The sequence below is a fragment of the Prionailurus bengalensis genome, chromosome A3 (genome assembly GCF_016509475.1).
Source record: "Prionailurus bengalensis isolate Pbe53 chromosome A3, Fcat_Pben_1.1_paternal_pri, whole genome shotgun sequence".
In the NCBI taxonomy this organism is placed as follows: domain Eukaryota; kingdom Metazoa; phylum Chordata; class Mammalia; order Carnivora; family Felidae; genus Prionailurus; species Prionailurus bengalensis.
The window spans coordinates 116,615,262-116,687,350 of NC_057354.1; the positions used below are offsets into that span (position 1 = coordinate 116,615,262).

Genomic DNA, 72,089 nt, shown 5'->3' on the forward strand with positions numbered 1-72,089 from the left:
AAAGAGTGGCTATAGTGATTAAATGAGCTGATGTGTATAAAGCACAGTGAGTAACACATTGTAAAGCAACTATACATGGTGGTTATTATTGGTATCATCATCATTATTATAGAGAGCCACAATACCAACCCATGCTAGATTTCACAAGACATACTGAGCATCATGGAAGTTCAGAGGAGGGAACACTCAGCAAGGCTTTGTCAGGAATGATCCTTAAGCCACTTAAAGAATGGGAGGATTTCCAATTGGTAGATGTAAGGAAAAGGTCATGCCAGAGAGACACAGAGGGAGGGATATAAGGAAAGAGGGAAGCAGGAGAGAGTATGGCATGGGGTGAGAATGACAAGATGTTTATTTTGTCATAATAAGAAGCTCATGCCGTGATCTACTTAATGCATTCATTCTGATTTTGAAATTTCCATAAAGATAACTTGCCATGTCTTTCTGTGTAGGAAATTGCCTCAATTATCCTAATTCTCTGTTGGTCTGAATTGGAATACACTTATGTAGAATCTTGAAGGTGCTGAAACTTGTCTTCTGGAATTCTCAGCTACTTTTCCCTCTGCCAGTTTTCCATCTTACTAGGGTCTTTGACCCTGTGCACTCATCCAAGACCTCCATGTACTTAAAAAAACTTCATTTATTTTTCTTAATACATATGTAATATATGTTTATTAAGGATAAATTAAAACAGAATAAAACTACCTCCTGTGGTATTGGCCCAGTCATCCCCCAAAAACACATTCTTAGAAAAGGAGCTGATACACTAATTTATAAAGGTATAAATGGTTTACAGTGTTACCCCATTTAAGGACCTTTTGCTTTATGAACAGGCATAGGGCTTCAAGGTAAGTGAATTAGAATTTTAGGCATCTTCAGGCACACAGGAAGTCATTTGGGGTGGTAAAGGTGATACCAGCATGTACCTACAAAATAAAAGCATATTATTGACCACTTATACATAGAAGTTGATTTTATTTTTACTTTTTAAAGTCTTTTATTGAGAAATACATATATATGTATACCATGAGATGCATGTATCTTTAGTGTGCAGCTGGAAGTTTTGACAACTGAATGTACTTGCATACCTCCATCCCTATCAGGATGTACATTTTCATCATCACAGAAAGACCCGTTATGCCCCTTGTCAGTAATCCACCCCTTAAAGAAAGCACCACTGTTATTTCTTTCAACATAGATTCATTTTGCTAGAATTTCATGTAAACTGAATGATACAGCATGCGTTCTTTTGTGTTTGTCTTCTTTTATTTACCATAATATCTGTGATATTCATACATGTTGTGTATCAGGTTTTTTTTTTTTTTGATGAATAGTATTGTGTAATTAAATTACAAACTGTTCATACATTCTCCTATTGATGAATAGTTAGGTTATTTTCAGTTTGGAGCTTTATAGATAATCCCATAAAGCACCGAGGCTCTGTTCTTTTTTTCTTGTCATTCTTTTCTGTCTGATTCTCTATTCCTTTTTAGTTTGGAGACTTCCTATTTCCTGGTTTTCAAGTTCACTGATATTTTCTTCTGTAGTGTTTTCTGTTGTTAAGCCCATGCTGTGAAGTTTTCATTTCAGATACTGTATTTCTTTATTCTAGAATTGCCATTTGATTCTTTTTTATTTACCATTACTCTACCATGATTCCTTCTTTGTTTCTTCATTAAGTTCATATTTTCTTTTAAGTCTTTGAACATATTTATCATACCTCTTCTCAAGTCACTAACTGCTAATTCATTCTTCTCTAGCATTTCTAGTTTCTACTAAATGAACTTTCTTGTGGTAATGGATTACTTTTTTTTTTTTTTTTTTTTTTTTTTTGCCTATCTAGTGATTTTTTTATTGTATGCAGGACATTATTGATGCTACAGTGTTAACTGCTTAGATTTTGTTGTCTTCCTTAATAGTTGAATTTTATCTGGCAGGCAATTTATTTGCTTGTGAGTCAGTTTAATCCTACTGAGGCTTATTTTTAAACTTCCTTAGGGATAACCTAGGGCAGCCTTTAACCTAGGGCTAGTTTAGGCCTACTCTTAAGGCATGGAATTTCTGGTGTCTCTACTGAATTAATTAGGATTTTCCACTGTGGTTGCTGAGAACTCTAATGTCTCCCAGTATCTCCAGTAGATTGGGATACAATCTCTACTAGAAAAAGGAACAATTATCCTCTGATAATTTATCTTTCTTTAGTATATGTTATTTTCCTAGCCCTGTGAAGTCATGCCCTCCACGTATACAGTATAGTGTTCAACCAAAGACTCAGGGGACATCTGTGCAGATTTGTGGATCTTCTTCTTTACACCACTCTCTTATGTCTGGTACCATATCCCATGAATTTCAGCCACCTCAGTATCTCTGAGCCCCAATATTTGCCTCCTGGGTTCAGCAAGACCATGTTTATGATCCATCTTATTGTGCTACAGTCCATCAAGTGCCTCCAGTTGGAAAACTGAGTCAATTGCATGGTTCATATCATGTTTCCTTTTTCTCAAGAATCGGTCTTTTTTCCCCTTGCTGTGTAATGTCAAAAACAGGGATTTCATATGTATTTTTCTGATTGTATAAATATTTTCATTAGGACATAAACCCTGTACCAGTTATTCCATCTTGACTAAAGTGAAAGGCCACATAAAGTAGTTCTGTGAGCTCATTTTGCATATGGAGAAAACAAGACATTGGCCATAGATTATTTAGGACCATGATATTACTAACCCTGTGGTAAAGCTGGAAGAATAGCAAGTTTTAAGTTCTTAATTTCTCTAACCAACAGCATAGTCTCATGTAAAAAAAAAAATGTCTGTAAGCAGATTGTGGGGAGAGATTGATATGCATTGACACTAAATCATGTTTCATAGAGAAGCAACAGATCTCAACATTATAAGCTCTGATTTACTGTAGTAGTTGTTAGTGAAGTTTTTCCCTACCTGCTTTATTTAGGTGGGACTATAAAACTGGTTGAAGACAATGAGTTTTAACAGAAGTGATATGTGTTAATTCCAAATGAACACTTATTGCTGGCTGAGAATTTCAGTCTCTTTTTTTTCATTTTGTGATGATAACTGGCATTGTTTAAGATAATGGCTCTGTCAGTCTGAGTTTTTGAGTGACTAAGGTGAACAGAGAGTGGCTACTTTTTAACTCTCAGTGGACAAATAGCATGAATGAGAAGTAGTCCTTTATTTTTTAAGCCATTGATTTTGGATATTCTGTGTTTTCATGGTGTAATGTAGCCTATCCTGAATGATAGAATTGTAATAAAACTTTTTTTGTCTTAGGTTGGTTACCCAGAAACAGACCCTGAGATGAAAATTAGTATGCAAGTGACTTTTTTTTTTAAATTCCAGTGTCCTTAACATAGAGAGTCATATTAATTTCAGGTATGCAATATAGTGATTCAACAGTTCCATATATAACGCAGTGTTCATCAAGATAAGTTTACTTTTAATCCCCTTCACCTGTTTCACCCATTCCCTGACCCTCATCAGATGGTATGCTGCAGCCTGATTTTGCAGAGGAATTCTGGAATTTAAGTTTTGCCTTGGTATTGTTTCAACTCAAGGCAAGAGAGTTGGGCTTTCTTATAAACATATACTACCATGGTTAGGGAGAGAAGGCTGGTGCACACAAAATGAGTAGGAGGCAGTAAGGGGTTCTAGTGTGAAGCAACAGCATGGCCCACTACTGTGGTTATAAGAGAGGGGAAAAAAAAGCTTTAGGCCTTCATTTTTAGTTCTGTACAACAGAAAGACTCATAATTCTTAGCTCACAAAAATGGCATGGAATAAATGCACTGTAATAATTTTTGAAGGTAGAAATTCTGGTGGTTGAGAAGTTTCATATGGAAAGACATTTTCTTACTCATGTCAGTATGTCTTGACTACAAATAAACACTCCATAGTATAGCCACTGAATTTTCATGCAAATCTCCTACTAGTATTTTTTCCCCTATTTTCTCAGCCTCTGAATGAACTTAGAGTAAAACGAGAGCTTCAAAATTTGCCTTCAATTCTTGTTATTGCTTATTTGTTGGCTGCCATCAGGGTACTCAGACCATTTGTTCTACAAAAAGACATGGGTCGAAATTGCTTGTTTTCTTGTCACTACTTGATTTACCCCATCGTCAGCCCAGCCTGAGTGATGGCTGCCTCTTTATTTGGCTCAGATCACAAGACTTTGGGGGAACTTGTCTAATGGGGAGATTGTCTTTACTAAGAGAGCTGAGTGAGTTATGCTGCCTTTTTTGAAAGGTGGAGAAAATGGAATTTTGCCTGCCACAATTTTTTTTTACGTTTTAACTCTTTATTTTTATTTTTATTTTTTTAATATGAAATTTATTGTCAAATTGGTTTCCATACAACACACAGTGCTCATCCCAACAGGTTCCCTCCTCAATGCCCATCACCCACTTTCCCCTCTCTCCCACCCCCCCTCAACCCTCAGTTTATTCTCAGTTTTCAAGAGTCTCTTATGGTTTGGCTCCCTCCCTCTCTAACTTTTTTTTTTCCCTTCCCCTCCCCCATGGTCTTCTGTTAAGTTTCTCAGGATCCACATAAGAGTGAAAACATATGGTACCTGTCTTTCTCTGTATGACTTATTTCACTTAGCATAACACTCTCCAGTTCCATCCACGTTGCTACAAAAGGCCATATTTCATTCTTTCTCATTGCCACGTAGTATTCCATTGTGTATATAAACCACAATTTCTTTATCCATTCATCAGTTGATGGACATTTAGGCTCTTTCCACAATTTGGCTCTTGTTGAAAGTGCTGCTGTAAACATTGGGGTACAAGTGCTCCTATGCATCAGCACTCTTGTATCCCTTGGCTAAATTCCTAGCAGTGTTACTGCTGGGTCATAGGGTCGATCTATTTTTAATTTTTTGAGGAACCTCCACACTGGTTTCCAGAGAGGTTGCACCAGTTTGCATTCCCACCACCAGTGCAAGAGGGTTCCCGTTTCTCCACATCCTCTTCAGCATCTATAGTGTCCTGATTTGTTCATTTTAGCCTCTCTGACTGGCATGAGGTGATATCTCAGTGTGGTTTTGATTTGTATTTCTAAAAGGGAGGTTTTTAAATGTGGCTTCCTCTTAACCAACTCAGAAGGATAGCCACTTAATCACTTGGCTGAAGTGAATGTGCATGCTGCTTTTACTGCAGTTAATGCTGCAATTACCAGTGAAGGCAGATCAGGAAACTCTTGATGTTTGTGTGTTTTGTTGTGAGTGATGTGGAAAGATTTCTGAATTAAGTGCAGTAAAGCGGCTTGGGACCACTTGATACTTCGGGAAAATAGGATCATATTCCTCTTTATCTCCCCTCCCCTTTTTTTTTCTCATCTCTTCTCCCCACACTCTCCTCTTTTATTTGTTGAATTTCTGGACAAAGTATTCCTCATTGCAATCTCAGTTCTTCCTCTGGATTTTTAACTTGATAGAATGTCTGTTATATTAGTATTATAGCTGATGACTAAACCAACTTCATTCTTAGTTTTGGGAAACTTTTACTGTGCCTTCCCACTCTGTCTAGTTTCTGCATGTTAGCATTGCCCTAGTTGTTTGGAGTTGATCCTTCCCCTAGAATTTTCTGCCTCCAGCTCTGTCAACCATTTACGAAAATAACCTGTCAAATCAGTTGAGGTAATTGATGAGATGGGCTATTTAGCATTGTGTTGGGCCCACAAGACCTGACTAAGCTGGATTTTTCACTTTTTTACTAATTGGGTGGGTGTCGTGTAGACAAAAAACATACCATGTGGTTGGAGCTCCCAGTCAGAAAGAAGTGCTCTTCTCCCATGGTCACCAAACAGCATTGGCTGAGAAGTGGAGTGATTTTGACCCTACAGATGTGTGACCTTGTTAGACACATTATCTGATTTCACTGGCATTTTTGAGTCTCACATTCCTGATATATATCTTAGGATAATTTAAAAAATCTATCAGGCATTAGTATGGCCCCCTGCAGTTTACAAAGTGCTTTTGTATACCTGCCTCCATTTTATAGGCCCAACTGTATTCTGTTGACCTTATATGATTAAACCATGTTCCTCAGCTTCATAAAATGAGATCTGGGTTGGGCTGCGGAGTATAATTAATATTGCTAATGAGAAAATCTGTAAGGGGTGTCCAGAAACCATGTGACTAGGCTTCCACGGACAATGGCACCAAAACTGTCTAGAGCTGGAGGTTGTGAGTTGTGTTTGTAATTTTTCAGGAAAGGAGAAGCTGTGTGCTCCTTGTCTATAGGTGAGGTTAGAATCCAATAGACCTGGGACAGAGTCCTGAATCCATCACTTACTAACAGTGTTACCTTATGTAAATTCTACATCTTTGAGTCTGTTTCCTTGGTTAAAATGCCTTCACTATGTAGCAGTGCTGTGAAGATTAAATCAAACAATGCATGTTAAGCACATGTACAGTGCCTGGCACATAGTGCTCTGTAAAAGGCAACGATTATTCTGTGTACCGAATCATCCTTCATTCTGTTTAACTCTAGTCTCTTTTAGATCAGAATATGGAAAATAAGTGACTCATTTCTTCAACTCAACTAGTGAAAATTCAGACTGCAGAGCATGGGAGGCCACTTTGTCCAAAGACTGACCTGATAACAATGTGAAGGCAGCTAGATTTCCTATTTTGTCCAGTTTCTTCCAGATTCAGGGACAAACCATTCCTATAGGGATTCAGGGGTACAGGGAAAAATTGCCTTTTCATCAGATACACTTCGGAGATTCTGACAGAGGAGAGAACAGGGGCCTTGTGCTCACTGACCTTCTAGGCATGAAGACTTTTAAGAGTTCAGACTCTGGGGCTGTCCAGGAGGCCCTGTCCTCTAACAGACCTCTGTCCTGTGCAGTGTGACTCCACCTCCCTGCCTGAAGTGCTTCCTGGACTTTCCACCTCACCCACCTTGGTCTTGTCCCTCCTTCTTGTTCTCTTCCTTTAGCCCTCTTTCAGCCTCTAGTGAATACACTTTTCCTACCCTTCTTTGCCAAGTCAAATTGTACACATTCTTCAGAGTTCACCTTGACTGCCACTTCCTGAGGGAATAAGCTTCTCCTGACCTCCTAACTTCCCTTACATGGTCTCATAGTGGAGCGACAATTTTGCATTCATTTCTGTGCTTACTTAATCTATGTTCACTAGTCTTGGAGATCCATGAATGTAGGCACTGCCTTACCCAGAGCCTGCTGCATAGTAGGTGCTCCATAAATATGTGTAGTCTGGGTGGATAAATGAGTAGACAGGTGAATATTAGGAAGCAGACACAATGGTCGATGGCTGGCCCAATGTGCTCAAGAAGCAAGGGTTTTAACTTTCTTGATGGCTGAAAGAAGCTGAGTTCAGAAACTTGAAGATCTCTGGGCAAAACACCCACATATGTAGTGCAATGAGGCATGACTGGGAAAGCCAGGGCATTTGTGTAGACACTAGTGTGCACATGCTTTCACTCTAATGTGCATTCTATACATTGCATCCCTCCAGAGACCACCTATTTTGAGTTTCTTTTTTGTTTTTCTTTGGATTACCCCTTTGAGAGATCCACCTCTTACTCTTTACTTCACCTTAGTTTCCCGGTTCTGACACATTTTGGCTCTGTCTGCCTCTTGGACATACTCCTGCTTGTGAGACCTCCTCCCAGGGACTTACAATAGTCCCCACTCCCAGATTTCTGAAATTCCTACTTGAATTTGTCAGATATTCTGCTTTCTGGGTCCTCCACCCTCTCCCTTCCTATCACTAGTGAGGAGTCCTGTGGAATTGGCTTTTGAATATCTGGGGTGTTAAGATATCCCACAGTACTGTCCTTTGCTTGTTCATTTTCATAGAGATGACAATGCACATAGGGGACCTCACTTGCAGTGAAAATTCACCCTTACTTAAGATTCCTTTCCTGTTGCTGGAGGTTTTTCATAAAGCTTGTGATGTACACTGAGATCTTTCAGTGATAAGACCCCACTAAGTTACAGAACACTGTGAAACCCCAATTTTTCTAACAGTCTCCGAATTAAGCATGCAATGAAAATGGTTAACCTATTCAGGAGATAGCGGCCATTAACCCAGACAGATGCTCACAAATAATGCCTTGCACTTGCTGTACAATAATGAGCACTATTAACTATGAATGACCTCATTTGTCCTTCTGGCATGTGTGTCCCATAGAGAGTGACACATATGTATACGGCCATTTAGCATCTGGGGAAACTATAGCCTAGATAGGTTAAATGATTTTTATCAACAACTAAGGCTGACTGTTAGTTGTTGGACCTTGGGAAGGCATTGCATTTGGGTGACTTGATGCCATGAAAGTTGCCAATTAGAGTAAGGGTAGGATGAGAAACCAAAAATATAAACTGACTTGGGTCAACAGTATTGGGACTGGGTCAACATGGGACACAGTGCAAACAGCAAAAACATGAGAGGAGCTGATTAGGGACTAGGAGTTCAGCCTATAGTGGAGTAATCATACCTAACAGCATAGGGAAAGGAAGATCTAAAGCATGCTTCTCAAGATTTAACATACATACAGGAATCCAAGAGATCTTGATAAAATGAAATTCTGATTCAGGAGGTCAGGATCAGGCCTGAGACACTGCATTTATAATAAGCTCCAAGGCAATGTTGAGGTTATTGGTCACTGGATCACTTTGAATAACCAGGGTCACAAGAGCCCTTGACTGCGACACAAAACCTGTACCAATGGGACTCTTCTTAGCTGACATCTCTTTTGAAAGCCCTACATCTGTTTCCCTGGTGTGGTCTTCTTCCATCCCATGGTTGGCGAGGTGATGACTGTCAATGGGGCATACTGGGCTATGCCCACATCTTGGGAAGTGACATTACCAACAACCCCACCTTTTGAAGATTGGGAATTGTTTTCCTCTGCAATGGTTAACTTAGTTGAAAGGAGAGAGAACTCTTTGCTGTTGGTGTCTTTGTGAAGGTCAAAACATGTATTTGTTCACAGAATTGTAAAAAATGATTGAAAATAAGTTTTCCTGAAGCTATTTACAGCCAAGAACCTCACTGAAACATCCACTCCACATTGAGTAGAGGGGCGATAGGCTACACAAACACCCTGTCTTCAGCAAGTTGGAGCCAAGTCCATGTTAAACTTCTCAGCAGCCAGCGGCTCCATGCCACTTGAGTTTGCCAAGGGAGTGATGAAGGATGCCCAGATTGGAAAGCAAAACGTCGGGAGAGACAGCAAATTATGGCATCAACTTAATGGAAATCTCAACTCTTCACCAAAAGGCCGAAAGCTCCTGTGTTCCCATCAGCCCAGTGTTTTTGCTGAGATTTGTAACTACTGAGAAGAGAGATCAAAGTCCGATAGGAGGAGAGAGCTTCACAGATCAGGATCATACCAGGCTGAGATGTAGATGCATACATCCATAGTTTGGGGCATCAGGCTTCAGAGAAGCACTGGTCTTGCACTGGTACCCTGAGATTTTTCTAACACCAGAACTCAGTAGTATTAGGATAGGTTTATTATTCACTGAAAATTGATTTAATGAATAATATACTTCCCTTTGTAGGTAAAAATGATCTTAGTCGTGGACCCACCTCACGCATATAAGTGGAGACCTGTTATCTGATTCTATCTTAATCAACTGTCCTCAAACAACTGTTACAAGCCTAAAGAATGTACAAACTTGCTTGGTAATGATCTTAGGCTCCATGCAGTAGGACCGAGACTAAGGGATGTCCTTGTTCTCTTCCCTTATAAACAACAACCTGGACTACTTCCCACCTAGCTCCTTGATTTTGGGAGGGATCCTAGAATCTGCAGGCTCATCTCCAGCCAGCTCTAAGATTAGACCTGGGTTAGTTTAGCCATTTTTATCCTTCATCCCAGGACACTTTGCAAAGCCAGTGGTGGAAATTTTTTTCAAGCTGTGGAACTAGTTTCTTTTAAAATATTATTATTATTTTTTAATGTTTATTTATTTTTGACGGAGACAGAGACAGAGCATGAGCCAGGGAAGGGCAGAGAGAGAGGGAGACATAGAATTGGAAGCAGGCTCCAGGCTCTGAGCTGTCAGTGCAGAGCCCAACATGGGGCTTGAACTCACAGACTGCGAGATCATGACCTGAGCCAAAGTCAGACGCTCAGCCGACTGAGCCACCCAGGCGCCCCAAAGCTGTGGAACTAGTTTCTTAGTGAGGACACTAAATCACCTGAGATGGGATATGAGCCTGCCAGTTAAATCCCTGACCCTGCCCTCAGTCAACAGAGCTCACTAAACAGATTAGACTAAGTACTAGGGGGGGAAAAAAAAACGACCCAGAAAGCATCTCTAATATGTAAACTCTGCAAATAGCTCATCATTGGATAGAAGCTCGTAAGCAGAGAAGACCTGTATGTTAGTGAACATCACATCATTATAGCAAACCACAGGGAGCAAGTGTGTTTCTTTTTAGAAATGTTTGGATTGCCTCTTCTTCTTAGAAGGTCAGTGGGGTTTTGCATTAGACAGTGAAACACAAATTAGGGATTTTGAACAAATTCTTTAGCCTCTTTGGACCTTGACTCCTAACATATAAAATGACCTTGGAGGCCTTCCCTTCCAACTCTGGTATTCTCATTTTCCTGGGCTTGGCCAAAACTATGCATCCAGAGCTGCTTCTGAAGTGGCTGCTGTTCTGAGACCATTACTTGATATTTCTAAGCCTCTCTTTTCCTTCTAGCAATGTTTTTGCCATCAAATATCTTATGATCATTGGTTGAAAAATACTGGATTGAGACTGATTTTACTGTGAGTCTCCAAAACTTGGATTTCAGTTCATATATTTGGACATCAATCTCCTATAAGAGTACAGCAGCTGAGAGCAAACCTTTTGAAATGTCACACTATTAACAAACTCCCTTAAATGGGTTTAAAGTTTGACATCTAATACCCGCATAACATGTGCCTGTAGAATTGCAGTCGTGAGCTTAGATAAAAGCCTTGTGAGTGCCAGTCCAATTCTCTGTTCCTTACAGCAAAGAAACCAGGTGATGCCCTCCCTTCAGTGCTCAGTCAATGCTTGGTGGTCCCAAGGAGGTGGCAGATAACTGGGGAGAACAAGATCTGATTTATTGCTCTGATTAATCATGGAGGGCAAGACAGGCTGGTGTCAGACTTTCTCTTGAGAGAGCATGAGAACATTATTCTCCTCGTTCCTTGCACACCAGGAACATTTGCTGCTGCTTCAAGCACAGAAAGGGTTGCATAAACATTTTAATATTGCATGACGCTTGCGTAAGACTGAGTATGTGAATGGTAGACCCTGACACATAAAGAGACAGAGAGAGAAAGAGAGAGAGAGAGAGAGAGAAGAGATCCTTGTAAAGACCTAAGATTGTGGTGTTTATTTTTTATCAACTAAAAAAGATGTCTGTAGTAACTAAGAATGTTTTGATGATTCTCATTGTAGAATTTTATCATGGTATATATATCACAGCCCATGGTAAATCAAGCCCAGGTGCCAAAAAGTACAGGGATATTTCCTGTTTTATCTTGATTTTTCACACGCAAAAATTAAAATCACAGCCACTCACCACTCTGTATTCCTTTTTCCCCATGTTTGGGGTTTTACAGTTGGATTTCTAGTACCCTAGATTGAGAGAGAGGCTTTCTGTCGATTTCAGAACTATGGTCTGTTTGTCATTCCTACAGAACTATAGGGCCATGACAGAGCTGCTGGAGAGAGGGTGGTAAGTCAGCACAGGCCAGGCCAGTTCCAGGGGGTTACCTCTTGCCTGAAAGGGCTCCAGGGAGAGCACTTGTGTGGGGAAAGCTTAGTTTGTTTAGTTTTAGCATTTGGTGAGTCATAAGACCAAGCTGTTGGTCACCTGGCGTCTTACTCTCAATGCCCCAACCTCCAGAGCATCTTTCTTATGATCACAGTCTTCCAAGCCCCACCATCTCCACATCTAACTGCTTTTTCTGATGTTTTGATTCTAGCTTCTAAACACTTCTCAGATGCTTCCATGTCTCTTCACCTCCATCCTGGTCCAAGTTCAAGTCATCTCCCGCCTGGGTCACTGTACTGGCCTCCGAGCTCATTTCCTATATCTTCATTTATCTAGTCCCTGCTGCACAATAGTGGGTTTGTTTGTTTGTTTGTCTTTTGACACAAAATTATCTTCTCAAGACAAAAACCTAGTTGTATTACAACCGTGCTTAAAATCACTCAATGATTTCTTCTAAGATTCTTTTAGATAGAAAACATCATTCTTCAGCTGGAATATCAGGCCCTGCAGATCTGCCTCCTGTCTGTTCTCCAGCTTCCATGGCCACCATTTCCTACCTTGGACTTCATGGTCCAACCCTATTAACTTATATTCCTTGAAGTACAAAGATCTCTCGCTCCTGTAGCTCTTCGCACACACTTTGTGATATTTATTTAACTCCCTGCCTCTCTTCCTTGACTATAATTAAGTCGTGGACTGAACCTTGCCCATCTTTCTCATTGTTAGACTCCAGGGCCTAGCAGAGGATCTGGCCACTTAATAGGCACTCAACAAATGTATGACAAATGAATGGATGGATAGGTAAAGAAATGAAACAAAGAAAGGAGTCAGTGTCTGGAAAAGACTCTTTCTACTATAGCTCCTTCCATATACAATCATTGAATTTACAGGAGATGAAAACTGAGAAGGACCTTAGGGAGAGCATAAGCAACTAACTGCCTCATTTTGTAGGCAAAGAAACCAAAGGTCTTACAAGTCAAATGATTCACCCAACATCACACAGCACACACCCAGCTAGTACACTGAGACTAGAATCTATGTCTTCCAACACCTATTCTAATAGTGCTGTATCCATTGCTACATCTTCAAAGATTTCATATTTGTCAACTTCTAGAACCCTAGAGATGGGGAAATCATTTTTTCATTTTATGAGTGAGGAACCTCCTTGAGGCTCAGAGAGGTAGAGGGACTTGCTCCAGGTTGATTTTTGCAAACTGCCAACATCCTAGAGAGCAAGATGGGCATCGGCCACTCATAGCCGCTGCTAAGCTGAAGTGAGGCAACCCATGAGCTAATAGACAATGACTTTTGACTACTCATGAGGCCAGGATGGTGCCCTCCGCAAATGTCAGAATTTAGATTTAGCTCTTCCAGTTTCATATTTCCTCTGCCCTCTCCCAGCTGAGAGCTGTTTCTGCCTTTGTTTCCCCCCTGCCTAATTGCTCTGGCACCTCAGCTGTCTCAGTTGGTCCCAGAAACCACCAGCAGATTCTAAGTAGTGGTCCAAGACCAAGCAGGTAGAATTCCAGATCTCCTCCTGGGGCACTGCGGAGATAACAGAGCCACTCACTCCAGATCTCCCCCTGGGGCCCTGGGGAGACAAAGAGCCACTCACCTTTCTGTGCACTGGTTCCTCTCTTGGCTGAATGAAAAGGCATTTTGGAAACTGACTTTACTGGATTACTGGGGAAATGTGCATAAAATCCTGTGTACTCCTTGGGGGGAAAAAGACAACGTAAATTCCAGACATTATTGTTATTTCTTCCTGCAGAAGAAGGCCTGATTTGAAGCTTAGAAGCTAAATAAATGGGGACTGAGAAAGCTGCCTGAGACCTTTCTACTTCCAAGCAGGCCACAAGGAATGTAAGGAGAATGTGTGGGATAGCTACCTTGGAGTGGACTCTCAGTCCCCAAATCCTCTGTCTGTGTTCATCTTTAGGAGGGCGACTGTGGGGAAGGGCAGTTCAGGCAAGATTGATTTCCCTTTGCTGAGACTTAATCATGGCCGGCAGGAGGAGATTGAGTTTCCTTCTCTCTTTCCTCAGGTTTGAGGAATGGGAACAACAGAGAGAGGTCAGGACAATCCAGTTTGTGAAATGCATTCCAGAGGTCTCCCAATTAGTGCTGGGAAGATGTGAGGAGCCAAGTGGTCTGGGGTAATTGAGTACCCCAGTACCCCTCCAGATGAACTCCATCAATGTGGGTGGCCAGGGCTGGGGAGGGGGCTGGCCTCCTTTTCATTCACATTTGTGATGGTTGGCCTTGGCCCTGTCAGGGAAGGAGGATTGAATCTCAGGGATTAAAACTTCTCACCAAGAGGCCCCCTTGGTGCAGGGGTTCAGGTCAGCCTCCCTTCACTTTATCTCCTAAGAGAAATTTGTCAAGATTAGTGCTATTTCAGAGCATCTGAGTGATTCAGTCAGCTGAGTGTCTGACTTCGGCTCGGGTCATGATATCTCGGTTTGTGAGTTCCAGCCCCGCATCAGACTCTGTGCTGATAGCTCAGAGCCTGGAGCCTGCTTCTGATTCTGTGTCTCCGTCTGTCTCAGCCCCTCCCTCGCTCATGCTCTGTCTCTCTTTCTCAGAAATAAATAAACATTAAAAAAAAAAAAAAGAAGAGAGAGTTTAGTGCTATTTCATTCCAGTTTTCCCAAGAGGTCGATTCTTGAGGTGGGGATGGTAACAGAATACAAAGGAAAGGAATACCAGGCAGGGAGGGAAAAAGGTGGAAGGTGAGGTAGAGGAGCGTGCCCTCTCTTACTGTCACAACCTTCCTTGTCTTCCTCTGGCACCAGTGGGTGGAAGGACAGAGCTGGGTTCCACATGGTTCCACATGGTGCCACAAACGTTTACTATCCCACAGAGCTTTGGCGGGTCAGACCTCTAGGAACAGCTTAGTTGTATGCCTCAGGCTCAGGGTCTTTCCCGAGGTTTCAGTCAAGTTGTTGGTCAGGACTGCAGTCCCCTGGAGGCTTGACTGGAGCTGGGGAACTTCCTTCCATGATGGCCTATGCACTTGGCCTTAGTTCCTCGCTATGTGGACCTCTTCACAAGGCTGCTTGCCTGGGCTTATGGCATGGTAGCTGTCTTTGCCCAGAACAAGTAGTCTAGGAGACAGCAAAGAGGAAACTTCAATGCCTTCTTCAACCTAATCTTACAAATCAAATACTGTCACTTGTACCACACTGCATTCATTAGTAGTGAGTCACTAATATCCTGCTTACTTTCAAAGAGAGAGGAATTAAGTTCCATCTCTTAAAGAAAGGAGCATCAGAAAACTTGTGGATGTATTAAAAGTCACCATATCCTGCTACCTAATTATAGGGACAGGTGTCCCTCATGCCAGGTGAATGTGGGCACTGGAATTGCCTGTTTCTCATCTGTGACTCAACCCAACCCCAAGGAAGATGCGTTGCATTCTGGTCCACTAAGGATACCATCACAGGGAGCATGGATGGTATAAGGCAAGCTGTCACTTCTGGTAACATCTTTCAGTGCCCTGCTGACTGGGGGGAGGATAGGTCTCAGAATGAAGTCACTTGAGCAAAAGGGAGCAAAGGCAGGCAAACCTCAGGCTGCAGCTACATGTTTTCACCCTTTCCTAATGCCCTGACATAAATGCTGCCATCCAATGGGTAACACCAGTTTGCTGTGACAATGAGTTTTTCTATATTGTGCATTTTTCTCCACAATAGGGGGATGTGAAAATACCTGGGTGAGTGGGAGTCTTAGTTTTCACCCAATCACCACCCGCCCCCCACCATGGCAATAATTAATCACACTCGGAGAATACTCACAGTGAGCCAGGCACTGTTTCAAGCAGTGTTAACTAATTTCTTTCACACAACCATTGTGAAGTACACTCTGTAATTCATTTTGTAGATGAGGAGACTGAAACACAAAGAGGTTGTACAGCATATGCTCCGTCAAATAAGCAGCACGGTGGTTTTGATCTCCACGGTGCCTGACTGCTGAATCTGGGCTCCTAGACGTGAGTCCTGGTGGCTTTACACATAGCCTTGGATGAAAATACAGGTGAATGAGGCAACATTTCTCAGTTCATAGGCGAGTATGAATTTCCTGGAGTTCCTGGGAACCTGTTAAAATGCAGATGCTGATTCTGTGGGCTCTGGTTGGGGGCTGCAATTCTGCATTTTTAACAGGCTCCCAGATGGTGCTGATGGGATAGAGGGGGCGAGGACTACATTTTAAGCGACGAGATGTCCCTCCCACATCCCCATTCTTCCTGTCCTGGAACAGAGGTTCTCCACTTTAGCTGGACTTTGGTATCCTGTGGTGGGGGTGGAGCGGAGGATGGAGATGTGAAGGGAAACAAAAACAGAAACGAAATCTTTTACGCTCAGATATTCTGATTCACTTGATCTGCAGGGTCTTCTTGGGGAAGCAGTAGCTTTAGAGGCTCTCCCGGCAATTCTCACGTGCAGCTGGGGTATACACCCAAGATGCCAGGGGGTAAGTCTGTAGTTTACTGGGAACATCCTGAGGCCCTACCCAGTCCAGGACGGACCTGCCGCATGTCCCTTTGCAGAAGCTTGTGGCACTGAGATACTGCAGCGAGGGCCACCGCACACTGGGCTAGGTGCTACCAAACCCTTTATCTGCTGCAGGGCTCCTGAAGAGACTGGGGACAGAGCAGCTCAGAGCTGCATTACTTATGCAACAGAATGTTCTTGGAGTGCTAATGGGCTGTCTTGCTCTGGGGGAGAACAGCAGGCGCAGCGTCGGGCTTCCGAGCTCAGCCAGCCTGGAAAACCTGCGCGCTGTTCCGGGCCAGCATGTGTTTGGAGATGCAGCGCACGCGTCTGGCCGGGCTTCCTCTACCGTCTCATTTTGCATAACACTTTTTGTTTTCATTATGCCTAAATTCGGCCTGCCCAGAGAGCGTGATTAAAATGAAAACCTTATTCTAATAGAGCTTGGGAAATGGGGGAAGAAATCTAAAAATAGGCCATGGAAAAGAGAAAACTCAAATGGTATAATGACCAAGTGGGTTCAAACACACACACTTGCAGTCATTTCTCTGGGAGAGAGAAAACAGCAGTGACATCCACGCAGGTGTTTGTATAATCCAGGTCACATCAAAACTCCAATCTGCTTTACAAATTCAGAACCCTGGGAAAAATGGAAGCAAACAGTAATAGGAGATAATAGGAGAAACAATAGGTCTTACTCCCTGCCTCTTTCACAGTGGAGTTTGGTGAGCCAAGAGAGTCTCTGTGATGCACTTTGTTCTCTGCAGCAAAACACCGGATAGTGAGAGGAAATAGCTTGTTCACATCCTAACGCGGAGCCTGAGGTGGACTGGCCATAGGCACTTCGTTTTTGGTTTCATTCCTTGCTTTCTCTATAATTAAATAACCTACCCTTAAGAGTTCAGCTTAAACTTAACTCCCTGTAGAAATCAAGACATCCTTCAGTCCCCTGGCCTTAAGTTAAATTAACCAGCTCCAAGTTCCCATCATCTTTTCTATTTCCCCATCAGGGGACTTGTTTCTCTTTATTACCTTTGTTTAATCTGTGTTTAGCTCAGCCCTCAACTCCATGGCCTTGCACCATACAAGACACTTAGGAGATACTTAGTATGAATGAATGAATGAATCCCTGGGAAAGTCACTTGCATTCCTGAGGCTTCTGTGTCCAAATCAGCAAAATGTTGGTGGAGAAGAGTTTGGGCAGATGGTCTCAAATCACCATTTGCTGTCTGACTGTCCCTTATGAAGGGCTTGGTTTTTCTGGCCTAGCAGTCTCCTCTGTGGGGGCAGAGTGCTTGGCGAGGTAGACCAGTGACAGAAGACCTGTCCCCAGGGTCTTGTTGCTCAGGGGAGCAGAAAGGACCACTAGAAAAGATACCGTCTTGCAGTCACCTACTTCGTATTCATTTTACACTTTGTCCACCTATCCCATTCCATGCTGTGTAATTTGTTCTAGTGTTTAGGTGTTGCTGTATGTAGGCTATGGGGTCTTACTGCCTGGCTCAAATCCCAGGCCTCGTTCTTACCAAGCTGTGTGACCTTGAGCAAGTTACTGCTTCCCTCCTTGTACCTCCATCTTATCCCCTGTGAACAAGGGATGGTAATTTTTCTACCTTATAGGGTTGTTGTGAGGATTTAATGAGTTAATACACATAGCACTTAAAACAGGGCCCAAAGTAGGCACTCAATAAATGTCAGCCCTTTTTATTACTCCCTCTCTCTTGTATATTCCTGTCTCTGCCCTTGTGCCTTTATTTATGAGCTCCCACTCCTCTACTGAAATCTGATTCAGCTTTCAAGGCCCAGCCCCTCATAGACCATACATCACAGCCTGTCAAGCTGGGAGGAGCCGTATAGATAATTGAATCCAACCCCCTCGTTTTACAGATGAGAAGTCAGAGGCACAGAGAGGCACAGCCAGTTGCTCAAGGTCGCAGAGCCAGCTGGTGTTGCACAGGCCACGAACCCAGGGGGACTGACCTTGCAGCCACGGTTTTCCTTCCAACGTGGGGCAGCCTCCCATTTTGCAAAGAGCTCAGATCTCTTCTTTCAGCATCTTTCCTTTGCTGATTAGTCTCTTGTAAAGCCTTTTTACTAGGATGTGGTTAGTAGTCACTCTTAGAGTAGTCTTTCTTGATTAACCTTAAGTTCCCCACATACTGAACATGTTCTTTTGTCCACAGTAGGTATTTGCTACTACTCCTCCTCCTGAGCTATATCGGATTAGTAGGTCATTATTTACAGAGTACTTTCAGATATATTCCTGTCTCATTAATGCAACAATGCCAAGAGGCAGGGATTGTTTTTACCTCTGCTAGCGAGGGGGATACAGGTTTAGAGAAAGGAAATGAATTGCTCAGGGCCACCTAGCCACATGGCAGGGAATCCACCCTTCTGCAAATAGCCCTGCTATTCCTGCTTGCCTAAATGAATGAATCTGTGACTTAATGTTCCATGTGGATTTGTCTTGTTTTCTTCACTAGAAGGCTGGGGCCATGTGTTAAGAATTCTTTATATTCTCAAAGACTCTCCAGTAATCACAGCAGGCTTGCAATATGTATTTGTTGATGAAATTAGTAACAGTTTTTCACTGTTGCCTCCAACCCCGAAAAGATAGGGTCTGTCCAGATACAAATATTATTGGCTGCATGGCCTTAATCCACCTACTTCCCAGACTGTGTTTCTCTTTCTTCCTGAGCAGTGTGGTTAAAGCTATTGACTTCCTTTCAAATTCTTGGTGATGCTTTGATAGCAGGTTGGCAACTAAACATTTGTGGACTGCTCGGGCTTTCTCAACACAAAGCCAAGAGAAGGAGTGCATATCAGTACTTCAGAGGCTCAGTCTGGGGACAGAGTGTTTCAGGATTACATCAGGGAGGAAAAGTTTGGAGGGGACATGGACAGGAGGTAGGTGGGAGGCGTCAGGCCAACCCACTCCTTTCCCCTATTCCCTCAATCTTCAATTACATCCTTATTTCATGAATTAATGATGGCACTACCGACTTAATATTATTCATTAAAGCAGTTGATTCCATGCAACTTTGTGTGGGCTCCTCTGTGAGTCTCACGGGAGAGATCTCTTCACAATCTAGTAGCAGAAGGCTTCCAAGAGGAAACCTCTCTCGGAGAGGGACCAGCATGAGAGGGGCCGGTGCAGGGTCCAGGTACCTCCAGGGCCTTCTGGGTCCCAAGAAAGAGAACTGTTTGAATTAAACAGATGGTGGACCACGGAATACTGGGGTCACTCAAAGACTTTGATGAACAGCCCTTGCCTCCTCCCTTTTCTTTTTAAATACATTAGAAAGATCTGCAGAAACATAGAAAATTAAAAAAAAAATTCTTAAATGTGCATTTATTTTTAAGAGAGAGAGAGTGAGCAGGAGCGGGGAGGGGCAGAGAGAGAGGGAGACACAGAATCTGAAGCAGGCTCCAGGCTCCAGGCTGTCAGCACAGAGCCCAATTTGGGGCTCAAATCCATGAACCACAAGATCATGACCTGAGCTGAAGTCAGATGCTTAACTGACTGAGCCACCCAGACACCCCTAGACAATTTTAATTTAATCCAAAGAGGTCATGAATTTAAATGTCAATGGGTGCAGGCAATTTATGCAATGAAACAGAAAGAATGCCAAGAGCCCAGTCGGATAAATGGGACAAGCTGGCTTCAGAGAAAGAAGGTAAGCAGAGGCTGACTCTTGCCCTGTGGGAATCTGGAATGTACATGAAAGCTCTCTGGTTTTAAGTGTCGGCAGCTGATTAAAATGAAAACAAAATAAAACAACACACACAGACACACAGACACACACATGCACACACAACCCTGTGAGATAAACAAGACTGACTGGGAGGCAGGCTGGAAGCAGGGTTACCAGTCAAGGAGATCCAATGGGAGATCACTTGCATGCATGTGACTGGTGCCCAAGGCCCTAGCCTTTGAAGGGAGAGAGTTTTTGAAGGTGTTTGGGAGGCCAGAAAGCTTTCGCTATGCATTGTTTTCTTTTAAACTGTGTACCTAAGAGGAGGTCGTAGTGTCTTTGTACGGAAATGCCAGATACTGTGTTAAGTACAAACTTTGACTTTTATCCTCACAACTCTGCAAGTTGGCTACTGCTGTCCCCATCGACAGACAAGAAGCCTAAGTAACATATCCCAAGTCCCACAGTTTTTAAGTGACTGAAATTGAGAGACGGTCACATTAGGACTATCTGAGGTTCTAGGCCCAACTCAGAAAGCATTCTAGATTTTTAATCGTTCTATGCTAATAGCCTGCAACGCACCCGGAGGTATGAGTAGGTTGGACCTCCTCGTCAATTATTTATCCTTTTAGTCATTCCAGATTGGATTAGAGGGTCTCTAGGGCATGACATTCTGTGATTCTGAGACACAACTAGCGCCCCCTACTGCCACAAACGTTTCCCTGCATAGACAGCTTACTAGATGCCAGGCACTGTTATGTGCATTTAATTGCATGTGATTCTCATGCCAATTGTATGGCATAGTATTAGTCCCATTTCACAGGGGAGGAAACTGTCTCAGAGAATAGCTTGCTCAAGTTCCTGCCGCTAATAAGGCCGACCCAGGATCGAATCTCAGGCATGTCAGACTCCTAACCCCTAAGCCTAGGTGTCTGGGTTGGAATTCTACCTCCTCCACTTACAGCAAGTACAATGAAACAGGAGCGAGGCACTTAGTCTCGGGCCTCAATGCCTCATCTGTAAAATGGGATAATAGTCGTATGCCTTCCTCCTAGGGTTGTTGTTAACATATGTTGGGAGCCCGGAGTCATGCCTGACACTGGCTGAAGTGGGAGCTGTCATCTTTCTTTTCTCTTCTCATGGCCCCAAGACTCTTTTGTAGCTCTGAGGAGGGCGCAGCGACACGTGTGTTCCTCCTTTGCACCGTGGTGGCAGAGACACGGCCCCAGACTTCTGGAGAGCGGCTTAGAGAGGCAACTCTCTGATGTTACAGAAATATTAACTTATCCTTTCTTTCTCTCCTTAAGTTTCTTTCAACCATGAAAGCCTTGGACTTAATAGAATTCAATTCACTAAAGTTCTATTAGTTCTGGATATGAGTTATAGAAGGAGCTTTCCCAGGGAGCTGCTTATGGGACTGGCAGTACAGCAGCTATTTTCCACACCACTATGGATTAAAGGTTCCACGAGGAGAACATGCTCAGCCAGTTCAGACGGGAGACTTGGGGCAGGCAGGTGTGGGTGCTGTGGGGGTGAGGCTGTGCCTCAGGGTTCAGGGTCTGGTCTGCATCACAAGCTGGTCTCACTACAGTGGAGCATTATCTACACAGGGGCTGGGACCTCTCCCGGTGTTTGAGGAAACGTACGCCCGTATCCCTGCCAGTTCTAGGAGGTTTATGTACGTATTTATTTTTAAGGAAGGGGTTTTATTTATTTATTTATTTTGTTGTTGTGGTTGTGGGTTTTTAAGTAGGCTCCATGCCCAACGTGGGGCTTGAACTCATGACCCTGAGATCAAGAGCCACACGCTCTACTGACTGAGCCAGCCAGGTGCCCCTAGGAGGTTTATTTTCACATTTGTTTTTTCACCTAAGTAATGAATCCAGTAGAATGTCTTAAGGGAGACATTGCCCCCTTGCCTCTGGTATAACAAGAATATCTATTCAGCCTTGAGCCCTCCAGGGGTTACTCCTTTGGCCTGCTGCCCTTCCCCCTCTGTCCACTCCCTAATTCCTCTTCCATCCTCATCCTTAGTGCCCAGAGATTCTAGCTGGTGACATCTCAGCTGTGCCTCTTTGGAGCTCTCTGGCCAGACTGAAAGGGGTGATGGGCACCTTCACCTAAATGCAAGAGAAAGCATGCTGACCCGAAAGAGCATGCTGTCTCCTTCGACATCTGGCAAGTGTGGCACTCCTAGAGGAGCCCAGCAAATGCGGGCTGGGGGAAGGCATGCACGTGCTGGGCTCAGAATCAGCCATGTTTCCTGGAATGCTCCTTAGTCCTTCATCACCTCCTCTATTAAGTTTTTCCCTGATTACGTCTTCCTCCTGAAACACGGTCTTCTGATCCGAAGTCCCATGAAGTTTGTCTCTGCCTCTTAAAAGAATATCATGCTTTACATTGTGTTGTCTGTAATTCCTGGTTCCCTTGAAGGATTCAAATCAGGACCAGGTTGACCCGATATTTATTCTCTGTACAGTACCCAGCAGGAGCCCATTAGTGAGAAGCGTGTGTGTGTGTGTGTGTGTGTGTGTGTGAACTTGAAAGCATTTTCTCTATGAGGGCGATCTCCCATTATAATTGGAAGTCTCGCAAAGGACTGTGAGCTCCTCTAGGTCAGAGATTGTATCTTTGCTTCCTTAGCACACGGCAGAACCACGTGCCCTTCATGCAACCATATTTGTAACTCCTGTTGTCATCTCTCTGCCAGGGATGCTCATTCTATTCATCTTTCAAGACCCTGCTCAACTCCCACTTGAAGAACATCCACTGAAGGAGAGCTGATTTCTCCTTTATGTGTGCTGTCACTCTACCTAATAGAGAACCTGGCTCATTGTGGCTGGGCAAAGAGACTGTTGGATAAATAATAGGATTGACACTTTATGAATATCTGCTGAGTAGATGATGGAACATGAGAAGACCAGACTCTACTGTGCACCTATTCCACTGTCATACTTATGTCTGTCTCCTTTCCTAGCTTGTATATGTGTGTTAATATGTATGTGTGTGAATGTGGCCCCATGCCCGGCTCGGGGCCTAACACGTGGTAAGGGATCCATACATATGTGCCGAATACAGGAAACCCAGGCAGGAGATGTTATGGGGGAAAAAACAGCCAGGGGTAGTGGGAGGGGTGGTGGGCTCTGAAAGACCTTGGGGGTGGAGGGCTCCCAACAGATGGTCTCCCTCCCCTTCATGTGGTGCCGTCGGCCAGAATTGGCTGAGCCAGATCAGCCAATCAGTTCTTTGTGCCTCACTGGGCTTCTGCTTCCTGGAGCCAAGCATCATTCTGGTGATACCATTACACTTACATTTGGTAGAAAGCAAATGGAATTTAATCTGAAACCCCATAAAAACATCTCATTTCTCTCCCTCCCTCCCTCCCTGCCTCTCTCTCTCTCTCTCTCTCTCTCTCTCTCTCTCTCTCTTTCTCTCTCTCTCTCTCTCTCATTGTAAAATTCTGAGGCTAAGCAATGCATAGGAGATACTCAGCAGGTGTTAGTGGCCTCTCATCCCCGCACCCCAACCACCCAGCGCGGTGTTGGAGTTCAGCTCACACACGCCCCTGAAAGCCAGTTATGTGCATCTCTTCCAATCTCTGTTCAGTGACTTTTTGTTTGTAGCTAGAAATTGACAGTGATGGGAATGTTTATGCCACAGAAATTGGCAAACGCTACAAATCAGAGCTTATCCCCTGTCCTTCCCTGAAAGCCAGTTGCTAAACATTCACTAGCACACCCCTGCCCGTGTAGCTGCAGTGGGCCCAGTGCAGTGAGATCTGTGGAGAACAGAGTGAATGGGGACTGGGGTAGCCTTCTGGGTCTCACACCTTCTCCCTCCTTCATGCACCTGCACTCAGCCTGGCTAACACCTGGCAGTCACAAGGAGGTATGGAGGACCTGAATTACTGCCATTTAAAAACGGGGAGTCTCTTTGTCATCCTTCATATCTAGCTGTGTCTCCCCCTCCACACCCTTCATTTTTTGTTTTCTTACATCCTCAACTTATTTTTTCCCAACCCGTTGCTCTGTGTCTGAGCTTTGCCACATTGGCATCACAGAATCTGGAAACATTTGAACCGGACGGGACTTAGACATCATCTAGTACCCAGGAAGTTAAGTAGGTTTTATTTCTTGTGCCGATTGAATCAATCCACTGATTGGGGCTTCCCTGTGCTGTCTGTATCCGAGCTCAGTGGAAATGAGAGCCAGGACTGATTATGTTTTCCCCAGGTGTGGGTATGGGAAGCCAGGCTGGCTTTGCATACACACTGTACTCTCAGATCCTGGCTCAATCCACCTCATGAAATAAGTAAGAGGACTGAGGTTCAAAAGGGTTAAATGACTTGCTGAGGTCACACACCTTATAAGTGGCTAAGCTGAGATTCCAACCCAGTCTTTCTCCAGTACCTTACTCTGGGACCTCATTTATGCAGACATGTAGCCTTGAGGGAGGAGAAGAGAATCACCAATACCAATACCAATACCATGAATCTTAAATCCAGATCAGACTGGGAATTGGAGAAACAGAGAGGTTACAGGTCTTACAACTCAATCTACCATCCTCTGCTTGGTCTTGACTGCTTTTGTGCTTCAGATTTACCTCCTTGTGAGAAATCAGTTGTGTTAAGAGAAGAATAAGATATTTCCTGTGTGAAGCAAATAATTAAACAAATGTCATGCCCTGTCAGTGAGTCTTCCATGCCCGGAAGACTTGAAAGGTCCATACTTGCATAGCCTTTGGATTCAGGGAACACTCAATTTAGAAAGACTATTAAATTTGGTCTATCCCCTTCTCTTGAGAAATGGCCCAACCTCATGGTGCCCCAATGTAAATACAATTTTTACATGTCTCAAGGGTTGGTAATGTCCATATCTCTTACAGGTACTTATGGGGTAGGACCTTGACCCCGTCCTGTCAAATATCTCTCCACTTTACAAAATCCTCAAGCTATTCCCATGTCTCATACTTTGACATCCAAAGGAGGAGTCAAAATGTGCCCTCTCTACCCCTTCACCTCCCCTTTGCTCCCTTACAACCTGGACTTAGACACCAGACCCTCAACACCACATGAATGTTCTTCATTTGTGTGTCACTTTACATTTCTTGTCATAGCTCATCTCTTTGGATCCTATATTAGTCTGCTTGAGCTTCCATAACATGTACCACCAACTGGTGTTTTAAACAAAAGAAATGTGTTTTCTCACTTTCTGGAAACTACAGGTCCAAGATTAAGGTGCCGTCTCAGCATTGGTTTCTGGTAAGGCCTTTCTTCCTGGTTTGTGGATGGCCACCTTCTCATTGTGTTCTCACATGGTCTTCCCTCTGTGCGTGCATGGAGAGGGAGCTCTGTGGTGTCTCTTTCTCATCTTATAAGGACATCAGTCCTATAAGGGTAGTGCCTCACCATTATGACCTCACTTAACCTTAAAGTACTTCTCTAAAGGCCCTAAGTCCAGACACAGTTACGTTGGGAATTAGTACTTTAACCTATGAATTCTGGGAAAACACAATTCAGTTCTTAACAGATCCTTTATAGAAGGCCAGGAAAGCATTAGGACAAGCATTGTGATTGCCATTTTCATCAGCATAGGATCTGAGGCTCAAAAAGTTGACAGTGGAGTCCAACAACTTGCCAGGCTGGTCATTGTGGAAGCCTAGGAGAGAACCTGAGTTTTCTGATTGTGCCCCTGACCTCTTCCCCTTGTTGTCCCATGTCTCCAACACAAGTCACCCACAACTGAAAATAACAGCTGTCTCTTCTCAGTTCTGACCTCCTTGTCAACATTTCACAGTGTGACCACATAACCATTACTTTTTTAAATAACAACATCTCAATTCAATTGCAAAGGAGAAACTCATTCTCAGACTGGTCTCAGAGAGATGGAACTGTCCGGGGTTACCTTGTCACTCTCTTTGCAAAACAGTTAGCCAACACTAGTTGCTTTCAGGAATTTCCTGCCTTTATCTATCTCTGGGAAGTAACCATTTGAATTTAAGACACAGCAATGGAAGACATATTGAGACTCTCACAAAGCCTACACTCTGACCACATTTCAAGATGGGAAGTGGGTGTCACTGGGATTTCACATACTCTTTCAAATGTCCTGCCCCTCCAAATTTAGGAAAAGGGCTGTGTGAAAGCAAGATGCCAGGCAAATACATTAAGAAACAGCAGCAACCCCTCTTAAACCAGGTTTACTCACTGAGAGAGTAGTAGTAAGGTCTAGCAGAAGGAGCATGGATGGAGTAAGACCAACTATATTTCATACCCCAATTCTGCCACGTGGTCATTCATTATTTCTCTCCCTTGTTCTCACTCCCTGGTTCCAGCAAAATTTTAAAATGGCTTGCTGCCTTCTACTTGCTATTGAGGTGACATTCAGCAAGCCACCCAACTGATTTCTGGCTCTCAGTACAATGGACATACTGACAGCCATCTTGCAAGCCTGTTTGGAGGATTAAACAAAATAGTGTATATGAATTCCAGGTACATGTGGCACATGGTGGGTGGCCAATAAACAATATCCATTATTTGGAAAATGGAAATGTGTGATAGGCTTGTATTTGCAAAGCCTTGTAGAAGAAAATGTCCCTCATCCACAACCTTCTTTAAAACTCATGTGCTCTTGGATGCAGTTTAGGTTCTGCATAAAGTTTATGCTGCCCTGGCATCTTCAGTAAGGGACTCATTATTTCATTGGTTTCCAGCAATCCCTGGAAAGCCATTAGGATTTGGGAATGGCAGGTGATTATGGATGGAGCTAAATTATTTACTTCATCAAAGTGTCTCTGGCTTTATCATGCAGGCTGTCATAGGAGGCTGTACATAAAGATGAATAATGGTCCCTTTAACTCAGGGATCTGAAAGGTCACTGGGGCTGTGGCAGACATATAAGGTTGTGTTTGCTGCATCCATCAATATGCAATTGTGTATGGTTGTGATGCATGGCAGGCAGCATGAGGGTGGACTTTTACTTTCCACTCTGCATTCTGGTCACGCACGGCCAACATGTGGAAAGGTGGTGATTAGCTCTCTGGAGGCCCCAAATCCCATACTTACAACCATTCTTTGCAGATACCACCTCCTATGGTGGAACATTTAGGACACCAGGGGTTTGGAGAATGGACCAGCGAGTGTAGGGTAATGGCGTCTGTTTTTCCATCTGAGAGCTATCTTGGCTTGAGCTCGCTTATTATTTCCCAGGGATCTAGGAAATTGATGGAAAAGGAAAAGAAAATGAAAGCAATGTGACTAACTCTGTGGCTGCCATGTGATGTACCCCAAGGTTGGGGGGGGGGGCAATTGACTCTTGGTTGTACATTTCTTGGCCTGAGAAGGAGGGACCGACTCCTTCTGAGAATCTTGGGACACAGAGCTTTCAAGAAGTCATAGGGTTTCTCTGAGCTCCACATGCTTTTTGCGTGAGGCCAACTTCCCTCCTCTCTTTCACAGGGGCCAGCAGCATGAGTGGAAGGTACCAACCACATGTGCCTCTGTGGGCAAGTCATTTACTACTCCAGACCCAATGTCTTTATTCTCCAGACCCCAGTCACATTCATGACATCTTCATGAGCTGTGTCCTACCTGTGTAACATGTTCTACCATTTTTTCCCATTGGGCTAAGTTTTTATTTTAATAAATTTATTTTTAAAGAAGCTTTAGATCATTATAACAAATGGATATAAAAAATAGGTGAAAGAATAGGGACGCCTGGGTGGCTCAGTCAGTTAAGTGTCCAATTCTTGGTTTCAGTTCAGGTCATGATCTCATGGTTTGTGGGATCAAGCCCCACATCAGTCTCTGCACTGACAGCACAGAACCTGCTTTGGATTCTCCCTTTCCTTGTCTCTCTGCCCCTCCCCTGCCCATGCTTTCTCTCTTTCTCTCTCTCAAAATAAATAAATAAAAAGACATTTAAAAAATAGGTGAAGGGGCCCCTGGGTGGCGCAGTCGGTTAAGCGTCCGACTTCAGCCAGGTCACGATCTCGCGGTCCGGGAGTTCGAGCCCCGCGTCAGGCTCTGGGCTGATGGCTCGGAGCCTGGAGCCTGTTTCCGATTCTGTGTCTCCCTCTCTCTGCCCCTCCCCCGTTCATGCTCTGTCTCTCTCTGTCCCAAAAAATATATGAACGTTGAAAAAAAAAATTAAAAAAAAAAATAAAAAATAGGTGAAATAACAGATAAAATGAAAACCAAACAATGAGATGAAACTCCTGCTAGATGCTTTGGCCAAACATTGATGCTCCACCTGAAGCTTGTTCTCTTTTTGTTACAAAGGGAGCTTGGCGAGTGCTTCAGAAATGTTAAAGATGTAGTAGCAGCCAACTAAAACTTTTTCTTTGAGGTACTCAGAAGAGTTAAAACGAGGGATTGAAACAGGAGTAACTTTCTCACAGTGTAATTTAATATTATTTAATAAATCGTCCTTGGGTAATCTGTAGCATTTTCTGGACTATCTAATGTCTTATGTCATCCTAACGGTCGTATGAATCCTATACTTTAGGGAAAACCACACTAGGAATCTTTAGTTCCTTTCAACTCCAAATTTTTATTACTTCCATCTATTAGCCCTAATGGTTGTCTAATTAACTATTTCTATTTCCACTTTCATGTCTACTGCTTGCTTACTGGATGGTGTTAAACTGGTATTTATTTGAACTGCCCACCTGGCACTTTGCACTTTCAAAAAACTTCCAGGTGCTAATTAAAAACCATTGACACTTAAACTCAGCAAATTACTGGAGTCTGGAAGCAGGCCAAGGAATGAACCCCTGAGAATCCCTCTGCCCACTGTTCCTGACACACATCGGGCCCTTGAGCACAGAGCCCTCCCTAGCAGAAGGAAGCCTCCCTGCTCCCCTCCTCAGGGCTGCCGCCATTCCAATGAGTAATGTTTGAGACAGATGCAAAATCGATAGCACTAGACGCATACTGCTCTGGTTATCCCCTATTCTTTTTCATTCAGCCTCCCTTGGCTTCCCTGGATGAGAGTCTGGGGAGAGATTCATCTCCTCCCTTGTTCCTTATTATATCAGTGTTGTAGCCACAGGGACAAGAGTGACGGATATTTCTGGGTTGTCAAGGGAGAGATAGGAGAGATGAGCTCTTTGTAGCACCTGACAACTCCCCATAAAGACCCAAAGTGCCGTTTGTGGATTTTAAAAAAATTAACGTTTTAATTGTCATTTCAATCTGCACAGATTGTAATCTTTGCTGAGGATCACTCCCGAGTGAAGTTTGAAAGTACTTTAGGTGGTTAAGTTGTCTGAGATCTCTTTAATGAACGTGCATGTGAGTGTATGTGTGTATCTATGTTTTCCCTGACAGCTGTCTAACACAGAATCATGGTCTTTTCTTTCAACACCCGTGTTTGTTCTTCTTACCACCATTTAACTTGGGACCTTCCTCCATGACTTTTTCTTTTAGTGTCCTGTCGCTTAGCCATGTAGAAATGGGTGTCAGTCCAAGTCTGGATACTCCCTGTGTGGTGGGGAGAGCTGTCATTAATCAGTTATTTCCCCATCTGACCTCCTTGTGTTGTCACCAGTTTCTCAACATTCCCTTGGAAAGCTTGAAGTCCTAACTTCTTTCTTTCTGTCCATCCCAGATTTTTGGAAGCATCCACATTGCTCAGGTAGAAAATCTTGCTGGGTGAGTGCACAGGCATGGGAAGGCTGGCCTCAGCTGGCCCTCAGTCCTGCCCAGATTTGCAGCCACTGTGCCATTTCTGGGTAGATTTGCAGTTGCCCACATGGACTTGTAGCTCTTTCTCTCTAAGTTCCAATTGGGTAACAGTAGGGTCTACAGCTCTCCTTCGTTTTGTTGGGGTGTCCCTACCTTTCTAACTCATCTTTTTCTGACCTATTCCTTTCTTTTTCTTCTACCTCATGGGTCCTTTTCCTTCCAATATATAACATTGTTAGTCTTTCTCACGTGCTATTAGGAAGCTAGTCTCAGGCCTTTGTCATTCCACACCCCTTCCCCTGATAGCAACCACAATAGAAACAAAGCTTTAGGGCTTTTCATTCAACTCTCCCTGACTCTTGTCCTCACCCTTAAAACCTCCCTAAAGCACTCAGGTCTTTCCATTAGATACCATAGCTAGAAGAACATGGAAAAATATAATAGTGCATTGGGATTTTTATTATTTTATTTTATTTTATTTTATTTTATTTTATTTTATTTTATTTATTTTATTTTAAAGTTTATTTTGAGAGAGAGAGAGAGAGAGAGAAAGAGAGAGAGAGCACCAGCACGAGCAGGGGAGGGGTGTAGAGAGGAGAGAGAGAATCCCAAGTGGGCTCCATGCTAAGCATGGAGCCCATGACCATGAGATCATGACCTGAGCTGATATCAAGAGACGGATGCTTAACCAACTGAGCCACCCATGTATGTGTGCATGCAGGGACACACACAGGACCCCTCCATTTCACCTCCTCATTTACATGTATGTGCCTTGTCCAATCCACTACACTCCTTGTAGATTGCCCTCTGTCCTCCTCAGCTGGTGTCTTTGTCTCCCTAACCTACCAATGTAAAGAGGGTGTCCAGATGAGTTGTGAAACAGGAGGTGAAGACAGGGACGGATGGGTGGGAGAAACTTGCAGCCTGGTACACATAAACAATGGCAGGAAATGGTGGTGATAATGAGAAAAAGTGCTCCCTGGGGCTTATGCCTATGTATATAGGGTGCCTGTCTTATAGCCCTTGACATGTGTGAGGCCTCTTTGTCTGTTCTCTTAGCTCCTCCCCTCAATCACTCTGTGAGGTTGGGAGGTTGTTCCCATTTTAGAAGTGATAGATCTAAGAAGCAGAAAGAGTGGGAATATTCTGGAAGGTCAGGAGTGGGACCAATGGGCCGGCACCGCCACCCCCAGTCAGCACCTCAAACCCAATGCTGGTATGTGTCTAGAAAGTGGAAAGCAGCAGAGGTGTAGTGGGCACCATGGGCCCTACCTCTGGGTAAGGAAGTTATTATTAGTCTAGTAAGCTCTCTGAACTTCTGTTGCCTTATCTGATGAATGCAGACAATCTTTCTGGCCTTACTTACCTCACATGGTCACAGTAACAAGCTGCATATGAGGCGAGGGTATGAAAATTCTTTGTGACCAATAGAATGCTATGCAAACATAAGGCTTCAGGGACTAATTCATACCCTGCTTCCAGGCCTGCCCAATTCTCAGAGAGCTCATCAGTTCCAAATGGAATGAAATGGCATCAAAGGGGACATAGCACTGGCTGCCCTGCCTTGAACCCCACCTGTGACCCATACTCACCTGTCTGTAGAGCCTAGGGCAGCAGACAGGTATCTTTAACATTCCTTTGGAAATGTGTCTGTAAATACAGTAGTTACCTCTTGAAGGATAAGATTTCTGTTCTGAAAATATTCTAACTGCTAACTTCACAGATAGGCAGTCTTTTACATTTTGTAATGCAATAATGGGGAAAAAAAGAGAGATTTAGTTTTTCTGGTTTGCCTCTGAGTATTGCCTAATTGTCTTGAAAAACAATTGACTTGCTGTTTCTTCCTCAGCTTCTAATACCAAGCATACATATATTATGTCTGCTAGCTTACTTATCTATTTACCATTGTTGCTTGGGGAAGGTTAATTTCCTCTCTAAGTTATTTGTTCCCTAAAAATGCCGCCATGAAGGGACACTGAGGCTTAGCCATATGCATGTGTAGGGAAATGGAGAGCTGTGTGATTTACTGAGTCACAGATCCACCAGACAGATTGGACCCCATCTCTCAACCCTCGACCTCCAGGTTTGGGATGCCATTATCTATCTGCATACCTGTCTTAAATCTACATTTCACTATGTAGACAACCTGAGACAATGTTTATTCTACATGAATAAATCAACCCTGGTGCAATTTATTTCTCTTAGTGGGATAAAAAGACAATTTCCAGATGATAGATCTAATCAAACCTACAGCAATCTGAATTAATGGCTAAGAAGGTGAAGACCAGCACCCTGACAGCCCACTGTTATTTTTCTCTGTAAACAAAGCAGAGACATTTAAATCTCTGTCTTCGATTTTCCACATCTTGACCATGAAGAATACCCCAAATATGCTAGTGGGGTAGTGGACTTGTGCAAACAACCAATTCCTGATTTAAGAAGTTAATAACCAGTTGATTATCATTTAATTATTATTAAACAGCAAGTTGAATTCGAGCGAACAGCTTGCTTTTCTTGACTACATTCAGCTTTTCGATAAAAGCTTGTGGGAGCTCCACCTCTTCTGGTCCATTCCCTGCCCAAGCCTGATGCCCGATGGCCTTAGTTGTTCAGAACCTCATGTTAGCAGAGTTGTGGCAGTGATAGATTTCTTTGGTCTGAATTATGTGGACAGTTGCCCAAATTGCCACTTTGTTTTGCTGGCATGGACACAGCCCATTGAGAGTGAGTATCTCCCTAAGTTTGTTCTAAACAAAGATTTGGCATTTAATAAAAGCAGTTCCTCACTTGCATTACAGTTCAAGCCATGTAAATAATTAAGAAAGAATTCCTTTGAATGCATCCTCAGTATTTTTTTAAATTCTATTATTTTTTTTGAAAGCCCTATTTAGGTTATTTGTGCCCTCAAGGGGAAACAGAGGGACTGGACTTAAGCCAGCATGTGTGGTTGGGGGTCAGCGTAGAGGAGATGGCTACAGTTGTCTAAAATATGTCTCGAGCTTCCTTTTGGTTTTCAACCTTTTCCTCCTTTGTTATTGTTACAAACCATAACTGCTAACCAAATAAATTAGTTTTATATTTTCTTTTCCCTTTTCCAGTAGAGGTACAGGGAATAGAGCAATGACCTAAAAACCATGTCAGGAGAGGGAGGGGGGAAAGCAAAGATACTGAATAACCTACCAACTTGATAATCCGTCCATGAATCAGCTACAGAGCATCTCCCCACCCCCGATGATAAGCAAGACCATGGAGTCACCTACTACAATCAATTGCTAAGCTTTCTTCTCTCATTTAATCTCCATACTTGACTGAGCTTAAGTGGCTGACTATTTTGGGAGACATGCGTGGGTTTCTTATGTGACTGAGCAAAACATATTTGATCTTAATTAGGTTTGGGAGATTTTATTTTGTTTTGTTTTGACATTTAAACCAAGTCAACATTTGAAGCAGAACTATTCTCTTTTATAGCATAGTTTACAGAATTAGAAGCAGGTTTTCTTTTGAAATCTATCATTATCATTATTATTGTTATTATTATTAATGCCATTCTAGATCTACGGGTTAGGAAGTTGTTAACTCTGTCATGTCCCAAACTGACCTGCCCTGCACCTGTATAGCAATGCTGGAATAGAAAGAATACTAACATCGGGGTTAAGTGACCCAAGGTCCCAGAGCTGACTCAATATATACCTGTGATTCCAGGCTGTGATTTATTGGTCTTGATTTTCTCAATATGAGATGATGAGTTACTGGAAGATTTCTAGAGACTCTTAACTTTAATGGTCTGTACACTCCCAGCAAATGGAGAGATGTATTTCTTTCCTCCCGGAAAAAAAGAAAGAAGTCAGGCAGGAAGAAAGAAAACACAAAATGAAAAAGTTAAGGGAAGAAAAGGAGGCAAAAACAAGGAACAGAGACCACTTTCTACTAGAGAGGCCGGGTGGCTCCCCTCATCCCCTGATCCTCTGAAGGTTGACCAGCAGCAGCATATACACAATGAACGATGCAGGCAAATCCTATATGTCTTGGAGCTGAATTCACAGTCATTAAAAGTAAATGAGAAAGCAGAATTGCTGCTGAGTATAGGTAGCGACATTTCAGTTTTGCTAGCTCTCTTGCTCTCTCTCTCTCTCTCTCTTTCTTTTAAACAAAAATAGTCTCTGGGACCAAGAGATAGATGACTAGTCATTGAGCTTAAAAAAATTCTATGTATTTTTCAAATTAGGTGCAATGAAGGGGAACTACAAATTGGGAAAGCAAATGGGTTATTGTTTCTCACATTTCTTGTTTTTTCTTTTTTTTTCCCCTCATTCTCTAGGTGGGAGACATTTCTCACGCCATCCACTAGTTATTATATACGGTGTTCTTTTTCCACCATCCACTAGCTGGGAGGAGAGCCTCCCTGGGCTCTGTGTCCTTCTCTGGGTTAAGGGTTGCACTTTTGTCATCTTTGGGTTTAGGGGGACTTGGGGGAGCTGCTTTAGTACCTGTCCCTTCCTGGGGCAGGAGAGGCTGTGCATGCCTTCAGAGCTGTTCTGCTCCTCTCTGTGAGTAGGACCCTTCTGACCTAGATGAAGTTGGCCGCTATATATGGGAGCCAACAACATGGACATTCCCAACTTTAAGGTTGTGCTCTGTTCCCATATATCAGAGCTGTGAGTTGCATATATATACATATACACACACACACACACCATATATATGCTGTGAGTTAGCTCCCCAAATTGCCTTGTTCAGCACCTGGAGACCCTAAGCCCCGGGGAAGCTGTGGTTCTTTTCTTCTGCCTGCATTTCTTGGTTATGGGGTAGATTTGAGCCAAAAGGACTCTTGGGTCTCAAAGAGACAGATCTGCTGCTAAGTCCAATGTGAAGGAATTCTGAATGTCCTCAGGGCCCCCGGTCCTTCTGAAAGCTCTCCGGTTGCCAGCACTTCACACTGGAAGCTCTGGAGGGCTCTAATCTCAATGTTATTTGGCTGGGGGGTGGGAGGGGTGTTGTAACCAGTCTGCCCTCAATGGCTAGCTACTCCTAATAGGAATCCTGTTCTATAGCAACCTATTCTCTGTGTAGTCCTTCTCCCGTTTATGAAACCATGTTAGATTGCTTTTATAGAAGGCAGATATAAATAACAAATAAATTAAGTGAATGAATTGCTCAGCTTTGCTTCCTGAGCCTCAGGAAATGCTGAGAATGGTGAAGATACACGCAAGGTTTATCAGTTTGCCCAGATGGAGGCTAAGGGCTGACTGAATTGAGGCCTTTCCTTCGGACAGCATGGTAATAGCTAAACCTGAGTCTTTCTTCTCTGAGAAGTTGATTCTGGTGTCTCTTAGCCGTGAAAGCCCTGCCCTACCTCTCACCCTTTTAGACTCCGTTCAGGTGTCCCTTCCTCTGAGGGATCTGTCCCTTCCGTGTTCCTCTCCACCCCTCACTTCTGAGCCCTGTGGGCATCCTCATTCTGGGCTGCCAGCATTCTCAGAGTATTGAGATGCACATGCCTGGCACAGAGAACATGGTGAACACAGGTGTGCTGACTGAATAGATGAATATATTATATGCCGGCTGGCCCTAGCCACACCTGTCGCATCGTGCCTTTTTGGGGCCCACTTTTGCATTTCTTGTTCAGTCAAATGGAATTTGTTGATGATAGTACAATAGTATGTTCTTTGTCATTTTGAGGTCTTCTTTTATAATGAATTTTTATCTCTCTCTCTCCCCCCCTCCTTTTTTTTCAGTCTGGCCAACTATTCTCTATCTTTTAAGAAAAATACTAAGATTCTTAAAGTGATGCATGGTCATTCTTCCCAACTCATCTCTTCCCTATATTCCTATCCATTGAGAACAACTCAAATATCCTCCTTACTGCCTTGGCTGGATCTCATTGGATCATTCAGAAGATTTTTTAAATGTTTTTAATTTAGGGGCACCTGGGTGACTCAGTCTGTTAAGTGTCCAACTCTTGATTTTGGCTCAAGTCATGATCTCATGGTTGTGGATTAAGCCCTGTGTCAGACTCCACACTGAGCATAGAGACTGCTTTGAACTCTCTCTCTCTCTCTCTCTCTCTCTCTCTCTCTCTCTCTCTCTCTTTCTCCCTCTTTCTCCCTCCCTCCCTCTTCCTCCCTCTCCCTCTCTCCCTCTTTCCTTCTCTCCCTCTCTCCCTCTCTCTGCCCCTTCCCCACTTGCAGTCTCTCTCTCTCTCTCTCCCACCTCTCCCCAAAAATTAAAAAAAAATGTTTTTAATTAGAAAAGAAGTTTCTGAACATGTTTCTTCTTTAGTTGAAAGAGAAGTGAAGAGAAACAAATAGTATAGAGAAGATGCTGTGGAAACTTTTTTGGTTTTGTTGTAATGTGGCTGGTGAGAAAAGTCACATCAAAAATGGTCAGATTTCAGACGTTTTAACATCCCCTCATCTCACTGTTTCCTTACAGTAGCTCTGTGAGGTAGGTGAAGAAAGTCTTTATGGTCCCATTTTGAAGGTGGTACAACTGAAACTCAGAAGGGCTCAATGACTTACTCCAAGTTCTCATGGATACTGAGCTCAAAGGCAGTATCAAAGGACTAGAATCAAGGCTGCTGACTGAACACAGTGCTCCAGCCACTACACCAGGTGGCCTCCCCATGTTCTTCCTTTTTCTTTTCTTTCAGGAAAACTCTGTTGAAAGGTCAATATCCTTCTGTCTCTAGAACCAAGCTTTCTGTGCACATTCTCCTCAGGTGTGTTTGGGGGGTGGGGGGATAAGCCCTTCTACCTAAATGGGGTTTGAGGAATGAGTGGAGTTGTTTGCATTGTTATCATCCTTCCTTTGGATATTTATAGAGGCATGGCAGTCTTTACATGTGGTGGCAATTTATAGAACATGGTTCTCAACTGTACTTCTCAAGAGCTTCACCATTCCTGAAATGCATGTGCTAGTAACTTTGTGATACTGGGAGCAGAGAATTTTGTCATTTGTGATGGGAATACTAAACCATGCATATTCTCTATCCAACACAGAATCTCTGTATGTCATGTATGAATTCTGACCAATGACTCTCTTTCCACGTTTTCCAGCTGCAATAGAAAAGAATTCTAATTCCTTAGATTTCCTTTGAATGGTACTTATGTGGATAATCCTGCCCCTGTAAGTGAACCTATGGCTGAGAGCACTTGGCTGTCCCAAAATGAAGGGAAGCTGGTGAAGGTACTGATTTAATAATAAAGCACCCAAAATAATTTTATACATGCACACAGAAAGGGAATATTTGGCCATTTTGTAATTACCAAAGTGGTGGCCATTATTCTCCTTTTGGGTTTAAAACTTTTTTTTTTTTTTTAACGTTTATTTCTTTTTGAGACAGAGAGAGACAGAGCATGAACGGGGGAAGGGCAGAGAGAGAGGGAGACACAGAATCTGAAACAGGCTCCAGGCTCTGAGCCATCAGCCCAGAGCCCGACGCGGGGCTCGAACTCACGGACCGCAAGATCATGACCTGAGCCGAAGTCAGCCGCTTAACCGACTGAGCCACCCAGGCGCCCCTCCTTTTGGGTTTAGACTTCTGAGCTTGAATACTGATTTATAGTAAAGGATACTGGCAGGTGTGGGAAACTGGTCTGCTCACCCTCACCATTCCTGATCAGTATTTGATGGCAACACCCATGCAGTGCTCACTCTTAAGATACCTGGTTGTTAACCCTCAGGCAGCTTTCCCTACCTGTAAGACTTGCTTACTCGCCAGAGAGATTCGAAGCTCATCACGGCACTGTCTTCTGCAGATGGTCCTACCCATTCATTTTTGCCTTTCCCTCCAACCCCTAGATGGCCAGGGCTGAAACCTTACTTGACCTAAACTCTTGAGCCAGTGACTGCATGAATAAGTAAGTCTGGTCCTTTGGTAAAAGTGAAACACTCCTCCATTGCTCTGTTCAAATTTAATTCAACAAATTGGGCACCTACTTTGTGCATGGATATGGACATGAATAAGAGTCCTTGATCTTAAGAAGATTTAATATATAAATGTAGTAACTACTAACTAGAGACAATAGATTGGTGATTGGCAGTGGCAGAAGGTGGAGAGTGGGAGAAATGGATGGATTGTTTTTGTTGTTCAGTTTAAATAAATTAAGTAATTTATTTTAAAAAAAAAAAAGAATCTCTCCAGCTTCCAGCTAGCTCTCACTGTCTCCGGGATCTCTGCGCTCTCATGTCAGAAGTCTGACTGTAGCACTGGTGAGGCTTCTTGTAGGTACTCTGATCAATAATTCCAGTTGAGCCCAGCCTATCGGCTCTCCCTGCTGAGGCACAGAACATGTGAGGCCAACTGTCTTGGGTCCTCCAGACCAGCCCTTCTCCCAGCTGAAAACCACTTAGTGACATCTGTTAACAATTTGTGGAATAGAAGAATCAGCCTGCCTGAATTCATGACCAAAGTGATGAGACAGAAAGAAATGGTCATTGTTGTAATACAGTAAGTTTTGGGGTAGTTTGTTATGTGGCAATAGGTAGTGGATTGGATATACATAAGGTCAGGGATATGCAGGATTTCTGTGAGAGGTATTTTGAGGCAATATATGCTATATGGCATGCTCATTTTCACATTTAATCCAAATAGCATTTTCTACATTGTTCCCGAAAGGAGGGTAGATACTAAAATGAGAGGAAATCATGGAAAGCAAGTAGCATGTAATAGATGAACCAAAAAAAAAATTTAAGAGTAGACAAATAACTAGTCAGTACATAGGTTGTTCATTCATTCAATGAATATTTGGTGAGTACTTCTCTGCCAAGCGCTGTCCCAGGAATTTGGACTACAGTGATGAACGAGACAGACATGACCCCTGCCTTGAGGCGACGACAGTCCGGAGGGAGAGACAGTCCAGAAAGGGAGAGAGACAGTTAAACAAGCAATGGTAGTAAGGAGTAATTAGTGATTTGATGGGGAAGGAGAGGGTGTTCTGGGATCTCATAGCCTGGGTGACTACTCTAATCAACTGAGTCTTAAGAGAGATTCAAAGGCAGGAAATCAAATATTATTGAGAATGTAGGGGTAGAGATCAGAGGATGCTTCAAAGATAAGCATTTGAAAAAAATTATCTGAAAGATTAGTGAATAGTGGCAGAAGAAGATAATTTTTGGCAGAGGGAAAGAGCATGAACAAAGGAAAGGAGGTTGGAAAGTAGAAAATATGCTCAAGAAATACAGGGTTATCTGGACTGGTTAGAATATAGAGTGTATACCCAAATATGGAGACAGGATTATTTAAAAAAAAAAATTTTTTTTCAACGTTTATTTATTTTTGCGACAGAGAGAGACAGAGCATGAACGGGGGAGGGGCAGAGAGAGAGGGAGACACAGAATCGGAAACAGGCTCCAGGCTCTGAGCCATCAGCCCAGAGCCTGACGCGGGGCTCGAACTCCCGGACCGCGAGATCGTGACCTGGCTGAAGTCGGACACTTAACCGACTGCGCCACCCAGGCGCCCCGAAGACAGGATTATTAAAAGAAGTTACTGAACAAATAATTTTTAAATTTTTAAATTTATTCAAATCTAAAAGAAAAGTTTCTAGGATGGTATTCTAAATCTCCACATACATTTCTTACATTTTTCTTTTTTTTTTTTTTATTTGACATTTATTTATTTTTGAGACAGAGAGACAGAGCATGAACAGGGGAGGGTCAGAGAGAGAGGGAGACACAGAATCTGAAACAGGCTTCAGGCTCCGAGCTGTCAGCACAGAGCCCGATGCGAGGCTCAAACTCACGGACTGCAAGATCATGACCTGAGCTGAAGTCGGTCGCCCAACCGACTGAGCCACCCAGGCGCCCCCTGTTACATTTTTCAATTATGTACATATATTCATAAGTGTGTATATACCTGTATATATAGTTTTGTTTTTGTTGTCATTGAACCATTTGATAGTAAGTTGTAAACATCATGACCCCATGTATATCTCCTAAAATCAAAAAAATAGGATTTTATTTATTTTACATTCTTTATATTTATTCTTTTACATTAAAAAAAAACTTATTAAAAGACAGCTCAATCACCCTTTCCTCCCCTTTGACATTAATTGTGGTCTGTTTCCACACCACCCCTCACCAGCCCCAAATTTCCTTTAAGGTAGTTTCATCTCCACCTGCATCTTTCAGAGCCTTACACTGAACAGCTGCTGAATAGCCAGGTTGCTTGGAGAAAAGGAACAACTTTAAACAACTCCAAAGTCGTTCGCAGTCTCTGCTGGGTTTAAGCAGACGGGGCCATCTGTGCTTTCTGCTCATCTCTCAGGGCCTGAAAGAAAATATTCTATGAAGCCTAGGAGAAAATGACATAAAATGAATCCATTCTGCTGTCAGAGATCATAATGAAACTAGGGAAGAGGTACAAAATCAATTCATTCTTATTATAATTTTCAGATTGCCATCTTCCCGTTTGTTCAGATGTGGGTACAATGGCTCGAATTGGTCTTTGGAATATTTAAGGAGCTTTTTTAGTTCCTTAATATTGGCTTATCAGTTCCAGTAATTTTACCTCCCAGAGTGAAATTGGTTGCTAACATTTGGAGAAAATTCGTGCTGTATTTTTTTGTAAGTTTTGCTGATCATCACCCGCCAGGCTACAGTAAATGCACTTCTGGCTTATTAGGAAGACAGTTGTGGAGACTGGATGCTTTATCACAAAATTGCTGGTCATTCCAGGAGCTCTTCCCCAGCGGAAAGAGGCTTTGTGAATCATTTATCTATTTTTCTTCCTGCATAGTACCTTAGGTCTCCTGTTTAGAGGAAGTCTTCCCATTTGGCTTCCAGGAAAAAAGAGAAGAATCAGACATGCAACAAGTGATTCTTTTATTCCTCCTTTAAGGCTGTGTGTGGGCTTCACAGAGACGAGGAAGGATGAGAAGGGTAGAAAAAAGGTGGACTGAGCTTGAAGACCCAATTTTTCTTGTGTTGCAAAGTAATAATTGGAATTTACATCTGTTCTGTTTATGAAATTATTATTTTAATCATATCTTACTATATGAAATAATTATTAAAATTTTAATTATAAAAACAATAAATTGACTTTTGATAATTGAAATAATACAGAATGAAATAAATGTCTATAATTTTCCTTACCAAAAATAACTTCAGTTGACCCTTGAATAATGTGGGGGTCAGGACCACTGCCTGCCTCCTGCTTTGTTGAAAATCCACATATAACTTTTGTTTCCCCCAAAACTAACTACCGATAGCCTACTGATGACTAGAAGCTTTACAGGTAACATAAACAATCATTAATACATATTCCGCATTTTATGTGTATTATTTTCTGTATTCTTACAATCATCTATAACTTAACTTTTTTGGTATTTCTATGCTATGCAGTTCATTTGTGTTTCTTCAGATTTATTGAAAATATATTATTCCAAAATAGTTTTTGAAAATATATGCATATAACGGGACCCGTACAGTTCAAATCAGTGTTATTCAGGAGTCAATTGTACTTTTAACAATTAAATATATCCTGTAAGTCTTTACTTTGTGAGTTTTAAACAGTTGAAAATATATTACATGTAATATTTTGAAGATATTCCATTACATAAACATTACATAAACTCTTAATAAACATCTTTTTTAGAGGTGACATAAAAATAATGTATCTTGTGGATACCCATGATTTACTTTATCATTATTTATTTCAGGCAGTTAGTTTGCCTCCTAGTTGTTCTGATTTGTTTGGTTTTTCCTGAAAAGATTGGGGCAATGAAGATCCTTATGCAAAAAGCTTTTATGTGTATATCAGATCATTTTCTTGGGATAGGTTTCAGTAAGTTAAATTAATGGGTCAAAAGGTAGGCGCATGGTAAAGACTATCTATATTTGCCTTCAGAGAGTTTTTAAAAATGCTCTGCTAGAACAATTTATACTCCCACTAGCAGTGCATAAGAATGCTTATCTCACTGAACACTTGTCAGAACTGAATGCTAGTTTAAAAAAATATATTTCAATCTAACAGGTAAAGAAAAAAATGCTATCTTCTTTTAAAATTCAATTTTTTGCTTACTAGTGAGTTTGAACAATTTTTCATGTTTGTTAGCAGTATGTATGTGTGTGAATTTTCAGTTAACGTCCACAGCCTTTTTTACCTACTAATAGTGTTTTTCTAAATTATTTGGGTGATATCAGGAGCAGCAACCCATGTGCATTTTACATTTTTCCTAGTTTAAAAGACTTTTAAATAATTTTTATGCAGTCTTAAAATTTCATGTAGTCAGATCTTTTCCCCTTTTCTTTTAATTTTTTTAGTACTTGTAATCTTAGAAAGTCCTCTCTTATTTAGAGATGCATAGAATACTATTTTGTATTTCCATTGAGTTTCATTATTATGAACTAGTGTGTTTTTTTATATAGTTATTTTACTTTATTCTATCTACCTTTTATTGAGGTAGATGATTCGAATTGAGGCTCTAAACAAACTTTTCCCCAGATAGCTAATCAGTGGCTCTAGCAGTATTTATTGGCTAATCCTACCCTTCCAACTCAACTGAGATGCTCCATTTGTCATGCATTAAATTCTTTTGTAGACCTGAGTCTGTTCCTGGAATCTCCATTCAGTTCCACTGATATTTTTTTGTGTCAACACCACGCTTTTTAAAAATTGAAACTTGATAAAATACCTTAATGTATGATAATAGAATCTCCCATCTCTCCATTGATTCTCTTTTTTTAAAAAAAAGGTTTAAAATCACTTTAAACTGTTTAACATAAGAATTGTAGAATCATTTTTTCCAAGTTCCAGAGAAAACCTGTTGGTGTTTGAGGTGGAATTTTAAAACCTATACATGAACCTAACTTTTCTCAAGATCCCAAGTTAATTTTTATTTCATCAGCTTATGTTATGATCGTAATTGGTGATTCTTAAACATATAACACTAAATACTGGTTTTCACATCACTTGGTGCCTCTGAATCACCCTGATTGTTTGGAGAGAATTCTGAAATTCTCATATTCCCTAGAATTTCAATTATTGATTGATCATTAATGACAGAGTCTGTCTCTGGGTCTACATTGGGAAAAACATAAAAACAAGTTGAATATAAGTAAATGAATGAATGAATGAGATTACAGATGGGCCATGAAAAACAAAAGATCTGGCTTACTAGCGGCCTTCAGTGCCATCTTGGCAGAGTGACTGTTACTTGTAAATTACTGATATCAAGTCTGATGGTATCAACCAAATGGTTCCCCATGTGCAGTACAGAGATTGGAAACTAAATATTTATTTATTGAGCTATCCTAGACATTTTGCTAGGTACTTTTCATGTGTTATCTAATAGAAGAAAATAAGATAGAGGAAAGGAAAAGACTTACCCAGGTTATGGATGTTGTAAGCAGTGCAGCCAGGTACACATTCACTTTTCTTGGTCTTTAGGGTCTTTGCAATCCATTCAGGTTCCTATAGCCTGTGTTTGGGTGGGTCTAATGTGTCAGTTCTTAAAGAAAGATTATTTCATGGGTTCCAATTTCAGTGTATCAGAAATAGCACAGATAGGAACATCTTAAAAACTGAGTCCCACTGATGATTATTTTCTCTTGGAAAAGACCCAAAAGATTCATCTTTCGTCCCTATTTTATGGAAATAGGTCTACAAAGACTTGGGCCACAAAGGAGTCTACTGATACGTGCTGGAGCACCAGAGGATTCTACATAGATTAAAGACCAGTCCATTTCAATTGTGATTGCATAGACATATCTCACGGAGACTTGACCTGGCATCCAGTCTTAACAAGAGCAGACCTGCTTTAATCTACTTTCCACTTTGCCACTCTCCATCCAGGCAAGATAGTCTAATTATGGCAGATGCAGGGTTGTGAACTGTGGTTTACTCTTCCTTAAAAAAAATGACATTAATGTTGCTGTAATCATTCTTTAGCTGCATATATTAGAGATTCCTTCCCAAGAGCCCCAAACACTTTGCAAATATGATCTCATTAACCCACATGCCAACCCTTTGTGGTAGGTCAGCCGTCTTGGCGGCATTTGAGAATTGAATTATGCAAAGAAAAAGTGGTCTTTTCAGAGCTGCCTGCCAGCAGGGGATGAGACCAAGATTAACAGGGAATCTTAAAACTATACAAGGCCCAGATATCACTTGGTCCAACATCCTCATTAAATAAACAAGAAACTGAGGCCCAAAGGGGTCATATGACTAAAATCCAGGGTTCTAAATAAGGGCTATATGTTATTATCACCTGGGAAACTAAAAATGTGTATTATTGTCCAGGATCCATCCCAGACCAGTTTAATCAGTTTAATCTCTGGGGCTTCCCTCCATCAATTTTAAAAGCTTTATAGATGGGGGGATCTGGGTGGCTCAGTTGGTTGAGTGTTTGACTTCAGCTCAGGTCATGATCTTACAGTTTGTGAGTTTGAGCCCCATATTGGGCTCTGTGCTGACAGTGCAGAGCCTGGAGCCCCCTTCGAGTTTCTCTCTCTCTCTCTCTCTCTCTCTCTCTCTCTCTCTCTCTTTCTCTCTCTCTCTCTGTCTCTTTCTCTCTCTCTCTCTCTCTCTCTCTCTCTCTCTCTGTCTCCCCCCTTCCCCCTGCCACTCACACTCTGTCTCTCTCTCTCTAAATTAAATAAACATTAAAAAGATTAAGAAATAAAAGCTTTGTAGATGAAGGGATTAAGGAGCGCACTTGTTGTGATGAGCACTGGATATTGTACGAAAGTGAATCACTGTTGTATACCTGAAACTAATATTACACTGTATATTAACTAACTGGAATTTGAATAAAAACTTAAAAAAAAAGTTGTTAGATGATTCGAAGAAGTAGCGTGAGTTGAGACTTAGCTGGACGAAGGCAAAACCAGAGGGAAGAATCTGCCTAATGCGTTCTAGTATAAGGATCTGTCCATTGCTTCCTTTCGTCAGTCCAAGTCATACAGCTTGGCTTATGGCAGTTTTTGAGGTTTTAACAATCTAGGCTGGCATTTTTGAAACAGGAAATATTTATAGTAATTTCTTAGCTTTTCACTTCATTTCACCAGGAGAGGCACATTGCAAAACAGTAGCAACATGATGCCGAAGTAACTGTGTTATTCTGCCACACCAGTCAATCAACTAGTCAGTTCCCTGGACAAAATCAGTCAGATCAGTTGGTTGGCTGACTTAGCCATTTTAGATGGAGTGCTCTGCCTAGTTGTTTAAGTGTGGGCATTACTTTTATAGACATTGCTCTTTACAGGGAGATGTGATGATATATTCTTCATATATTAGATTAGTTGCTATCATAAGCTCCGTTCTTGGAAGCACTGGGAAGTCTCAGCATTAGCCCTATAAAAGAAATGAAATCTTATCCTCTGAAACTATAAGGATTCGAGATTCAAGAGTTCATCACAGTGCCCATAGTGGGTGCTCAGTAAATGGTAGCAATTATTGTGTTCTTATTGCTTTGGGGTATTACAATGACCTAGACTCAAATCCAGTTTCAGCATAAACACACACACACACACACACACACACACACACACACACGCACACACACACACACACACAAACAGTGCCAGAATGGACTGTTTTTAGACTCAGCTATTTGCAAAACTTGGCAAAAGTTGAGATTAGGAGGAAGAAACGAGTCCATTAACTCCTTTACCTCCAGAAAAAAAAACCCAGCAGGGCAGAAAGTGGCACTGGTGGGTAACAGAAACACAAAAATAGAAAGCTATGTCTGAAGAAGAAAGCGTGGTTACTTTTCTTAGCTTTACATCAGGTGCAGCTACAGTGCACTTCTTGGCTTTTGCTGCTTAGCCCTCTAGCTCCTGAAGCTAAATCTCCTTGACCCTGGAATCTGGGATCATTCCTGTCCCCCAGCTCAGTAGCTTTTCATGTCCTTTCAGTTTAATTATTTGTCACAGTAAATCTAATTGACGTCGTACCTGGACCTGTGCTCCGTTCCCAGTGACTCAAGTCTCACTTCGTTTCCTGTTAACCATCTCCTGTATCTTATTCAGGGACAGGGCCCTTGTGTATTTTCCTTTCTTATGAGGCCCTGAGTCCTGGTACAGCCTGTGACTTCTCCCAGGTGCAGAAATCCTGCCTTTGCATCACAACAAGCAATAAAAATGGAAACAATGTAACCAATGCTCCCAATGCCCAGGCAGGTTGTTGGGGATCGGTCTGGTTTCAGCAGCTAGACCTTTTACATCTCTTATGCACAATGTTATGCTAATTTGTCCCCTGGAACATCCCCTCACTGCCTGCTTCCCTTGACATTCAAACCCTTCTTGTCTCAAAACCTGTCATGACAGGTGCTGTGGCTATGTGGCCAGGTCATAAACCATGTCACTGAGGCACTTGGCAAGTTATCACTAGGCTCCTTAATAGAAACAGCTGTTCTACCATCAGACAGCTGGATGAGCTAAGACAAATCTATTTCTTGTCCCTAAACACAGGTCACAGCCTGCAGACCAGGCACAGGCTACGATGCAGATCTCTCATCAACTGTAATCACTGCTTGCTTTCCAGAAACCTTCTCTTGCCTGCATGGAAATCCTTAATGTCTGCAGCAAATGAGGATGTGTTTGTATTTCCACAACTATGCTTACCTGTCTCACCTAACCAGTGTTTTCACATACCAACAGTTTGAGTAAAGGTATAGATTCTCACTCACCTCACTTTCATGGGATTAGTATTTACTAATGAACACTAAAGAGGATCACTGGGCACTTGGATCCCATTTTTCCTTGGTGTGGGGTGTAGCTGTTCATTTAGTCCCCCCACCATTTCAGCATCATTTCCCTGCCTCTCCTTCAGAGAACCACTTCAATGGTCTCCCTTATGGATCCCACCCTACTCTCTTACAGCTCTGTTGTTACACTTGTGGCTCCCTCTCTCTAGAGTCCTCTTCCTGGCTAATTCTAACTCACCTTTCAAAACTCGACTCACATGCCAACTCCCCTGTAGCCTTCCCTGAGCTGTTCTCCATGCTCAGTACCTTTTGTGCGCATATTTCTTTGAGGTCTTTAAGGAGAAACCTGGGCATGATTTAGTTTCACATACGCGATGTGCACAGTGTGAACACAATCAGTGTTTGGCGAACAAAGGGAATCAATTTAAGTGAAAAGTAATAAACACAGGGCTTTGGATTGCCATCTGTTTTTTTCTGGCTCATTTATGGGAAACTGTTAAGTGCCTTAAGGAATGCAACCCTCGTTGATTCATTTTTGCATCCTTCACCCAGCACCTAGCACTGTGTCTAGTACATAGTAGGTGCTAATACATGTTTCCTAAATGAATGAACCATTGCCAGGTGGGTTACTGTGGTACCAGCGTGCCGTACCTAAAGTGATATTTGCTTGGGTTAGATTGATCCTGACATGGAATGTGAAATTGGACTTGAGACTTTTCTTTCTGTTGAGTGGGTTTCCATTCCCTCTGGAAAACTCGTGGGACAATCCTCGGTGCGTTTGTATAAACTCAAGAAGCAGAGGGAAGAAAGAGAAACTTCATTTACATCTAGTTGTTACCTGGACTTTGGGCTCCCACTACTAAAGCTATGAGTTCCTCCGTTCGAGGGGCTGTGTGTTATTTCCCTCAAGCTCTAATTTCCTAGCCCAGTGCCCCTGCACACAGTCAGTGCTTTAAGATGTTAACTGAATGAGTGACCACGTGGTGACCTCTACATTATTACATTATTCAGGTAGCCCTCCAACACCATCTCCTTAACACATTTTGGTTTAGCATCACTCATTATGGATGCCATTTCCTCTTTAGGCAAAGTTATTTGTTCATGTGCAACTTACCTGCCTTTGGATTGTTTTTGATAAAGAGTCCCTGATGGGCATGCTGATGCTTTAATAGATGGAATAAAGTGTTTCCATTTTCATATTGTTGGAAACTAGCATTTGTGTTGGTTTATGGGTAGTGGTTAGGGCTGGGGGAGCAGCCCTTGTCCTTCTGGGGCTCTGTAGAAGTTTCAGATAATGGAAGAGAAAGAAATCAAAGATTGGATGGAAGAAGGGGGGAAAAACTCAGCGAGGCAAAGAAAATGAATATGAAAAAACTTCTCCAAAGGACGAAAAATCGGTAGAATTCATCATTAAAAAGAGGAGAATCAGTCATTCTCAGCATTACTTTATTTTCATTGTGTGTGTGAGTGAAAGCACAGGTGGAAATGACAATGGTGAATACCTTTTAAAAGGCACTTTATCCAGGAACAGTGAATAAGAAAGATGTTTAGTTCCAACCTTTCAGATGGGGTAAAAAAAGAATCTATCAACTGTAAAGCATTGTCCCCCAGGTGGATGAAATTCCTCTGAACGTTTCTTATGCTTCCTAATATCAAGGGAATGGAAGGTGAGGAGCAGTCAGAACCTGTAGGGTTGTGTCAATGGGGAACCAGGGTGGGGCCAGTGGTGGTTCACGGCTACAGTTCATACTAAAGCCTTTTTCCCCCGCTGCAAGATTCCTTTTCAGTCCCATCTGCTTTCTTTCTGGGTCTTAGCCTCGTGGCTGCACAAATTTGCATGCCTTGCTTCTTGCTTTACTCGTTTCCCCAAATCACATGGACTCAGACCTGTGTAACTTTCCTTTGTTATTGCAAGGCTATGTGAAAGGTTGTGGACAAATGGAACTTTTGTAAATCTAATCATCTTTCAAATGTACTCGGGAGCTTTCTATTTAACAGAAGCCAGGCTTGAGTCTTGCACAAAATGAAAAAGACTTTAGCAATACCATTCACATACCAGTTTGTCTTTGCTGAGAGAGAATTTTTTTTAATCTCCTATTTTCTTAAAGCTGAACCTGACTTTCCTGAAGCAATGACTCGGTGACTGCAGCCTGCAGGATGTTGAGGTGCTCCAATGAAACAGCTCTGATCTCTCCGTTCCCCTCACTTACTACCAGGAAGTGCCTGGGACAGAGCTGCCCCTTGCTTACATGCAACACCTTATACCTACTGGCACACGTGCACCCAGGTTTTCTGCAGTCGTTGGAGGTAGGTAGTGCAGGTAGGGCCCGGTGCAGAGCCACGGGAGAAATTTGTGGTAGGAGTCTAGACCCTGCTCTCCAGATGTCTAAGTGAGTGCCTGTCCCTCCCAGTGGGATTCGTCCTGAAATGTGATACTTGTTGTTAGTGATTTAGGGCGTATCCCCCTTGATCCTTCCCTTCCACATTCACAACTGCTGATGGATGAAGTTGCTCCCCTCATGGATTTTTCAGAGATCCTCTACTTGAATTATACTTGACAAACTAAAGTGGAAGCAAGCACTAGATCTCTTGCTAACCTACTGGGAGAATGGCTTAGGAGGCAGTATAACATAGTGGAAAGGCTGGCTTGGGTTCTTAGATTCAGTCCTGGTATAATTAATTATAAGCAGTGTGAACTTGGACCAGTTTCTTAACCTCTCTGAACCTTGGTTTCTTTTTCTGTAAGGCGGATATATTCATATATATATATATGTATATGTATATATATATGTATATATATACATATATATATGTATATATATGTCATATATATATATTCAGAAATCTGTGGATATTGAACAAAAATGTATCTACAGTAAGGTAGGTACTGAATAAGTAGGAACTAATTGTTATCAGTTAACTAATCATTTCATTAGCATGAAAGTGGTCTTGAACTTATTTTTGTTTTATCCTCACCTCCCCACTTTGTCTACCCTTCCATTTTCTGTAACACTTCTCTTGTGGTTGCCTAAAGACATTTTCTATTTCCTATCTCCTTGCTCCCTAATTTCTTTCACTTTCTCTCCCTTGCTTTCTCTCACATCTAATGTTACGGTATTGCCATTCTCTCTTCCATCTAAGAATCATAAAATCTCAAAGCTAAAATGGCCCTTGGAGATTCTTATATCCGGCTTCTATCACATGACACAACCAAAACCCAAAGAAATGGACATTTACACAAGGTCACCAGGTGGTAGAATCCTAGAAAACTCGAGGTGGATGCTCAGCCTACCTGCTCCCTTATGACTCTCTGTCCCTGGAAGGGGACCATATGAGGGATATTTATCCCCATGGAACTTGGCAAGGACAGGGATAGATTATAGTTCTCAGGCTATCTAATGGATAGTGTTCTTCCTCTTTCCTTTCTAACCCCTTAAAGGCATTTTGTATTTCAAAGTTCTTTGATAAAACAGCTAAACTAGCTCGTCTCCTGGGGCAGCAAAACTCAGCTAAGACGTCTCCTGAAATTCTCTTGCTGTTGGATTGGGGGTATTTAAGTTTTTTTTAAGTTCTAAAAAAATCTACAGTTGCTCAGCATGGATAGTACATCATGAATGAACAGTAGTGGGCCTTTGATCTAATTTTCATGTGTGTCTTCTTTCTTAATAATAAATGGGCTTTTGTTATGAGATAGGTTGACACTTACTGAGTTTGCTTTTTATTGGTCTGTGGCGAGTTGGGAGCAGCTGAGAATGTGTTCTCTTTCTTAGTCGTATAGCAAAACTGTGACTTGACACATAATTGGACATTGTTGCTTAGCCCTTTCAATGTTCCAGGCATTGAAGAGAGAGAAAATTGTGTATTTTCCATTTGGGAGAATAGCATCCAAACTAAATGTCAGATGACAGTTTAGCATAGTGGTGCCTGATATGATCCATCACAAAGGAGAGAAGAACTATTGATTACGAGGCTGAAAAGAGAAAAACACATCCTGGAGAAAAAAGGTAGGAGAAAATGAGGAGCTTATAATATAGCAGCTGTCTTTAAGTCACTGCCTTTGAGTAATGACAAATGTCTTGTACTGGCTCAGATTTCTTTGAATCAGCCAGGAAATGGAGCCCAACACCTCTACCATCAAAGGCAGTAGGAGTGATGTTACAGAAAACTGTTGTGAGTAATATTAATGTTGGGCAGAATTGCTCACACAACAGGACATCCATTTGGAATGTGGTCAGAGGGTACTTCCCAAAAGTCCTGAGAATGAGGACTGGGGGAGCAGAACTGACGTAAACACTCAAGAAGGTTCATTTGTGCTCTCAGAAAGGGTAGGTGAGAGGCAAAGGCACACTGAAGCCTGGCCCTGGGGAGTGATAATGGTGTTTGGAGTCTTTCACTTTTGTGCAGGTCACTGGTTCAGATCAAACTCTAACTGCAGGAAATTGTTACAGCTTGATGGCTGATGGGAAATTAGGTCCCAGCCTTCAGTTGGCTTCCTAAACGTATTCACTGTAATTGGCCTCACTTCCTGGAAGGCTGCTGAAGGCTGGGGAGGGCAACAGGTACAGAACTGTTCAGACTCCAAGAGGGGATTCTGTTGGGATTGGAGGGGGATAAATGCTAGGGAGGCACTGACAGGAAAGGCCATTCAGAGAAGGGAGGAAAATGCTTGGCTCCTCTAGGCTCTGAACTTGTGAGGCTGCAGGGGTCCTCAGGCCAGCCTTTAGGCAGACCAGTGTGGGGACATTGGACGGAGAGTTGGATTGAGTCCCATGAAGAAACTCACATCTTACCACCAGCATCTTTGCCTCCAGCTCCCTCCCACCCAATTCCAGAGTCTTGATCCAGTTTCTGGGCAGGGGAGCATGATCTGTGAGCTAGCTTCCTTATCCCTTGTTTAAACCTCCAGCCCTTCAGCTCTTAGTTTGCTGCAAAACTCAGGCTTCTGCCAAGCAAAAGCATTGGCTCTTGGAGTTCAACTGCTTTTTATTTTTTTCTTCTATTGTCATCCCTCTCCTGACACAGTGAATGGGGAGTGGGGTGGTGTGTCACTAGCTAAGAGGAAATATACAGGATGGAAAGCCCATCAGTTATTATGTCCAGCTGTCACCCTGCTCCATTTAATTTCATGTGTTTCTTTCAACACTTACCCTTTTCTTGGGCTTTTGAAGCCTCTGCCCAGTTAAGCCAGTGGATCTGCCAGTGGGTCCATCCACTTCTTGTCAAGAAGGAATTCTCCTTGTGGTTGTGGGCAATTCACAAATTCAAAAACCCTGTGAAGATCTATTTTGTAGAGTGAAATAGGGGACAGAGGAAAAGAGACAGAGGTTAGAACCTGTGGGAAACCTGGCAGGGTCTAATAATTTATGGCTTACAAACTTTTGGTCACAGGATGGGAGATGTGAGAGAAAAACTCAATATAGCTCATCACCCATCATAACAGGTAGTCAATGTCCCTTTTATGTAGGTGAGATAATTTATTTGTTTGCATATTTTAATGATTTTATGTCACTTTGAAAATGATGTTTCTAGAAAGTTTGCCTAGCGTGTTGACTGTATGGCTGCAGGCATGTTCTTTCTCCCCCTGGAGGTGGAGAGCCTGGTTTCTAATTTGGAAGGCCCACAGGAGGGTGGGGAAGCTGGTAGGCTAGCGCTTTCATTAGGCTTGGTAGGAACTCAGAGAGTGTTTTCCTTTTGTCTTTGAAACACAGGATTTGTGCAACAGCTTCAGTACTGGAGTATAATTCTTTGAGAGAATGGCCGTGCTCAGGCAGAGGGTGGGATGGAAAACAAAGGTGGTGTTCTTAGGAACCACCTGTTGTATTTGCACTGTCTTGGAAGGAGGTGGGTGTGTTTTCGATATTTGTGTGTAAGTTTCCCCCTCACTGTACCTTCAACTCCCTGGGGGCAGTGTCTGAATCATCTCTGTTCCCTTCATTCCTACCAGCTGCCAGACATGTGGTAGATGCACCGAAAATACTTTTTAGGGATGAACAGGGAGAATGGAACTTTGGTAGTTTTACCTTTTCTGAACCTGATACTTGGCTGCCATGGCACACTATCTACTCTGCTTTTCAAATTACACTGAAGCACCCAGAAAGTCATCAAAGAATATTTTGCTGATGGGCGCCTGGGTGGCTCAATTGGTTGAGTCCTACTCTTGATGTTGGCTCAGGTCATGATCTCATTATGAGTTTGAGCCCTCCATCAGACTTCATACTAAATGTGGCACCTGCTGGGGAGGTGAAGAGAGAAGAAGAACATTTTTCTGAGTAGGTGAGAAACAGTTCTTGAAAACTGGAACTTAGATCTGAGGGTCCAGGGTTCATGTCCCTGTTCAGGCACCAAAATCGAAACAAAACAAAACAAAACCAATACCAAACAAAACATTGGAACTTAGGCTTCTGTGTGATGATAAGGCCAAAGCTCAGTCAACTGGAAGGATGCTGGGTGTATTTGGAGAACTTCCCACTTCTCAAACAACACAAGCTCTTCCTTGTGGCCTCTATTACCCTCTACAGTCCTGGGCTGTTACCCTCTACAGTCCTGGGCTGTGCTAAAGAGGCCCATCAGCTTCAGCAGAGGGTGCTGCCCCCTGGAGGGGGGGGGGACAACCTCGGCTGTCCATGGATTAGTTTTCCCCACCTGCCTTCCTCCTGCGTGTTCTGGACCCCACGTGACCCTGTCATGTTGCATTTAGGCCCAATCAGTAGTCTTTTTAAATAAGATTTGCCCTTTGAAAAGCAGCCCTAAGCACTTTGCCTTCCTTTTATGTTTGAAAATTTCAGTTTTGGTCTATGCTCAGTTCTAAAAATACCCACATGAGTGGGAGACCCAGGCTGTGCAGTTCAAAGTTGTTCCAGTAGGTCAGGGTCTCCAGGGCTTGGAGTAGCTCACTGGGGTGAATTGAGCACCTTCACACCTTCAGAGAGTGAGCTTCACCCCCGCAGAATAGGAAAGCAAGCATTCTGTCACCTGGGAGTGTTAACTCCATGGAAGGCAGGAGGGCACCACGCCCTGGAAGTTGCTGAGATCCCTGTGTTGAAATGGCTGTGATTATGTCTTAAATTTTTTTTTTTCGTTTTCAAGATGGATGTAGTGTGTAGACAGTATTGATTCCAAGTCGATTGATGATCCTCAGTCTGTGTTTCTGAGTGTTCATGTGGAGATCAGGAGTCAATACCCATTGTCTTCAGGGCTGGGATGCTTGATACACAATTGAAGCTGGTTATTTGGTTCTTAGCATTCCTGAGATCAAAATCCATAACTGAAAGACTATTTCCTGGGTGTAAGTGAAGTAATACACTTGTCCCCTTTACTGTTATTGTCCCAACGTGGATGGCAGAGGCCTATTCTCTGTTTTTATTCTGTGTCCTTGGAGAATAAAGGCACAGTGAGATACATGCTGTTCAAACACTAAGCTTTACACTCTGTTTATCTGATTCTTCTGTCTAATTAAAGTTACCTTTTACACTTGATTGGTTTTTAAAGCCCAATATTTGGCAATTAAACCTTCTTTATTCTAACAACTGGGTGGCACTTTCCTGAGTGATTTAGCACATGATGTATTATCTGCAGAACCAAGAACTGGCTTCCTTGGAGAGCTTCTCTTGAAGAATTTCATGTCTGGGTGGCTGCTCTAAACGCCCACCAAGGAATCTGCAGATGGAATTGTATGGATTAAACTCAGGAGTCCATAGAGGTGGTGTGGAGAGAACCTTGGCTTGAATTGGGAATCAGGAGACCCGATTTAATCCTCAAAGGTGCCATTCGTCTAAGGCTCCCTCAAGGTCTTTGAAGGTGCCCTTTATCCCTGTTTTTGGTCAAGCCAGAGAAGTGTGGCTGATGCTGGTGGAAAAGCTGGCCTGCCCCCACCATCACAGCAGACTCTTAGCCCTGTCAGCCTACCTAGGCATGTGCTGGTTTACAGAGCGCTTGATCATGGGCAGGATGCTGGAGGATCTTGGGACACACAGAGCTTCTCAGTTGGACTTGTTAAGACATGAGAAGCCATTCATCTCCACTTGGTCCTTTTTTTTTTTAATATATGAAATTTATTGTCAAATTGGTTTCCATGGAACACCCAGTGCTCATCCCAAAAGGTGCCCTTCTCAATTCCACTTGGTCCTTCTTGAGAGTCTAGTTAAAGCACGACAAATTTATGTCTTCTCAGACAGGAAAGGCTGTGGCAGAACATGCAGGCACTGGAGGGGGTGTGAAGGTTGTAAGCATGACCCCTTCCCTTACCCTGTAAGAGTGGACTCTGTTTCCCATTCAGGTTTGCTAGGTTCTTGAAGGACAGTTTTAGTGTTGCCTTTTCAGGGGAAATGAAGAACAGGTGGTTGAGGTACGTTATACTGCCATAGAAAAGAGGATGTTAAGGAGATGGTAGCCATTTTACAGAGAAAGGATTAGTGTGTTTACCTCTTCCTCCCTGCCCTGCTCCTGCTGCCCTCCCAACACAGAAACATGAACACATGTACACATGCACACACATGCGCGCACACACACACATGCACATACACAGCCTTATGTCTGCAGAGCTGGTGAATATGAGCCATCTAGGAGTGCACATAGTGCTAGTATCTGGTCCATTCTCACCCTGGTGGGGAGACACTGTCTTCTCTGAGTCTGGCATTTGAGCCCACATTTACTGAGTGACAGTACTGAGGCCCTTCCGGGGAACTTGGTCCAAACACATAAGGCGTTATTTATTTGTTTGAGAGTGTTTTCATTTTCAGTCTTTTATCCTCACATATGAGTCCAGAGTGATGCTTAAGGGAGCCTAAATTACTGCCACCAACCTGATCTGATTCACCGTGAGGCGATTAGCTCTGCCACCTGACACCAAGGACTGTGGGATGCATTGTAATGTGTTTATATTTCCTGTACTGTGAATGCAAATGATTTAGGGGGTTTCTCCCAGACTTTTTCTCCTTTCCTGAGGACTCCCCTGGGGAGGATAACCGGAGCTACTGAAGATACACTGTAGTCATTCTGGCAAATCCATAAGCTTCCTCAGCAACACTGCCCTGTCTGGATGTGTCCTGCTGTCGGAGTCCTTGCCCTTCTGAGCTTGACTGTCTTCACCAGATGGAAGACGGGGCTGCAGTATGGGGACAGCATAGAAAGTGAGAGGCCTTTGGGAGTGACCCCTGAGACTCCATTGTTCTGGGAACTTCTGGCTTAAATGGCTCTGGGGTGAGCTCACAGGTTAGGGGCAGTGAGATTGGAAGAATCCCTCCTCCCGTGGAACTCAAAGTGTGGCCTGAACCAGAGACATCACCATCATCCAGGAGTTTGGTAGCATGCAGAATCTCTGACCACAGCCTCGACATGCCAAGTCACAATCTGCATTCTAACAAGAGCCCAGGCCATCTGTAGCTATGTAAGAGAAAACAGCCAGTCAACATCCGTACCTTAAAGGCTATTCTAATAACTGTCCCTCTGAGATAAATCGTACTGAGAAAATGTCCACTTGGGGAATGGAAAGGAAGCGAGGTAGAAGAAATTTGCAGCATGTATTTCTGATTCTGGGATCTCTAGGTGGCAGAAGGACCAAGGAACCCAGTGTTAGTCAGTGGGACAGTCAGTGGCATGAGAGGGCACAGACGGAAGGCCTGAGTGGACACACACTTCCTTGACATCCCTTCTACCCTCTTTTGCTTCCCCACAAACCAGCTGCCACTGACCTCACAGGTGCCCACTTCTGAGCTAAGTGATGATTTTAAGAGGCCCTGGGTCCCTAAGAAGCTTATGGTGTGCTCATTTCCCTATTCCTGCCATGGAATTACAAATAAAATAATAGTAAACTATAAAATAGGTATAAAAAGTATGAAATTTTAATTCTCCCCTTGATTAATACTTTATTTCTTGCTTTAAAATAACAAATGTCATTTTCATGTGTGAGGCTCAGCTTTGCTGGCACCCCAAGTGTATCAGTGGGGTGTCAGATCCTGCCCAGTGCACCCTTGTCCTGCCCTCATTGCAATTCAAGAAGACACTGGATGAGGAGACTAAGGTCCCAGCTCTGTGACACCCTCTTGGTGACAGAGTCATTTACCAGTAGATTAGGGTCCAGAACCGGTTTCTGGGGTTCCACCTGTTGAGGCACTTCTCAGGTCTCAAGTAATCCTGGGTCTGTCTTGGCACAGCTGGTACCCTGAGGGAATGGTGAAAATAATGTCAGCTTCCAGGGCTTGACACAAACTAGGACCTGTTTTGAGTTTATCCACATCTCAGTGTCTGGATGCTGATAAAAAGCAGACCTGAATCAGACTTGAAAAAAGCCAGCTAGTCATTCAACTGCCAGCATTTCACTTGTGCTAGCCACAGGTCAGAGTGACAGATTGGCTCCCTGACACACCACAGGAGACCTACCCCAAGGAATGTGTCTCTGACAGACCTGTTCAGAAGGTCAGTGCAGACAGGAGGGAAAGGGAGAGGCTGCCCACCCCCCCTTTGCCTTCCCTGCTACTTCTTGCTCAGCACTGAGTCAAGGCTGGGATTGAAAGGACTGAGGAGGGGGTTAAGAATCATGGCTGCTTTTGACTTGTCAATTAAGTTTTGATGAACATCCTTTTTGCCCATGCTTAAAAGGCCAGCTTAATTATCACAAAGTCTTGCTGACAGTATGCTCTCTTTCCCCAAATTTCATTGCTTTTTTTGTTTGTTTTAGTTACAGCTAAGGTTGTGTGTGTGTGTGTGTGCGTGTACGCGTGTGTGTATATAGACATATATATATGAATTGGATGTATATATATATTGGAAATGGATGTAAGAGCGTAACCATGCTTTGTGCTGCCACCATGCCTGGCAAGGAGAAGATAGATCAACATGTATCTATTTAGTGAAGGATTTGTGATGTCATCAGTCACAAGGTCCCCTGCTTCAGAAGTGGAAATTAGAAAATATTCCTGTCCACTGCTTTACAGATATGACTCTAGTAGACCTAGGAACCCCCTAATCTTTTAAAAGTCATGTGACTTTTTCAAAATGACTAAGAATGTGTGCAACACTGTACAGTTACAAGATTCTCTTGCCATAACCTTCATGGTTCTCATTCAAGGCCAACACTTTCTCAGCCACTAAAACTTTGAACTAAAGCAATTTCTCATTCTAATATTGAGTTGTTACTATATTCCAGCCAGGAGGCAGTAACTATATTCCGTTTAGCTGTACTAATCAGTTCTACGCTAATGAATTAATTTAATCCTACAGTAGCCTATCAGTAGGTACTATTGTTATCCCCATTTTACACTTTAAGTAACTGTGTTAAGGTCACCCAGCAAGTAAGTGGGGAAGCAAGGATTTGAACCTAAAGAAGTCTGTCTAGAACAGCCAAGCTATTAGCCACTGTGCTATCTGCTAAAGGTATATAGAGCCCTTCTCCACCCCTCCTTCCCCTCCCCCCACCTTTTTTTTTTTTTTTTTTTTACTTCTGCTTTGGCTGTTTTGCAGCGGAGGGAGAATCCTCATATCCTACAGTATGAAACAGGTTTCCAAGCGTGAGAAAGAGGTTTGGGGTATAACATCTCAGTCCTCCCTTTCTTCCTTCCAAGTGGTATTCAGCTATTTAGGAGTTATTTAGGTATTCATGCTTTTCTCAAGAGGCATGACTATCTCTAGTTCCTTTGGTTAGCAAAATAATAAGACTGTCATTTTCCTTTAGGTCAAAGTGCTTTGGTAACAGAAATAGTCAGCCTCAATGAAAGATTACCCTGACTTCCAAGTTAGAGAATGGTTTTGCTCAAAGTTAATCAAAACCCGGGGGTTAGAAGGGATTTTAACAGCCCTTTTGTCCAAATCCCCATCTAATTTATGGCTCCCTTTTATAACCTCCTACCAAGCATCATGTTGTATTTTGGTTTATCTTTTAATCAGTCAAAGGTGGCCCTGTGCTTCTTGACACTGCCGATGATTAAAATAAGAAATCTTTTTTTTTTTTTTTGCCTTGTTCTGAATCTTCAAACTGGCTTTCTTTTCTTGTTTCCATCTTTTCTCCTCTTAGAACCTGTTTGTCTGCTTGACATGAACACCCAGGTTAATTACATCCAGAAAGAAATCCCTTCTTTCAATTATAGAATGATTAACTATGTAAATTTAAATTAACTCATCCCCAAGTCAGAATTTTGAAATCATCTTTTTCAGCAACTCTTTGGTGAATATCATTTCACTACTGATTTTTCTTGGGAGTACCGTCATCCGTTTTCAAAGAGAGGACATTTATACACAACCAGAACTGTTTAATTGATGTCTTGGTTTTTATGCTTTAATGGACCACAGAATGGTGTCTTCTGCATTCTATTGGAAGAGATTTCTCAGACATGCAGCATTCTATTTTTATCTCTTAGGCCCACCTCAGAGTCGAAGTGTCAGCATTTTATGTAAGGAGTGCTGGGCTAGAAGCCAAACAACTGAGTGAGTCCTAGGTTGGATTCTGCTCTGGGACCTTAGTCAAGGCATTAACCTTTGGGAATCTTGGTTTCATCCTCAGGAAAATGGGCATTCTGCCAGCTCTGCCCCTGTTATAGGATTGTGGAGAAACTCACATTGGGAATGTATGTAAAAGCACTTAGTAGACTGTAATACAGGATGGTAAATGTAAGGCCAAAGCCCTGGGTGCCCAGAATGGTTATGAAGTGGGTGAATATTAATATGGGGAGGCAGAGAGCAAGAGAACCCCAAAACTCTTAACCCGACAGTTGATTCTTGTCTCTCTGGAGTATGTGTGTCTGCACATATCAGGAAGAAGTTGAGATTAAGTTGCCTCAGAGCTGAGCATTCCTGTCAGTCAGAAATGCGTCAGTCAGGGAGTTTCAAAGCAACAGGGGAAGAAAATGAGCTGACAGTCATTTGTACGAATTTATGAACACTAATTAAGCATCCAGTTTGTGAATAGCACCAAAGATAGTATAACATAAACCTTACCTGGGCCATTTCAGGGGGCATTAACCAGAGGTATGTCGCTTGAACCACCACTGTGCATCACCTCCAATGCCTCTGCCAAATTCCAGGCCCTTTATTTGTATCTTTTAGACATTTTTCCTCGATAGGACCAGCTCTCAGCTCTCAGGTGGATAATCTCCTACTGAATTACATTTTTCCTAAGATTTTTATAAATCTGGTACCATTCTAGTTCTAAGATCTTGTCTTTAAAGAAGTCTTCACAGATCCTCTTGCTTCCCTTTGTTCCCTTCAAGACTCGAAATTAATTTATTCTTTCTTTGAAATCCTATTCTTTATGATGTTTCTTGAAAAGAATAGAATTTCCTAGGAAATTCATGAAACAAAATTCAGCCAAAATTGCACATAGTGCTTAAATAATGCAATGGATGAATGTTTTACTTGTATTTCTTTGAAGAATACAGTCTTTCCGTTATCAATAAACCTTAACTTTGGAAAGAAATCCCTTATTATGTAGTGAGTTTTTCCCTCTGTGGTCATCAATACTGGCGCTCTTTGGGGAAACTCACCAAGTTGCTAATTGGTGAAATCAGAGCTGAGACCCTCTGGAAGGGCACAGGCATCTTCTCCCCAAGTAGTAGATAATAAACAGGAGAGGATAGAAGCTGCTTCCAAGAACATAGGCCCCTGAGGGATTATTTTCTCGTCAGGATTCCTCATTCTTGAACAATAGCTGTAGGTCCAATGGTATGCTGGTAAATGTTTCACGACTGGCCCTCTGAAAAGAAAAATGTGTGTGTGTGTGCGTGTATGCACACACTTACTGCATATTTTATTGATATAAAAGATGTGTAGTGCACAATTTACCATGGGGCACCTGGGTGGCTCAGTCGGTTAAGTGTCCGACTTCAGCTCAGGTCATGATCTCAGGGTCTGTGAGTCCGAGCCCCGCGTCGGGCTCTGTGCTGACAGATTCTGTGTTTCAGATTCTGTGTCTCCCTCTTTCGCTCTCCTCCCCCCGCTCATTCTGTCTCTCTCTTCTCAAAAAATAAATAAATGTTAAAAAAAAATTTTTTTAAACCACAAAATTTACCAAATAATAAATATTCTTTTTCTTTGCAAATTCAAATTGATTCTCCCAGAATGCATTTGTTGATTGTTGCCAAAATTTTTATTTGTAGCCAACATATGGTTGTAATTAACAAATGACTACAGTTCCAATGTCAATGTCGGTTGATATTTTTTATTTACAATCACAAGGAAGACAAACATGAAACAACAAAGATCTGTGCTGAAACTCTAGCACATGTCACGTGAGTCCCAAAGTCCTCCAGTTGCATGTTCAGCCAGTCCTCTCTTTGAACATTGAGAACAGATGAGAAAACACTATTATGACCTGGGAGAGGAAAGAACAATTGTAGAATTGATATTTGTCAAATTTTATACATGCCCATAGTTAAGAAAAAAATGGTGTATAAGACTCGTCATGCAACATGGCAGTCCTCTGGCTCTTACTGTCCGTTTCCTCTCACCAGAGAGACCGCCTTCAACCCACCTAGCTGATTTAGGGGGCATATAGCTCCATGCCTCTAAATAATAGACATAAAATGTTTTTTTCTTGATTTGGGGTTTTAAACACTACTGACTTTCCACTATGATAGGTGATGAATGGCTCTTGAAGGCTTTGTCATCTACTCTGCAGCTACTGTACCTGCCAAGACATGCCTTTCTGTCCCTCCACTCATCCCATAGTGTTACATTTTAATTTTGTTCAAATCAATATTCAGTGTTTATGGTATAGGGTAATGCAAATGATATTCATGGCCAACCCTTTACTTATCCTTTCATGTGCAATCTTTTATTTTCCCTAGAGGTTTTGTTTTGTTTGGGTTTGGTTTTATATTTACATTTAGATTACATTATATACTTTTATATTAGCTTAGTTTCCTCAGAATTTATCACTATTTCAACCTCAAACTCTGTCAGTTGTCAAATGTTGTCTCCACACAGCAGATGCCTCCACTCTCCTGCCATTTTCACCTTCTTTGAAGAATCTCTCCTGGAGTCATCTGCCCTGCTCTGACCTGGATGGGATATGCTCTGACATCCTGGGCCTTTCCTTTTCCTCTCCTGTGTTAGACACCTCTTTTCCAGTGTCTCGCTCATATGGCAGAGGACACATGCAGGCAGCTTCCTGAGAGTGAGCACAGGGAGATAAAACATTTGCAACCTTGTGTATCTGAAAAAAAACATGATTTTACCTTTGTGTTTGGTAGTTTCTCTGAATATAGAATTCTAGGTTGGAAGTCATTTTTCTTCAGAGTTTTGAAGGCATCACTCCATTTCTTTCTATCTTCTGGCATTGTAGTTGAGAAGTTCAAAGCCATTCAGATTCATAATCTTTGGCATGGGATCTGTTTTATTTTATTTTTTTCCTCTCTGGAAGTTTATTTGATTGCATCTTTTTCCTCTGTGTTCTCAAATTCATGACACTGTGCCTTTTGAGTTTATTTTAGTTTTGTTCTATGGATCCCTTTAATCTGGAAACTCAAGTCTTTCTGTTGAAGGATATTTCCTTGAATTATTCTGTGGTTAACTTCTTTTTTTTAATTTTATTTTTTATTTTTTAAAATTTACATCCAAATTAGTTAGCATATAGTGCAACAATGATTTTTCAGGAGTAGATTCCTTAATCCCCTTACCCACTTAGCCCATTCCCCCTCCTACAACCCCTCTAGTAACCTTCAGTTTGTTCTCCATATTTATAAGTCTCTTCTTTTTTGTCCCCCTCCTTGTTTTTATACTATTTTTGTTTCCCTTCCCTTATGTTCATCTGCTTTATCTCTTAAAATCCTCATGAGTGAAGTCATATGATTTTTGTCTTTCTCTGACTGACTAATTTCACTTAGCATAATACCCTCCAGTTCCATCCACGTAGTTGCAAATGGCAAGATTTCATTCTTTTTGATTGCCGAGGAATACTCCATTGTATATATATACCACATCTTCTTTATCCATTTATCCATTGATGGACATGGGGGCTCTTTCCATACTTTGGCTATTGTTGATAGTGCTGCTATATACATGGGGGTGCATGTATTCCTTTGAAACAGCACATCTGTGTCCCGTGGATAAATGCCTAGTAGTGCAGTTGCTGGGTTGTAGGATAGTTCTATTTTCAGTTTTTTGAGGAACTTCCATACTGTTTTCCAGAGTGGCTGCACCAGCTTGCATTCCCACCAACAATGCAAAAGAGATCCTCTTTCTCTGCATCCTTGCCAACATCTGTTATTGCCTGAGTTGTTAATGTTAGCCATTCTGACAGGTGTAAGGCGGTATCTCATTGTGGTTTTGATTTGTATTTCCCTGATGATGAGTGATGTGGAGCATTTTTTCATGTGTCGGTTGGCCATCTGGATGTCTTCCTTAGAGAAGTGTCTATTCATGTCTTTTGCCCATTTCTTCACTGGATTATTTGTTTTTTGGGTGTTGAGTTTGATAAGTTCTTTATAGATTTTGGATACTAACCCTTTATCTGATATGTCATTTGCAAATATCTTCTCCCATTCTGTCGGTTGCCTTTTAGTTCTGCTGATTGTTTCCTTCACTGTGCAGAAGTTTTTATTTTGATGAGGTCCCAGTAGTTCATTTTTGCTTTTGTTACCCTTGCCTCTGGAGACGTGTTGAGTAAGAAGTTGCTGTGGGCAAGATCAAAGAGGTCTTTGCCTGCTTTCTCCTTGATGATTTTGATGGTTTTGTGTCTTACATTGAGGTTTTTCATCCATTTTGAGTTTATTTTTGTGTATGGTGTAAGAAAGTGGTCCAGGTTCATTCTTCTGAATGTTGCTGTCCAGTTTTCCCAGCATCACTTGCTGAAGAGACTGTCTTGATTCCATTGGATATTCTTTCCTGCTTTGTCAAAGATTAGTTGCCCATACGTTTATGGATCCATTTCTGGGTTCTCTATTCTGTTCCACTGATCTGAGTGTCTGTTCTTGTGCCAGTGTCTTGATGATTACAGCTTTGTAGTATAGCTTAAAGTCTGGGATTGTGATCCCTTCTGCTTTGGTTTTCTTTTTCAAGATTGCTTTGGCTATTCAGGGTCTTTTCTGGTTCCATACAAATTTTAGGATTGTTTGTTCTATCTCTATGAAGAATGCTGGTGTTACTTTGATAGGGATTGCATTGAATATGTAGATTGCTTTGGGTAGTATCGACATTTTAATGATATTTGTTCTTCCTATCCAGGAACATGGAATCTTTTTCCATTTTTTTGTGTCTTCTTCAATTTCTTTCATAAGCTTTCTATAGTTTTCAGTGTATAGATTTTTCACCTCTTTGGTTAGATTTATTCCTAGGTATTTCATGGTTTTTTGTGCAACTATAAATGCGATCAATTCCTTGATTTCTCTTTCTGTTGCTTCATTGTTGGTGTATAGGAATGCAACTGATTTCTGTGCATTTTTTTTATAACCTGCAACTTTGCTGAATTCATGAATCAATTCTAGCAGTTTTTGGTGGAATCTTTTGGGTTTTCCATATAGAGTGTCATGTCATCTGGGAAGAGTGAAAGTTTGACCTCCCCCTGGCTGATTTGAATGCCTTTTATTTCTTTGTGTTGTCTGATTGCAGAGGCTAAGACTTCCAATACTATGTTGAATAACAGTTGTGAGAGTGGGCATCCCTGTTTTGTTTCTGACCTTAGTGGGGAAAGCTCTCAGTTTTTCCCCACTGAGTATGATATTAGCATTGGGTCCTTCATATATGGCTTTTGTGATCTCAAGGTATGCTCCTTCTACCCCTACTCTCTTGAGGGTTTTTATCAAGAAAGGATGCTGTATTTTGTCAAATGCTTTCTCTGCATCTATTGAGAGGATCATATGGTTCTTGTCCTTTCTTTTATTGATGTGATGAATCACGTTAATTGTTTTGCAGATATTGAACCAGCCCTGCATCCCAGGTATAAGTCCCACTTGGTTGTGATGAATAATTTTTTTAATGTATTGTTGGATCCAGTTGGCTAATATCTTGTTGAGGGTTTTTGCATCCATATTCATCAGGGAAATAAATTGGTCTATAGTTCTCCTTTATTTTTTAATTTTTTTTTAACATTTATTTATTTTTGAGACAGGGAGAGACAGAGCATCAACAGGGGAGGGTCAGAGAGAGGGAGACACAGAATCTTAAACAGTCTCCAGGCTCTGAGCGGTCAGCACAGAGCCCAACGTGGGGCTCGAACTCATGGACCACGAGATCATGACCTGAGCCGAAGTTGGCCGCTTAACTGAATGAGCCACCCAGGCACCCCTATAGTTCTCCTTTTTAGTGTGGTCTCTGTCTGGTTTTGGAATCAAGGTAATGCTGGCTTCATAGAAAGAGTTTGGAAGTATTCCTTCCATTTCTGTTTTCAGAACAGTTTCAAGAGAATCGGTGTTAACTCTTCCTTAAATGTTTGGTAGAATTCCCCTGGAAAGCCATCTGGCTCTGGACTCTTGTTTTTTTTGGCAGATTTTTGATGACTAATTGGATTTCCTTACTGGTAATGGGTCTGTTCAAATTTTCTATTTCTTCCTGTTTCAGTTTTGGTAGTGTATATGTTTCTAGGAATTTGTCCATTTCTTCCAGATTACCCATTTTATTGGCATATAATTGCTCATAATATTCTCTTATTATTGTTTTTATTTCTGTTGTGTTGGTTGTGATCTCTCCTCTTTCATTCTTGATTTTATTTATTTGGTTCCTTTCCTTTTTCTTTTTGATCAAACTGGCTAGTGGCTTATCAATTTTGTTAATTCTTTCAAAGAACCAGCTTCTGGTTTCATTGATCTGTTCTACTGGTTTTTTTTTTTTGGTTTTGATAGCATTAATTTCTTCTCTAATCTTTATTATTTCCTGTCTTCTGCTGGTTTTGGGTTTTATTTGCTGTTCTTTTTCCAGTTCCTTAAGGTGCAGGGTTAAGTTGTGTATCTGAGATCTTTCTTCCTTCTTTAGGAAGGCCTGGATTGCTATATACTTTCCTCTTATGACTGCCTTTGCAGCGCCCCAGAGGTTTGGGGTTGTGGTGTTATCATTTTCATTGACTTCCATATACTTTTTAATTTCCTCTTTAACTGCTTGGTTAGCCCATTCATTCTTCAGTAGGATATTCTTCAGTCTCCAAGTATTTGTAACCTTTCCAATTTTTTTCTTGTGGTTGATTTCGAGTTTCATAGCGTTGTGGTCTGAAAATATGCACAGTATGATCTCGATCTTTTTGTACTTACTTAGGGCTGATTTGTGTGCCGGTATATGGTCTATTCTTGTCTTTTCTCCCCTCAGAGAGTCCCCCTTAAAATTTCTTGCAGGGCAGGCAGGGTTAGTGATCACATACTCCTTTAATTTTTGTTTGTCTGGGAAACTTTTAATCTCTCCTTCTATTTTGAATGACAGCCTTGCTGGGTAAAGAATTCTTGGCTGCATGTTTTTCTGATTCAGCACACTGAATATATCCTGCCACTCCTTTCTGGCCTGCCAAGTTTCTGTGGATAGGTCTGCTGCAAACCTGATCTGTCTTCCCTTGTAGGTTAGGGACTTTTTTCCCTTGCTGCTTTCATGATTCTCTCCTTGCCTGAGTATTTTGTGAATTTGACTATGATATGCCTTGTTGATGGTTGGTCTTTGTTGAATCTAGTGGGGGTCCTCTGTGCTTCCTGGATTTTGATGTCTGTGTCTTTCCCCAGGTTAGGAAAGTTTTTCGCTATGATTTGTTCACATAACCCTTCTACCCCTATTTCTCTCTCTTCCTCTTCTGGGACCCCTATGATTCTGATGTTGTTTCTTTTTAATGAGTCACTGCTTTCTCTAATTCTTAAGTTGTGCTCTTTTGCCTTAATCTCCGTCTTTTTTTCTGCTTCATTATTCTCTATAAGTTTGTCCTCTATATCGCTGATTCTCTGTTTGGCCTCGTCCATCCTTGCCGCCGCTGCATCCATCTGTGATTGCAAGTAAGTTGTAGCATTTTAAATTTCGTTCTGGCTATTTTTTTACTTCTTTTATCTCTGCAGAAAGAGATTCTAGTCTATTTTCAACTCCTGCTAGTATTCTTATTATCATGATTCTAAATTCTGGTTCAGACATCTTGCTTGTATCTGTGTTGGTTGAATCCCTGGCTGTTGTTTCTTCATGCTCTTTCTTTTGGGGTGAATTCCTTCCTTTTTGTCATTTTGAAGGGAGAAAAGGAATTAATAAGGTAGAAAAATTGAAATTAAAAAATTAAAATTAAAAAAATATTAAAATTAAAATTAAAAATCATACACACACACACACACACACAAATCAAATAGATGATGCTAGATCCTAGGTGTGTTTTGGTTTGGGTGTTGAAAGTGTTTTGATGAATTAGAGGAAAAAAAAGGCGGGGGGGGAAGAAAAAAAAGGAAATCATTTGAGAATTTGAGAAAATGAATACACTGAAGTAGACTAAAATGAGATGATGGGGGTAAAATAGAATTTGAAAAAAAAGACACAAAAGTAAAGAATATAGTAGAAAAAAATTAAAGAAAAATATTTTTAATAAAAATTAAAAATAAATATGAATTTTTTCTTTTTCTGTATTGAAGAAAAAAGAAAATAAATGAAAAAGATAAAAAAGATTAAAAAAGAAAAAAAAAAGAAATGTGGTTAACTTCTTTCCCTTGTGTGTGTGTGTGTGTGTGTGTGTGTGTGTGTGTATTTTGTTTCCTGTTTCTGAAACTGTTATTATTTGCATGTTGGTCATCCCGGACTTATCATTTACTTTTCTTATTTTTCCTGTTCTGTTTTCTATCTCTTATAATTATCTTATAATTCTCTGTTGACTTTTTCCATTTCTATTATAATATTTTTAATTTCACCAGTTCCATTTTGCTCTCTTAGTGTTCTTTTTTCATATTATCCAGTTCTTGTTTTCATAAATGCAACCTATCTTTTTATCTCTCAGGATATTAAATATATTCTGAATATAAAATGTTTTCCTTGCATAACTCCTAATTGCTTTTATCCTTTTTGTTTGATTTGATTTCCATCCCTCATGTTACAGATTTTCATCAGATGTGTATGAACTCTAGTTTCTGCTCTTATTAAGAGCAGAGTGCTCAAATGCTGTCTGCAAGTTCTGAGCTTGTCATTGGGGCTTGTTACATGTGGGCTTCACTATGGAGTGTGGCTGGCCTATTTTGTTGGAGAACCTTGATGCCAGTATCTATAGGTCTTTCCTCTTGTGCTGTTCAAATCCCCCTGGGAAAACTCTCCTGGTCTCCTGCTTTTAGGTAAAAGCCTGGTTGCCATGTTTGTAGGAGCCAAAGAGGAAGAAGGTTGGAGGTATGGGCACTTAGGATGCAAATGCCCTCTGTTTTCCCCCTTGCCCTTGAGTTCTGCTTGGTGTCCCATGCACCAGGGAGTCCCCATTTCCCCCAGTCCAGAGAACTAACACACCCTCATTCTTGCTAGGGCTGGGCAGGGCAGGGGTTTGTGGGTTTTGATGAAGCTTCTTTGCATAGCTTCTCTTTCCTCCAACACTCCTAGAGGTAGTCGAGTCAATTCCTCACACTTTGGGGGGATTCAGCGCAGAACTTAGTGCTGCTTCTAGGCCCCTGTGCCCTGCCAGTTGAGAACACAGGTTTCTCAGCTCTGTTAAGTCAGTTGGCTATCAGTCTAGTCATCCACTTGCTGCCCAGTTTCTGAAATGCTGCTGCTCTTGTCTGCTTTCCCATTCTCTTTCTCCTTGCTTTTGTGTTTATACCCTCCTTTTCTCCCATGGAATTTTGGTGCATGTTTATTTCATGGCACCTCTTTTTTGTGTATTATAGTTCATTGTAAGTCTGTCTACTCTGTCCTTAGAAGGAAGAGACACATTGTGCACATTTAATAGCCCTTGGTACCTAGCAGTGAGAGACAGCTGTGTGCTGAAGTGTACCTACCCTGAGGTCAGGCTCAAGGCCCAGCCAACTACTAATGGACACAGACACCCAGATACTAATGGGCACAGTCTGCCCTCAGGGAGCTTGTGGTTGGGTGTGTCTTCCTCCCTCCAACCATAGAGAGCCTGGTTCTGACTATTGGCATCTCAGTGGCTAAAGAAAGAAGTGATGGCTCTAATCACAAGCTTTCTTTGCCCTCTTTATCAGAGAACAGAGACATGGAGAGAGGTGAAAGATGGGCTAGAAACAAAGGGACATGATGTGTTACAGATGGGAGGGAAAGGAAGGACTGGGGTGAGGTTGAAAGTCAAGAGTCTCCAACCCCCTTCCATATTCCTCTTTGCCCTGTTTTACATGAAAGATTGCTTCCTGATTATAAAGTAATACAAACAAAATGTGGAAATTTGAGAAATAAAGAGAAGTTAAAGCAAATAACTAAACTGATAATGCCATCACCTTTAAATATTCTGTTACAGTTGTGTGTATATATGTACACATTTATACACATATAATTTAATGACATTGGAATTATAATGAATACAGTATAATATTCTGCCTTTATACTCAGTATTACATTGTGAGCTTTTCTTACATCATTAAATTCCCTTGAAATCATGACAGCAAGATTCTATGTAGATGTGTTTTGTATTTGAAACTATTTTGGCACTTTTTAATTTTCATTATTATACATAATGCTTTAATTAATAATATGTTATATGCAATAACATTTAACCCATTTTTATTTCTTTAGAATTTCTGGAAATGGATTTAATGGTTTATAGAAAATAGACATCTCTAAAGATCTTAATGCATATTATCAAATTGCCAAACAAAAATTTGCGCCATTATTTAGTACCACCAGGAGAAGATAAGAGACTATTTCTCTAGTCCCTTAAATAATGTGTGTGCGTGTGTGTGTATTTCATAAGCAAATTTCATTTTTTAAATTTGCATTTCCATATTTGGTTAAATTATCCTCCTTCTTATTAATTTTAGATATTAAGCAACTTTAAAATTTTTCTGTATTGTTAAATTTGGCCCAATTTAATACTTGGATGTTTATTATTTTTGTTTGATTATCAAGAACTGTGTATATCAATGTAATGAAACTTTTGTTGTGTCTTTTCCTTCTGTTTATTATTTCCCTTTTTACTTTTGTTTTGACATCTTCTGACATAGATTGTAGATATTTATGTAATCAAGGCTATCCTTCCTCTGCAATTTCTTCTAGCTTTATACTACGAAGTGTATTAAGTAGATTTTCTGAACAGGACGTGAGCAGGTTTATTTCTGAAAAAGCCATGAGCTTTTTCAGCAATTGCTCAATTATCATTTATTAGGCCCATTCCATTTACTTGAAGTTTGGAGGCTGGCTAGGATACTGGATGGGAAGATTAAGCCTTTTGGAGCTCTGGTCCCTTTTGCTAAACCTCTCCATTCTCCTCTCTGCCACTTCCACACAGAGAACGTGCTGACTGCTCACAGAACCACAGACCTTGCCAAAGCTGTCACCACATCTCTAAACCATGAAAATTCCCTGGTAGCTCCTTGAGATACCCCAGCCTATATCCACCTTTATTTGAAAGTCCTAGGGTCCTCCCCAGAAGACTTGCTGAAACAAGACATTGCAAAGACTGCTCCAGGCACCAACTGACAGCCAGACAGGAACGAGTCATTTTTCTCTCCTTGTAGCTACCTAATGAGTAATTGTCATGACTTCCCCCAGACTGGGGCTAGAAGATGAGCAGTGTTCCTTGGAGTTATGTCCTTTCATCTTGCCTGTTTGACATCCCTGTTGACAGGACACGAGATGCCGGGCCAGATGGCGCTAGCCGCATTACACAGATGAGTGGCAGGAGTCCAGGTGTGCCGTGTGGGGGGAGGAGGCAAGGAAGAAGCTGGGCATTTCATCACTGGAGTATACTAGAAAGAACAGTTGCAGCTGGGGTCTGTCTCTTTTAGAGAGCCCTAGTGATTAATGTTCTAAACAGATTCTGAAATGCCTGTTTTACCGAAGGCCAGGAAAAATGAACATGTGCATTCTAATGACTTCATCTTCCATTATGAAGAAAGAAAGTATAGTTTGTAGTGGAAAGAGCACTGTGCTGGGAGGCCCTGGGTTCTATTCTCTCCTAGGGTGACCAGTGGTCCTGGTTTGCCTGGAACTAATCGGTTACCCAGGACACTGGACATTTCATTTCAGAACTGCAGCAGTCCTGGACCAAGATGGTTGGTCTCCTTATCTGGCTATGTGGATTTGGCCATGTCATTTATCTTGCTGAGTCCCTGTCTCCTGACATCTACCCCTGCTCTGCCCTTAAAAAGTTAAGTAAAAATCACCACAGTATTGGGAGGCAGAATGGTTTATGAGTTGTGTGACCTTGATCAAGTTTCTTAGCCTCTTTTAGCTTGATCTTACTTTCTGGTCTTTATATTGGGGTAATACTAGTGAATACCTTATCAGATTACTGTGAGAAGCAAATGAAAAGTGAAAATTAAGTGTAAATTCCTGATCACAGTACTGGCACATAGTGCCCTCTAAGAAATGTTTAACTATGCTTCTCATTACCAGTGTAGTAGAACATTATCAAAAGTAGGCTACAGCAATGTCATTATTACTGGAAGAATCCTTGGATTTCGGAAAGTCAGTTCTGCCTTTTTTGGGTTGGATTGCCTTCATCCAGGAGCCAGGAGTCTCAGAAGGCCAGTGTGTACAGTGGCTTCTAGAAGAACCTTCTGGAAGCTGGGCATGGACAAGTTAGGAGCCATACTCAGAAGCTGATGGTAAAAACGTTCTCCTTTTTTTTCCTGGACATGTGTTCCAATTCTGTCAAAGAGAATTCCATGTTCCTTATTAGAAAGTAAATGCTGCAGAGGAGGTGGAAAACTATATAAAGCATTTTATTTACCATTCATTTATTAAGCTCCACCTCTGCTCCAGGCCTGACACAAGTTGCTGTGCACACAAAGATGAGGAAAACTGTTTCTATTTGATCTTAAGGGATCATGGTCCTGTCGAGTAAACAGATACTTTAAATCATAGACATTTGTTTGGGTGCCATAATAGAGGTGTGTTTGTATAATTCTGAGAAGACCAGGGAAAGCACTAATTGCTCAGGATACATCTTGAAGAATGAGTCGGGGGTGATGGGGAAGAAAGGAAGTTTCAGAGAATGAGAGACAATGACCAAGTGTATGAGGCATAACCTGTATAAAGAACATGGAGTAAATTCATGGTGGTTGGAGAAAAGAGTGGAGTCTGTGTTGTGTAAGCTTAAACTGCTAGCTTGCAGGTCTGGGAGATCTGGAGCATTCTGAAGGGCACTGAACATACTGAAAAAGAGTTGGGCTTTGTGGGTAGTCCAAGAAGATCCATCTAGATGATTAAAGAGGAGATAGAGGAGATGTAGAAGATCAGATTTCTGAATTTGTATTTGGTTTCTCTACACAGATTTATCTTCAGTTATGTTCCCCATAACCTTGTTTATACCATCAAAAATTAGAAAGTTTTTATGGATTTTGTTGAGTCAATTATGTGTTGACACAACAGAATACCATACATCTATTTAAAATCATATTTGTGATGTATGTTCATTGGTACGGAAAGGCTTTAATGAAGAGGTTACAACAAAGGATGTAGTATTTCTACATTTCACTGAAAATTATATCTCTATTTTATGGTGGTGTACTAGTGTACAACTCATAGAAGTTCAAAAGAACCAATTGTTAGTATGTCTTCACAAGTTCACGTACGGTAATATCATGCTGGTAGCTTGAAATCAGCCAAGTGGAAGTATTCATCATGGAAATTGGCAAATACTACAAATCAGGGCTTTCTGTTTTTATTAACAGAGAGCCACTTGTTAAACCTTTACCAGCGCTCCACTGTGTATTATGTAAATATGCAGAGAAAATCCTGATCATTGCTGGGTGGTGATATTAGTGATTTCTTTGCTTATCTGTATTTTCTAAGTTT

At 41.8% G+C, this 72,089-nt stretch overlaps 1 long non-coding RNA gene across 1 annotated transcript; it reads right to left on the reverse strand.

The window, feature by feature from the left end:
- Positions 1-39,556: 39,556 nt before the first annotated feature.
- LOC122497297 lies at positions 39,557-43,308 on the reverse strand. The gene is made up of 2 exons (XR_006301077.1): positions 42,955-43,308; positions 39,557-39,895 (listed from the first exon to the last, which is right to left on the reverse strand). It is a non-coding gene; the product is annotated as an uncharacterized LOC122497297 (long non-coding RNA).
- Between the last annotated feature and the right edge of the window lie 28,781 nt (positions 43,309-72,089).